The sequence below is a fragment of the Alligator mississippiensis genome, chromosome 2, assembly GCF_030867095.1.
Source record: "Alligator mississippiensis isolate rAllMis1 chromosome 2, rAllMis1, whole genome shotgun sequence".
Lineage (NCBI taxonomy): Eukaryota > Metazoa > Chordata > Crocodylia > Alligatoridae > Alligator > Alligator mississippiensis.
This window is the reverse complement of record NC_081825.1, coordinates 160,846,113-160,906,153: the sequence shown is the minus strand read 5'-3', so window position 1 is coordinate 160,906,153 and position 60,041 is coordinate 160,846,113. Positions and strand designations below refer to the sequence as shown.

Sequence of the window (60,041 nt, the reverse complement as noted above, 5' to 3'; positions counted from 1 at the left end):
AGGAGTTCCCGCCATTTGTATTCGGATTCGCGCCACATTATTGGCCAATTCCTAATATAGGCACACGTGGCGGCTAGCGATTGGCTTGCTAGCCATACAAAAGGCTTGGGTAGTTTCCGCCCAAGCTGGAGGAGGGAGGAAGAGAGAGAGATTCTGTGTGAAGATCTCCAAATGCTGCGGACCCTCGTGGACCCAACGCGCCTCCCCTAAGCAGGCAATAGAGGCAATAGAACTGAACCGACGGAGCTTTTGCTTCTAGCCTCTCCCCATCGCCGATCGCAATCCCAGACGTATCCCTTTCCTGTAACTTCAGACCCGCGGAGCCTAAGCAACTCCGGGGAACCTTTCGAACCTTGAACCGGACCTGCGGAGCTTGAATGACTCTGTGGGAGCAATCAATTTGTCATGTTCCTCTAGCGAGGATCTAAGCGGGAGCTGTGCCTGGAAACCTATCCAGCCTACACCAATACCATCTTTGGGTGTAAGTAAACAATCTTTTCAATCAACCACTACGCTTCCGTAACTAATTCTAGCTCGCGCGTAGCAAACCGCGCCGCCAGTTCTCTCCAACCCCGCGTGCCCGGGCTGCTGGCCACAGCCCACGCGCGCGAAGACGGGCCCGGCTTGGCCCTGGCTCGCACATGGCGATGGGAATGAGATCAGAATCACCGCCACACATGGCGACAAAGGTGGGATCGGGGCCTGGCCCGCACAAAAAGAAAAGAGACAAACTCAGTGGACAGGCAGAATGCAAAATCTTGCTAAAATGGTGCACAGGAAATAAAACATGGTTGAAGCACTGAAGTAGCTATCATAGGAATATTCCACCTTTTTCTTTCTAAACAGACCCATAGGATTGATGTATATTTGGCTCTAACATAAGTCAAAACATTTTAATGATTGGTCACATTTGCACAAAGACTAAGTTGGCAGCTGGTATAGACTGACACAGATCAGCCAAATACCTTTTATTTGTCATGCTCCTCTTCATTAAGGTTCTGCTTTCTATGTTATATGTCCCTGGCAAATGTTATTTTTATTACACTAGGGGTTTTGTCATATGATGTGTCCATCACATGATGAGTGTGGCTTAACGTTCAAAGGTTACACTGTCCAGAGGGCAAAAAAGCAATGTGCCAGCTTGAGCTGCCAGCACTCGCCAGCTAAGGGAGCTGGAGAACTAGTTCAGTCCCTTCGCTTTGGCTATGCAGGGCATGTCTCCCCACCCTGCCCTGCTGATAAGCTGCTGGATGGACTAGCAAGACAGGGCATTGTCCCATGGCTCAACCCACCCCATGTCCGTGTCCTCCAATCACTTGTACAGAACCAGATCTCTCTAGTGATATGCAAGGAGTGGGGCATTCACTATGGATCAACACTCTCCCCAGGTGTCCTCAGAATAGAGGAAGCCACACCAGCTCTTTCTCGCATTCCTTGCACAGAAATGTCAGCTCTTTGTAAGGTGCTCAGCCTAAAACTGAGGAATAGAAGGGGGGGGGCTCTGCCCATCTGACTATGTCTAAATTCCTTTTTCTGCTCCTTCTCATGTTAGCAGGGAGCAGAGGGATCCCATCCCTTTACAGTGTCATTACCTCTTTTACTGACCCTCTTGGGAGTCAGGTTATTGAAAGGGGCCTGAAAGAAACCTAAATTACTACTTTTGCAAATCAGAAAATGCAAAATTAAAGTATGTTCAGGATCCCTGGATGGAAGGGGGAATGAGGAGATAGATGGTTGAACTGGCTGGAGATAAAGGGACAGAGTTGGCATGAAGGTTGTGGTTACCTAGCTGAGGGGGACATGACTGGGTAGGCCTGGGTGAAGCAGGAGTTGGGAGCCCAGCTTTGCTGGGGTGGGGGAAAGCATAGGAAACAGGAATAGCTTGGACTATGTAACCAAGGAACTGGTAACCATTTAGTTAAACTGCTGCCTGGGATAATGTCTGGCACCTTCTACTGCTATTTACACACAAAGAGTAAATTTTCACCCCTGTTTATAGTCAAATTGTGGAAGTATGTTTGTGTGTATAGAGGGTGTCTCTCTGTGGGGAGTGATGAGTCCTGGATGGAAAAGTGGGAGACCTCTTCTTTTATATACTGAAAGTTACTGCAACCACCATGTAATAGAGCTGTCACAAGGAGGAATAAGTCAGGTCTGTGATTCTTTCACAGCCCCCATTAGCCCCTACACACTCCAGATGCTTCAATGCATGGCTGGAACCCATTTAAATAATGCAAAGCACACAGGAGGGATAAGAGACATATAGAAATGGCATCCTTTATCTTTATTGAGCCATAGTTGCATCTTAGCTGCAAATTCACATGGTCACGACTAGCTCCTACAATAAATACTTCCTATTTGTTTACAAAATGTTGCTCCCCTCATTAGTCTTTCTGACTTGTGGAGGGAGAACGGAGGGAGACTGTGTAAACATATGGATTTTGCAACCTGCCCAAAAGGTCAGTCACCTTGTGGTCTATCTGATGATGAGGAAAAGTGAATTGCAGAGTTGAAGGCCTTCCACTGAAGTCATCCTATTCCCTAGATAAACAAACCTAAGGATTGTTATCTTGAGGATCTAAATTGATCTGAACTGCTAGATTTGTGCACAGCCAGAAAAGCAATCTCACGTTACCCCAAACAGAGGCCATGATGTGAAATGGCTTGGAAAAAAATTGCAAAAACCACAAAAAATGTCGTTTCTCATTGTTCAGAAACAAGTAGTGCTGATTGTTTTGCCTCACAAGCTCAATTTATGCATCTGTATATAATAATCATTCAAACTATATTTTCTTATCTGAATACCTTAATGCAGCTCAACCTTTTCACCATGAAGGCCAGATGAGTGGCACAGAGCCAGTATGCATGCCTTATGGAGCTCTGTACACCAGGATCACTCCCTGGGAGTCCTGGTACAGCCCCTGTACACTAGTATTGAGCCCTGGGGCCCAGCACCACCCCAACCCAGCCCTGCACCCTGGGATCAGGTGCCTGATGCAGCATGTAGAACCCAGGGCTCGTCATGGGTCTGGAAATTTGGTGGCAGAAGGAATGGTGCCACCACTCCCTGACTACCACATTTCTGGACCTGTCAGGAGCCCTGCAGGCTGGATGACAGTGCTGTTGGCTGGATCTATTCCGCAGGCTGGGGGTTGGGCACTAGGCCTGTGCGAATAGGGAAGTATTCAATTTGGATTCAGCCAATTAGGAGGACAGTGATTTAATTCAGAGATTCGGATCACTGTCCTGAATCAATTCAGTTGAATCGGCTTTGGAAGATTCGGCACTGATACAGAAAGATTCAGTGATTCAGATCAGCTGGGGAGAGGCAGGCACAGCCGGATGGCTGCAGGTTCTCCTGTGGCTTCTCCGGCTGTGCCTGCCTCTCCCCAGGTGGGGGAGCTGCAGGAGAAACCCCCATGGCTGCCCTGCTCGGTCACACACCCCACCTGGCCCCAGCCTAGTCCCAGCACCTTTAAAAAAAAAAAAGCCCCGCACTCACCGGCTGCAGCAGTGGTGATTGGAGCCCCTGGGCACTCATGGCAGAGCCCCCCCCCCACACAGTGCGGAGCAGTGGGGGGCAGCAGGCATCACCCCCCCTGCCTGGCACCCTTGCTGGAGCTACCCCACGGAGTGGATTTAGCACGGCTCAACAAGGCGCTGCACACTGCAAGGGAGCTGGCGCCACTGGGGCTGAGTGATGCTGGGCTCTGGGTGACTGTTGGAGCCACTCCAGCTTCCAGACAGTATGGGGCACACTGCCAAGCCGCTCTGCACCCTGCCATGAGGCAGCTGCCACATGGATGCCAGGCGGGGGGATGATCCCTGCTGCCCCCGCTTCCCCATGCTGTGTGGGGGGCTCTGCCACGAGCCCTCAGAGGCCCCAATTGCTGCTGCCAGAGCTGGTAAGTATGGGGCTTTTTTTCTTTTCATGCCAGGATGCTGGGGTGGGGTGGGGGGAACATCAGGGGTGGGGCTGGGCAGGAGAGGGGAAATCAGGGAGTGGGATCTGTACAGAAGGGCTCTGCCATGTGGCTCCTGAGCCCCCACAGCCCCTGCTGCATCCAGTGAGTGCAGGGCTTTTTTTTTTCTTTCTTTCTTTAAATGCCGGGAGGCTAGATCGGGTGGGGGATGGGGCCAGGCAGGGCAGCCATGGGGGCTTCACCCACAGCTCCTCTGCCTGTACTGTCTCTGCCCCAGCAGGGGAAGCCACAGGGGCTATTCTCTGCTGCCGCTTGCACAGCTAGCACAGGGGGAGGTGGGGCATGACACAAGCACAGCTTGCTCTGGGCAGCAGCAGGGCAAAGCCCCTGGTCCCAGCACTGCTGTGCCCATATCCCGCATCCCACGCCCCCACTGCCCCCCTCCCCAAGTAATGTGCCCCTCGTCCCAGCTGGGCAGCTTGTCCCAGTACCAGCTCCCATCCCTCCCTCCCCATGCCCCTTCCCTCCTCCCTCCCCCAACCCCAACAGACTTACCAGCTGGAGGCAGTTGTGTCAGCTGCCTGTTTAGTCTATGGCCAAATCTCTTAAGTGCCCAAAATTTTTCCAAAACTTTTCTGAATTGATTCAGATGCTTCAAATCAGTTAAGAGCTTTTAACTGGTCTCCTGGTTCAAGCTGGGATTCGGAGATTCAGTCCCCAAATCAGGCTGAATCTCCTCTGAATTGAATCGGCTACCAAAGCTTCACACAGTCCTATTGAGCACCCCTGCCTTAATAAGTTTTCATGGAAAGTATCCTGCTTTAAGAAAGTGATTTTAATAAACAGTTAACCGGCTACATTGGGAAACATTTGATCTAATAAATGGCCAAATATAAAGAAATGTCAAAGTACCTGACAAGCAATGTTGCCAAAGAATGGTCCTTTTAACCAAATGCCTTCTTTTTACTGTCTAGTAAGTAAAGCTTTCCTCTGTTGCACCAGCGGTTTCTGCCTTTCTCAGGTAAAGCCTCAGTTCTAGAATCTAATCTCTCTTGTGTTCTGAGCGTCTATTATGACATGTTTTAGCTGTAGACAGTTATATGGATTATATATGAGTTATATTCTTTGCTTGTCATTAGGGGAGAGAAACTACTGTACGTCAAAAAACATTCTTATAATATAGCATTTCTGCCTTTTTATATGAGAGACTGCCACATACTACTTATGAATCAGAAATTACTAACTTCAGAGAGTGAGAACACTGGATGTAATGATGCACAATAATATCTGCATAGACTTTTTTTACATTGCCCAGCTTTGATTTTTTGTGTGTTCCATAACATTCACACTTCAGGTTAGAATTTGATTCTTTTGTCATGAGCATGAGTACACAGATAACGTTCAGCAAGTGGTATTTCCAGAAACTTAAATTGCTACATGTATCAGTATGCAAGCTTAAACAGGGGTTAATAGTGACCAATTAAGTAGGAAACCATGTTTTGAGGTATGGATCAGTTATGTACATAGATCATATATGAGACTGGCATGTGAAATCTAGGAATTAATATCAAACAGTGTCTTGAGAAAATGGATTAATACAATAGAAGAAGACAAATCCAGATTCTTTCCAGTGGTACTTTGCTAACAAAAATAAGACTTCTGTTTTCTTGACAGCCAAATTTAACATATGAATACAATATATTTCACCTTTCAAATCACCTTAGACTATCTTCACTTAGAATGACCTCATAAGCACCTGGAGGAAAGGTTCCAGAAATTTCCATGGCTCTCAATCTTAGTTTTTGACTTTTTTTTGCTGCTAGACTTCCAAATAATGAACATTATCAAAAGCGCCTTTTTTAAATCTCTGGGAGTGCATCTACACATGCAAGAGTGTGCACTTGCAGCAACTCAAATACGAGCAACACAAATTTGTGCTGGTGATTTTTGCCTCAATACCCATGTGCCTATGCTCAGCTCCTCCTGGATCTGCAGCCAGGGGGAGCTAGGGCCTCAGGCCAGTACATGTGCTAGCCCCAGCACTATAAAAATCTGCCCTAGCCAGCAGCTCAGAGCTATTTGACCTCAGGAACTTCTGGGAGAGAAACCTCTGGGAGGAAGCTGGCCATGCCCTTTCCTATCCCAGGCTGCTGCTACAAGCTTGGTCTCAGGAGCTTCTGGGGAGAAGATGGCCAGGCCCTTTCCTGCCTCTGGCTACTATTAGCTGCTGACTTGGTTTCAGAGCTTTTGAAGTTAGTTGGCCACACCTCTTCCTGTCTTGGGCTGCTGCTCCTGCTGTTGTTGCCCCCCCAAAGGGGGGGTCCTCTGCTGCATGCTGCTGCCCCCCCTCAGGGAGGGGCCCACTGCACTGCGCTGCACCACACCCCAGCTTCTGCACCCCTCTTCCGGTCTGCTGCCCAGCCTGCCGCCAAGCCGCAGTTGGGGGACAGTCTGGGGAGGGAGCCTGTGCTGCCTGGGACCCCTCCCCCACCATCACTGCCGGAGCCTAAAGGTAGCTACCTTAGCAGGCCACCTCCACCTTCACCTCCACTTTCACCAGAAGCACACCCTGAGTGGCTGAACTGGATGGCTCCTACCATCACTGCTGCTGCTGTTGTTTCTGCTGCTGCCCCCTCTCAGGAGAGAGGGAGATTCCCTGTTGCACCACCTGACACCACACCTGACTGGGATTACTTCCTAATTGACTGACTGCTCCTGCTCTCCCCCACAGCTACCTCAGTGCATCTTATCCTGATTTGTCTTCCTGCCTACTACTCTGCTGCTGACTACCTAGCTGGAGGCCTGAGGGGCTTCTAGACAGATCTTCCACAAACAAAGCCCCTCCGCTACTCCAGCCATCTTCTACGTCTGCCTCAGCAGCCTTCCCTGTGTGTTTTTGCCCTTGTGTGGTAAGTCCTGTGGTCCACTCCCCTTCCCTGGTGTTTGTTGTGTGGCTGAGTAAGCCAGCTTGAGTTTCCCCAGCCCTTGTGTGTTTTCTCCTCCCCCCACATTCTCAAAGCATAGACCTCCCAGGTTTTTTTCCTGTAGGGCTGTAGCTCAGTGAGCTTCAAACCCAGCCTGCCCCTACTCAATTCACCAGCCCCATGGGATATTTTGTTTTTCTTTATTGTCTTCTCTGCCCTCATGTGAAACAATGGCAGGGCAGGAACCTTCTGGGGAGGCAGATGCCCCCACAGAGCTTCCTGCAGCCCTGTCTATGGGGATGGATCTCAGCCAAGCCCCCAAGGGGATGCATGCCACTGCAGCCTCCACCCCAGAGGCAGAGTGCAAGCAACCTCCTCTGGGGGTGGAAAAGCCTGCAACCTCTGCTGCAGAGGCAGGTGGACTCCAGTAGGGAGCCAACAGAGCCAGGGGGTCTCCCCTGGCCAGGCCGCCCCCCCCCCCGGGATTCCCAAGCCCCCTCTCCCATTATCGGGGACCGAGAGCAAGAGCAGTGGGAAGGGCTCCTCTTCAGCCTCCTCCACAGCTGGGGGTGGGAAGGGCGAGGGCCCTGCCCTCAAGCCTAGACCACCAGCGCCTGAGGGGACCAGGTGCACTACACTAGCCAGCATGCCCACTCAGCCTGTCCTTGGCCCTAGCCCCGGCCCCACCAACATGGCCTCCAGGGGGGGAACCACAGCTATGCATGGGCAGCTGCGAGGAGACCTGAACCCGTGGGGCCTGGACCCTCCACTGCTGGCCCTTCCAGCTTAGGCCCTTTTCCTGCACTCACCTGTAGGCATGGGGTGAAGTGCCAACTGTCCAATAGGGAGAACCTGCACTTCCAGACCTGGATGCAGGCCCTGGCTCAGGTGGTGGGGGGGGCCCCCAAGATCATGGCGGCCTCCCGCTTTAATGGCAAAGGGGTCTTTTTTCCTTGCCTCGGAGGCCACTGCACAAAAGATGGTGGAGAGGGGGCTCATGGTGGAGGGTGAGTATATCCCCTTTGAGCCTCTAGAACAGCTGGGGACCAGCTCCATTTTCCCTAGATCCCCAGTTGGGCCCTGCTCCCCCAGCTCCAAACCCTGGGGGGAGTTATCTCTCCGGTGGTGGCCCTCTCACTGGGGTACCAAGACCCTGGCCTCCACCACGTGTGCCAATGAGCTTAGTTGGCAGCTGGAGCAGGGAGGGGAGGGTAATTTTTAGTCACCCGTTGGCCACCTCTTGCAGGGTGGCCACCCTGTTCTCCCCAGGCCTGTAGCTGGAGGCTCTCCAGGATGTTGAGGTGGTGCTGGGACGCCTGCTGCACCTCTGGGTCCAGGTGCAGGGGCTTGTCCTGAACCTTCTGAAAGTGCATGCCTCTGTGAGGGACCCAAAGTTGGCAGATTTCTTCTGCCAGGTGGCCACATACATTGGCACCCTCATCCCCCGCGAATGCCTGGTCCTTGGCAGGGACTTTAACATCACCCTAGACACGTGAGACCGGTTGGGCAGGGAGCAGAACCAGGCTGCTATGGGTGTCCTCAGGGAGATCCTGATGGACTACTCCCTGGTGGACATCTGGCGTGCCTGTCACCCTACCAACCCCCCTGTGAGGGTGGGGGAGGAGCAGTATGCCACTCACACTTGGACTGGGTTTATATCTTTTTGCCGCACTTTGCCTGGATCCACTCCTCTGGCATCTGTCTGACCCCTTTTCAGTGATCACCGCCTTGTCTGGGGCATGGGCATCTGGGGTCAGCCTACTAGCATTTTGGTGCCAGTCTTCTGGATGATGTGGGCTTCAGGGAGGCCTTCCAGGAGTTCTGGCTGGCCTGGCAGAAGCAATGGGCAGCTTTCCCCTTGTCTTGGAGATGGTGGGATGTGGGGAAGGTGCACATCTGGCTATTTTGCTGTAGCTACACTCGGGGGGGGAGGGCAGCACACCCAGCAGAAGGATGCAGTCTGGAAGCAGCTCAACCAGGAAGTGCTATAGCTGGAGGGGTACCTGGCCACTGACCCAACCAACCTGTCCCTCTGCGGAGAGTGTTGGGAGAGGTGGGAAGAGCTTCATGCTCTAGACTACCACCTCACCTGCAGTGCATTCGTCCGCTCGCACATACAGCTCCTTTAGGAGGTGGACCATGGTTCCCACTTCTATTTCCTGGAGAGGAGCCAGGGGGCCAAGAAGTACATCACCTGCCTTCTGCCGGGTGACGGCACCCCCCTCACAGATCCAGGTGAGATGTGCCAGCGTGCATGGGCCTTCTATGAAGAGCTCTTCTCCCTGGATCCAACTGATGCCAAAGCCTCTCAGACCCTGTAGGAGGGACTCCCACAGGTCAGTATGGGTGATCGGGACTGGCTGGAAACTGCTCTCACTCTGGCTGAGTTTTCGGCTTCCCTCCACCTGATGCCTGGCAACAAGGCGCTGGGCATCGATGGGCTGACCGTGGAGTTCTATTGGACTTTCTAGGACATCCTCGGTCCAGACCTTGCCATGGTCTGGGCCAAATCTGAGGGAAGTAGGGAGCTCCTCCTGTCATACTGGAGGGCCCTGCTGACCCTCCTGCCAAAGAAAGGGGATCGCCACGACCTGAGGAACTGGCATCCCGTGTCCCTCCTCTGCACAGACTACAAGGTAGCAGCGAAGGCCATCTCACTGGGTCTGCAGTCCGTGCTGACGGACATGATCCATCCAAACCAGAAGTACGTGGTGCCTGGACATTCTATCTTCGACAACCTGTAGCTGGTTTGGGACCTCCCAGAGCTAGCACACCAGGAGGGCCCGTCTATCACCCTCCTGTCCCTGGACCAGGAGAAGGTGTTTAACAGAGTGGATCATGGGCACCTCATGAGCACGCTGTGGGTCTTTAGCTTCGGGCCCTGCTTCAGGCAGATTCTCCAGGTGCTGTATGCCTCTGCAGAGCGTTTGGTCAAGCTCAACTGGACCCTGATGGAGCTCATCCCATTCAGGACAGGGGTGTATCAAGGCTGCCAGCTGTATGCCTTGGCCCTGGAGCTCTTCCTCATTCTCCTGTGGAAGCGGGTGATGGGGTTGATGCTCCAGGAGTTGGCAGTATGGCTGGTCCTGTCCATGTATGCTGATGACATACTCCTCATAGTCCAGGACCCGGTGATCTGGCACAGGTGGAGGCCTGCCAGGCATTGTACTCAGTGGCCTCCTCTGCCCAAGTCGACTGGGTCAAGAGCTGTGGTCTGGTGGTGGGTGGCAGATGGGCTCCCTCCCACCCGTGCTCTGTGGGATCTGCTGGGACATGGGCTCACTGTTCTATTTGGGGGTCTACATGTCCCCTACAGACCTCTCCCCACTGGAGAACTGATACCAGCTGGAGACAAGGGTGGTGGAGTGGCTCCAGGCATGGGCAGGGCTCCGGAGATGTCTCCCCCTGCATGGGAGAGTGCTGGTGCTGAACCAGCTGGTCCTGTCCATGCTCTGGTGCCACTTACACACCCTGCCTGTGCCCCCTGAGGTCCTGGTGGGACTCCAGAGATGGGCGCTCAAATTTTTCTAGCCAGGATGGCACTGGGTGGCTGCAGAAGTCCTGAGCCTCCCCTTGCAGGAGGGTGACTAGGGCCTGGTTTGCCTGTGCATCCAAGTCCTGGCATTCAGCCTTCAGGTCCTGCAGCGACTGCTATACAGTGCTGGTAGCCACCCAGCATGGGGCCACCTGAGGTGCTCTCTCCTCCACCACGTCTGGGGGCTCCAATATGACTGGCAGCTCCTCAGCCTGCGGGACTTCTCCCTGAAGGACCTGCGAGACCTGCCAGATTTCTACCAGGTCCTCCTCCAGGCCTGGAGGCTGGTGTCGTCCTCCTCCAGGTCCCCTGCAACACTCACCCAGGGTGCCAACCTGCTCTTTAAGCCCCTCCTCTGGAACCCCCAGCTGGAGGTGCTGATGATGGAGGTGCCCCATTGCAACAGAGTTTGATCCTGGCTAGTGTCACCCATATTGGAGACCTCCTGGACTATGATAGGTGGGAGTGAGTAGATCCTGCTGCGCTGGCCCAGCGCATGGATTTACCCACTATGTGAGACCTGCAGCCTAGTCCAGGAGGTGTAATCTGCCTTACCTCCCAACACCCTTGCCTTTGTCAACCAGGTCCTGCATGAAGACGGTCCCCACCTCCCTGTGTCTTCCAGCCTGCTGCAATGTGTCGTGGGGCTGGTGCCTCACCTGGCCTCATGGCACTCCCTGCTCCACCACCTGAGCTAGCTGGAGGACATCAAGCCAGTCCACTCCTCCACCATCCATCGCCGCCCCTTCTACACACTTGTGCGCTGCACATTCCACCATGCTGCCCTCGTGTCCCGCCCAGACACCAAGGGCTGTTCAAAAAGTATTGAGACTGATGCTGTAGGAAACAAAATATTTTACTTAAAGGGGTTTTGGCTTAATTTCCTTTGAAGTATGCTTCTTCTGCAGCCACATGCTTCTCCCAACATTTCTGCCATGGTTGGAAGCACCTCTGATGAGCAATTTGTGGAATCACTAAAAGCTGCTCAGTCGCATTTTGTTTTATGGTTTCCACATCACAAAATCTTATTCTTTTCAAGATTTTCTTTAGTTGAGGGAAGAGAAAAAAGTCTCATGGGGGTAATATCAGGTGAATATGAAGGCTGCAGCACTTGTAGGATATAGTGTTTGGCTAAAAATTGCTTCACAAGTTGTGTGGGGTGGGCAGGTACATTGCTGTGGTGAAGCATCCAAGAGTCAAACACCTACTTTTTTTGGTCATTTTTCTGGTTGGTTCATTCCCAAATCACCAGTTAGAATTGAGCGATATGAACCAACAGAAATTCCAACTTCTACTATCTTTCAGACAGTCAATCTCCTATCATTTCAAACCAAACTGTGAACTGCTGCCACATTTGCAGCATTTTGTGATGTTGAAGAGTATCCAGAACACTCATCTGTTTCAACTGATGATCATCCTTCTTTAAACCGATGATACCATTCAAAAACTCTTGCACAGCTCATGGTATCATCAGTAAATGCTATTTTAAGTAATTCATATGTTTCACTTGACGTTTTCCTGATTTTTTTCATGCAAAATTTAATGCACACATGGAAGGGAACGCAAGATGCAAACAATCTTACTTCAACCCAGCTTGTGCACACCTTTGGACAGGAGCTGCATGTCCCGTAGCCATGCCTCCTGGTCCTGTCCAAAGGCGTGCTAGCACACCACACCATGCTGGACTGGGTTGGGTCAGGTCTGGCCAGGCCCATTCTCTCCGCACAGACCACAGGTTGGGCAGCATTAGTGCAGGCATGGCTCAGCTGGCACCACGAGATGGGGGGGCTGGCATGTGGCAGCTCCCCCACAAACCCCACATCCCCTCCACACACCCCCACACTCACAACCTCCCCCCGCCGAAACCACACAGCCTCCCTACCTCCAGTCTCTGCTTACCTGGGACCACACTGGGACTGGGTTCTGTCATAGCCTTGCCCTGCTTCTGTTTGCTCTCCATGCTAAGGTGACATGCTGGGGCAAGAGTTGCACCATAGAAATGTTCTGGCTGGATACCAGAGCATCTCTGGAGTACCTACCACCAGTTTGCCTGAGGACATGGTCCTGGACTATGCCTTGCCCTGCTTTTTTTTTCTGCAGGCTTTTTTTTTTAATTTTTTTTTGGTATATAATTGGATTTCCAGATATCAAATTTAGAGTCAGCGCTGCAAATATGCAGTGCAGGGAAAGCTTTTTTGTTCCCAGTGTGCTTGCAGCATCTCAAACTGCTTTGAGGCTGCAAGAGGCACGTGCACACTTGCCTGGACTCACCCTGGCTGTCTTTTCTGTTGAGTGACAAACTGGTCATAATGATCCACATGATTGTGATCTTCTTGTTCAACATGTTGAACCTATTTCCAGCTGGTTAAGCATTCTATATTGCACGTGCGAGGCAATGCAAGTTGATATGAACAAACTAGCCAGGGCATTGCTGGTGGGTGTCTTTACACATGCTCTTGTGGTTGGGGAGTGCTTTAATTAGAGCAGCTCTCAGGATCCACTCAAATTAAAGCACCTGCAGCATCTTGTGTATTCAGCATCCTGCACTTCAAAAGGTGATGGGGGCACTTTAACTAATGCTTGCTTGACGAGCTTTAGTTAAAGCACCATTGCCACCATTTTGAAGCATGGGGATACTGAATACACAAGACACCAAGGCTGCTGGAGCTGCTGGCGCATGCTAATTGATCAAGTCAGCTCTGCCACACTGTTATTACAGCATATCCCACACATCTACAGGCACCTATTGCGCCTGAGAGCCCTCCCTGATTTAACTGCCCTAGAGCATTCTCAGACAGCTAGCTACTATTTCAGGCATGTTCTTGGCGTTGACGCACCACAGTTCTCATACAACTTTCATAATCACATCACAACCCACTAACTCAACATTGACTTTCCAGTACTAAACAGCTGATCAGAAACTTATAGGAATCTGAGGCAGCTGGGTCCCAGACCGTGACAATAACCTTCTTCTCTGTCAATATAAGATATCTGAATTGTGCACTGTGGCTCCAGGGACTTGGGGCAAGCTTCTTATATAGATTTATGGAGATATTGAAATTCTCATGTTAATATTTAATAGGAATTTACATTGATATTGATAATGAAATACAGTCTCATATTTTCTTCCCTTAACAAGAGCTGCAGTTTGCAAGTGTTAGAGCTGCTACAGGCAAAGCAGGCAACTCCCATCTAGGTCACCAAGCATTCAAGGTTTAATTAGTAACTTAGATTGTGAGTGTAAAACAGAAGTTTACAGGTTTTTAAAATGTATTATTATATGCTGAAAGAGACAAAGGAAAATATATAACTTCAAAGAGGACCATTATATTTTGCTGAATTCTCTGCTGTAACAGGAAAAAAAATGCAGTCTTTGTTCTTGAGATTATACCTTGAAAAATCAAACTAAACATAAGGATTTCTCCTCCCTGGGCATGTCTACATGTACAATTAATGTTAAAGCACTTAAACTACTCCCCAGTGCCTGTTTACACGTGGGCCCCGGTCAGGAGGAGGCCTGCTTCATTAAACAATAGAAGAAGCGCAAGGAGACTCGGTCTATAGATGAGGAGTGGGCAAAATATGGCCTGCAGGCCAGATCTGGTGAGCCAGACAATCCCATCTGGCCCACGGGCACCCACCAATTAATTGTACCCCACTCAGCCCCTGCATGTCGCACCCACCCTGGTGCATGGAAGGTCCCCGGCTCAACCAGTACACAACCAGCTGCTGGGGGACCTGCTCAGCTTCCCCAGTGCCCAACAGCTCCTCTTTGTCTCCCTGCTGCAGTGCTTGTTCCAAGCAACAGGTAGGGAAGCGGCAGGGGTGGGGGTGGGGGGGAAGCTGTAGCTGGGCAGGGAGTGCGGGGCTCAGGCTGGCAGGGCAGTGGAACCCGTGCCCAGTGAGGCAGCAGGTGGGGGCCCTTGTGGTACTGTTGCTCAGTGGTTGCATGGCTCTGGCAGTGCTACATGTGGCGGCAAGGAGCACAGCTTGCCAAACCCGCCTCTACTGTGCAAGGCTCCATGCTGCGGACATTCAGCTCCCAGCACCTGCACACCACCAGGGGAAGCCCTGCACAATGGGGGTGCCAGAGGCCAGCTTTGGGCAGCTGAAGAGCTGCCCATGCCATGTGGCTGGAAAAGCTGCCAGGCACATGGCTCTGCCCCAAGCTGGAGGTTGGCACCCTCCTGATGTGGCTGACCAGGTGCTGTTTGCATCTATACATGCCCTGCTGCACATTAGTTAATGTGTCGTTTATCTAGTACCTGTGTGTGTTGGTACTAGTAAATGGTGCATGAAGTGACGCTTGACTGCGCATTAAATTAGCCTAAAGATCAGAAAAGCATCTTGTGTAGTTGTGCCCAGTAATGAGCTAAATATATGTAACTTGTCACAATTACTGGTTTGATATCAGGTCCATGCCATATGGAGGGCAGAGCTATGAAGGCTTAAAGGTATGTTTACATGTTGATGAATGTTTGAGAAATTTGTTAAGTGGGACCTTCTCTTGGAATTTCCAAACTTTCCATCTGTACTTGGATAGTTAGAAAAAATGTATAATATTTTCTTAATTTATTTTTGGCTAAAGTAATAAATTCTTTCTTATTGTAATCTGGGTGAACAAAGGTATTTTCTTGTTTTGTTTTTTAACCAGGGGGTTTGTTATAGCTCCAATGTGCAACTCATTTAGATACTCTTCATCCTGTAATTGTACTGATTGTTTAGATTGTTGATGTTGGTTTCCGCTACTGGAAATTTTGTTTATGTCCACAGGGGGATTTTTAGACAAATTAAAGCAGATGTTTTGAAGGGGGCCCTTGCACTTTTTTGAAAATATACAGATGAACTTAAAGGAAAACCTCCCTTAGACAAGCTAAAGTTGGTTCTTGACCTGAAGAGTAGGGCCATACCTAACCTCTGCAAATGCACGATGCTGGGTACTGCACTTCTGAGAACGCAGCGTTGAGTACCTTGTGAGCTCTGCTGGGCAAAAAACCACTAAACAACAGTAACAAATGTTGGTTCTTACTTATCTCTTCTATCTTCTTATTCACTCAAAGACTGAAAGCCAGACTTTGTTCTTCTGTTTATCCTGGGACTAACACTGTACCATCCTATGAATCCTTAAAGTAAAAATATTACCAAACCATTGGGTCTCTTATTTTCTGAGGAAGAGCTTAATAATATTTTGTTCCCAAACTGGGCAATTCTTCCTTATGTGGTTATTGAATTCAGGTCTACCTTTTCATCATAAATGCTTGCATAATTCTTCAAGTAGTCAGGTGGTATGTTTTGAATGGCATCTGATTTAATTTGACATGACATGAATTTTAGCTATAAGCGTTACCTACAGTTCCATTTTTGTCCCTGAATTCCATTCTAATGAGCAAATATTTTGCTTCATATACATGTTTTGATGCAAACTAACATGATAAACTGAAGGTGAAGTATAGAAAGGGTGTCAGCATCCTATACTGAGCATGGGTAGGGACCCACTCAATTCACAATTTCATGGAAATAGTAAAATCGGGTATTGTCTACTGCTGCATACATCTTCCAAAAATCCTCATAACCTTCTTCACTGCTATATGAAATTTCCCAAGAATTCCAGCTAAGAAAGGCAACCTGGCTATTCGAATGTTCCACTTTAACATACAAAAAGCCAAAACAATATTTTTCTATAAATTCATATCTATTCATTGTCTGACTTCTCCATTCTCCTTCCCCTGTTACTATTGCTCTTATTCTCAGGTATAGATTACCTGCTGCTCTGTCTCTTGCTTCCTTCCATCTTCTTTCTCCTTACAGATCTGGTTTATTCCTCCCATTAGTTTTCCTCTTCCCTTCAATCACTGTTTCATTCCTCATTTCTCCCTCCTGAACTCCTTACTTCTTCTTCTCCTGTTCTTCCTGCTGACTGGACTCTTTCCTCATTTCTTTCTTCAATAAAGCCTCCTCCAACATAGTTGATCCCACTATATCTTTCTTTCCTACCTTCTTTCATCCCTCATTCCCCACCTTTGTCCATCCTCCATGGACTTCTGCTTTCCAATTTGCTTTTCATCTCTTGGTCTGCTTTTTCTTCCATAATTCACTCTCCTCTCCATGACTGCTGCCAATGCTGTTCTGGGCTCCTCGAATCCTCCTCCACCACCTTTCTGGTGCTCCATCATTATCCTCCCAGTGCTTCTTGCATCAATCCAGGTAGTATACCAGCCCTCTCACCCAGCCACTACACTTGATCTTAGCCAAAGTTGACTGAGAAGCTATGCTGCTGATGGGAACCTACCACAAGGATAGGTTAGTGCAATCTATTTGAATAAGTGCCTATTAAGTGCAGTCCCCATCACTGCTGACTCCTTTTCAAGTCATGGTAAGCCATGCCATTGCATACAGTTCACCCAGAATCTCTCTGTCGTGCCTTTCTCAGCCTGGTGCATACTATTAGTGTGGCCAGGCCTTTGGAAAGCTGTGCTCCGTGAGGTGAAGCCTAACTAGGTTGCTCTGGGCCTCATCTGCACATAAATTTTTGGAGCATCCCAGGACTTGTGAAAAGATTACCCGGTTCCAGTCATGAGTGAGGGCTAACTAGCACATGGATCTTTTGTGAGGGGGATCTGGAGTATACACACGTACTGAGCGGTGCTGAGCTGTGGAGGGATTGGATAGAGTGGTTTTCTTGTGAGAAATGTGCCCCCACAGGTATTTGGGTATTCTTGTCTTTGATAGTTTTTCAGTGTGTGTTCATTCTGGTGCGCAGTTGTTGTTTGGTTTCTCCTACGTATTTTCCATCAGGGCATTTGGTGCACTGGATGAGATGTATTACATTTCTGGAGGTGCAGCTGTAAGATCCGGGAATGCTGATGGCTCTGTTGTGGGGTGTATCAATTGTTTGGTTGGTGGAGATGTGTTGGCAGGTTTTGCATTTCTTATCCCAGCATGGTCTGGATCCATTCAGTGTATTTTGGGCCAGAGAAAGTTTGTTTCTGGTGATGAGGTTGGCGAGGTTCAGTGATTGTTTAAAGGCTAGGATGGATGGCTCTGGGAAGATCTCTTTGAGAATATCTTCCAGTATGGGTTGCAATTGCTTGAGGATTTTCCATATAGGTTCCAGGGAGGGGTGATATGTCATAACCAGCAGCGTGCGATTCATGGGGGTTTTCCTTCTGTACTGCAGCAATTCTTCACATGGTATCCAGGTGGCTCTTTCAAAAGTGCAATCTCTCTCTCTGGAGGAGTGTCCGTGTTGAGTGAAGGCCCTTTTGAAATGTGTAAGGTGATGATCACGGGTGTTCTCCTCAGTGCAAATTCAGGGGTATCTGAGGGCTTAGCTGTATATTACAGCTTTTTTGGTGTGTTTAGGGTGATTGCTGGTTCTGTGTAGATATGTATATTGGTCCATGGGTTTCTTGTAGATGGTGGTCTGTATTGTACCATTCTGGATTGTACCATTGACTCTGGTGGTACCCAGCCCAGTGAACCACGTGGTAAATCATGAGCCTTTTGGCTTTGGATGAATACCATGTATAGTTTATACCAGTTATAAATAGGTACAAAAGTGTTGTACAAAATTGTGTTTATGAAATACCTGTGCTAAAACTTGCAGCAGTTTCAAAAACAGGTAACATACATCAATTCTGGATGAACTAAATGTATGGATATTGCATGCAGATTGCGACACTCATGTTTAATTTCAAGGTTATTGTTTTCAAATTTGCTCCTTGCTTCTACGTGCTTAGAGAGACCAGGGTCAGATGGTAAGGGGAGGGGCAAGGGACTTCCAGAAGAAAAAGCTATAGGGAAACAGAGCAAAGGGCTACCTTATCCCCCAGATTTATTTTCTCTTCTGTAATAGCGGGAGGGGGACAAATTCAAGGCCAATCTCCAATAAGATTCTAGACCTGGAAAGTTATAACAAATTTATAAACATTCCATATATAGAATCTAATTATTGGGGAGGCATCAAGTAATCATGGTATAAATTAGTCAGGCTGACTTCAATATCCAGGACGTTACTGGAACAAGTTATAAAAAAGTCAGTTTATAAACATGTAAAGGAGAAAGGCTGATCACAAGCAGCCAGCATGGATTTTTTAAGAACAAATTGGAGAAATATGAGCTAAATAAAATTACTACACGGTGGACAGAACACTGGCTCAATCGCTGTTAGCAAAGGGTAATTAAAAATGAATCAGTGCTGGAATAGAGAGCGTCTTTGCGTGGGATTCCCTGGGGGTCTGTTCTGGGTCCAGTGCTATTTGACATGTTTATTAATGATTTGGATGCCATAATAGAGAGCTTGCTGAGCCAATTTGCAAATGACATGAAACTGGGAAGGATTGAAAATACGTTGGAGAACAGGAATAAATTCCAAAAGAGTCTTGATAGTTTGGAAAGCTGAGCTAGAGGCAATAGGATGAAATTCAGTGCAGACAAATGAAAGATGCTGCACTTAGGGAAGAATAATCAAAAACACCAACACAGAATGGGAGATAATTGGCTGGGTGGCAGGACTGCTGAGGAGGATCTTGGGGTTTTTATGGATCATAGACTCAATGGGCTTGTCTACACTTGCATTAATATGCCTTTTATAATGCACATTAAATTTAGTACCTCTAATGTGAGGAACTAAATTAATGCCCATTAGGCTCCACTAGTGAGCAGTAGCACATTTGCATGCTTTTTTAGTGACATTTAATATGCAATAGACTATTTTTACTGTGCATTAATGTAATGTCATGGTTTTTACATGTTGCTTTAATGTGCAGGAAAATAGTCTATTGTGGATTAAAGCACACGTATATATGTATCCAATACAAGTTAGTGATCCAATACAGTCAAAAAAAGCAAATACAAAAGTTTTGGGATGCATCAATAGAAGTATTAGGTGTTAGACACAGGAGGTAATGGTGTCATTTTCCCTCAATGCCAGTTAAATCGGATTTAGAGTATTAAAGGCTCTATTTTAAGAAGGATACAGAGAAAGTGAAAAGGGTCCAGAGGCAAGTGGCAAAAATGATAAAGGGTTGGAAGGCAAGCCATTTGGGAAAGGCTGAGATCACTGGTTGTGCTTAGCTTACAGAAAAAGGTGATTAAAGGGGGATATGATAGCAGTCTTCCAATATCTGAAATGAAGAAGAGGGAAGACAACTTTTCTCTCGATGCAAAGCAATGGTTTTAAATTCAGCAAAGTAGATGTAGATTAGATACCAAGAAAAGCTTTCTTACTGTTAGAACAGTGAGGCAGTAGAATAGACTGTCCAGGGAAGTTGTGGCATCTCCACTACGCAAATGTTAACCCCATATTGAATGTGCTGCCTAAGAATGCTCTTCTACTCTTCAGCTGTATAATCATGTGTCTGCCATCCTTTTCATAATCATATTATACCATGTAATTTTTTTAATTTTCTCAATAAAGTTTTTAAATCAGGGGTTCCCAGCTGGAAGCACCAACCCTAATCCAATTAGAACCCAGAGGCCACCTTCACAAAGACAGCAGTTTTAATCCCAGTACAATCATAGCATTAATATAAGGATCTTTCTGCAATGAAAGTGGAAGAAACACCCCTGCAGGTGTGTCTACATGAGACACTTTACTGTGCAGTAGACTGTCCTACTGCACAGTAAATCATCACTATGTAACCATGTGCAGTGTCTACCATGCATTAAAATAGCTGACCAAGAGCAAATTGCTCTCTATCAGTCAGGCAAAGTCCAGCACCAGCTCTGTTATTAACTCTGTGAGTCTTGCAACACAAGTGCTGTCCTAAGGGGTGTTATTTGGTGCACTGCAATGCATGTGTAGATGCTGATGAGACTGGCTGGGGCAAAAGGGTGCTTCAATACAGGGGCTGCCTGCCAGCTAGCCCCACACTGGAGCACTCTCGTGCCCCAGCCAGCCCCTTTGCAGTACACTGAGCTGAGCTGGAGCAGTCCCAGGCTGGCAGGGTGACCCCCGGGGGCCCCTGTCAGCTGGGGCTGCTCAACCCCAGCTCAACATGCTGTGGTGCTGGACATGTAGCACCTGGAAGCAATAACCTCCAAGCGTGAACTGCGCCAGAGTTTATTTAATCACATTAATAGCATATGTAGATGTGCCCAGTGTGTCTTTTTCATTAACATGATTACCAGCAGTTTTAAACTTATCACAGATTATTTCATTGCACTAACGTGACTCTGTACTAGACTTAGGATAATTGCTTCATAATGTGTGGATAACAGCGCTACATTTACCAGACTAACTGCTTCTCTGACCTCTTTGAAGGCACTCTGCTTTCAAGCCTTAGGTCATCACCTCCCTTAAGAGACAATTGCACAATTCTCCCACTCTTGGTATCGGCTAGTGGCACCCAAACTTTTGTCCTGCAGGCCAGATGAGTGGCATGGAGTTGGTCTGCAGACTAGATCCCATGTCGGGTCAGCACATGGGGTTGTCCATGGGTGTGATTCAAACCCCAGCCCAATACTGCATGCCCAAATTGAGTTCTGCACTGGTTACTCAGGTGCAAAGGTCCACTTGATCTGGTCCACAGAGCTCTTCACAGGCTCAGAAATTTGGCAGCAGGGGAGCGGCAATTAACATTGCCACCACTTCCACACTGCCAAATTTCCAGATCCTTAGGGAGCTCTGTGGGCCAAATGATATAGTTCCACATACCCCACAAACACTGCACCCACCCACACCCCCCACTCTCACACCCATGTGCCTCTGAGGAAGCCCCCTCACTGCTACATGCATACACACTACCACACACATATGCACACCCACACTGCCAGCCACCCTCTCCCCCTCCATACACCCTACAGCCCCCTATAAATCCCATACCTACTCACATACCCCCACACCCTCCCCCACACCCCACACACATCAACCCCCCACAAAACTCATACCCACCACAGAACCCCCCACAAACCTCATACCCACCCTCCCATACTTCCCACAACCCTCCACACCCTTCCCCATAATATACAAGAGTAAGACTTAATTTTGAGCTATTATTGAATCGCTTCTATAAATAGCGCGAACACACACAAATCAGGACAATTTTTTTTAAATAAAATTAAAATATGCTATTACAGATGTTTGATTTTTAGTATATCATTTGTTTGTTTTCCTGGTTCCAAGATGGCAAACCCCCTTCCCAAAAGAAGTACTTCTGGGGGCAAGGGGAGGGACTGCCAGTAGCAAAGGTCAGAGGTTAGGGATGGGACTATTGGTCCCAAGATGGCAACCAGGTGGCGGGGCACTTGTCAAGGGATGGGGCAGCCCATGACAGCTCACCAAAACTTGCTAAGTGGCCCTCTAGCCCAAAGAATTGCCCACCCCTGCTTTAGAGAGCCAACAGACCAGTTTAACAAAATTGTGCATCACGAGAGATGTACACAGAGCAGGAAAAGTTTCAAGATCCTGGATTCACTCTGTTTTCCAATCTAATGCCCTTGCTGCTGTAAAGTAAATCAACAGCTGGTCCCATTCATTCTTGTTCTTATGGAATAAACTATTCCTCTCATGTGTCCCTTAATGGACAAGTCCTGTAAACATAGTTAGAAAGCTCTGGCCTGTGATTCAGAGCTTTTTCTTTTCTTTTTATGAGGTTCAAATTAGCCATGGACACGGAATGAGAAGGAAGGAAGGAAGAAAACACGGGGTGGGTGGGGTGGGAGGAATCAAAAGAGAAATAGAAATACAGCAGAGAGTAGGGTTTCATCAGAGGATCAGTTTAGTATCTTTCTATTCAATGCTTTGGATGTTTAAAGCCAAGCCAAGCCCACAAGTAGTGGGCTTGGCTAGAAGGTCTGAGTCATGTATTTGCAGCAGTGTTTAAATAAGGCAGGAGCCACTTCATCCCCTCGGTGCATCCAGAAAGACAATCAGCAAGAGGAATCCTCCACAGCCTACTGAGCCAGAGAAGTGGTGACTAGGGGCCCCCAGGTGTGAGAGAAAAAGAGCCAGCATGAGCACAGCAGGCAAAGTAAGCAAGCCATTTAAGAAAAGTATCACTGCAAATGATAAATGGGCAAGGATTTCATTGATAATGATGTTGCTTTAAATGTGTGACTTTGTGAAGTTTAACCCCAAAATGACAAAAATAAAAGGGGCATAAATATGATCTGAAAGACACGTTTTTAATGATTTCTGTGTTAATACAGTAAACTTGTTTATTCACCTATGGGATAATCTGCCACGGTGCTTTAACTTGCTGCCGTTCCAGCTCCCTGCCAATAAATGTTGCCTAACTGTGTATTTTCTGTCGAGATAGCTAATATGCAGCAGTTACCTGGAAGGGAAAAAAACATGCATAGCTTGTTTAGCAATGAAGACAAACCCCCTATATTTTGAAACCCTGGTGTGATTCCAGCTAGCTTTCTGCTTCTCTGTCTTCCTACAGCTAATCAAAGTGGGTGAAACTTTGCTCTCAGATATATATAAAGAGCCACCACTGAATCTGGTAGAACTGGAGAGGAATCCTTGTCTGAGTCGGGGAAAATTATTTTTGGATTGTTCTAGAATCAGTTGCATTGCCCCAGAGTTTTTGGCTACATCTTATAAAGTTTGCAGAAACTTTGACCTTTGCAAGCTGTGCAAATATTGTTCCCATATGGTTTGTATAATATTATGTGAGAACAATATGTACAAGTTCTGTTTTCATTAAGTTCCAGGAATTGCCCTTTACAGCTGAGACCAAAGATCACATATTCAGGGTCTGCTTATACATACATGTATCGGTTACCTTGTGGATTTATTGTTCCTTTTTATAATTAAGCTGAGCTGTGGGGACCCCTGGACCTTCCCCCCCATAGTGGCAGCACCCCCTGGGTGGCACCTGCCTGCTGGCAGCCCTCCCAGGAATTCCTGGTAGGCACCGCCACTGCAAAGGGAAGGACTGGGGGACCCCTGCAACTTCCCCCAGGCCATGGGAGAGGCTGGCAGGCTTCACAAGAAAAGAAAAAGGATCAGGCCTGTCATTGCTTTTTTTTTCACCCCTCAGCAGAGCCTGCAGCATGTGGCCTGATTCAACAGTGCGTGGAGCACTGGAAGCCCAGGTGTGCTGGGGGAAGCCCTGGCTTGCCAGGCTTCCAGCATACCATGAACTATCCCCATCGCCTTCCCGCCACTGGAAGCCCACCAAGCCTGCGCTTCCAAGAGCCTGCCCAGGCTTCCAGCACCCCATGCACCATCCCTGCTGCCTTCCCCGGCTGCCAGCACACCCAGCCACCCTCCTGCCACCTTCATGCACTGCCCCAGGGCAAGCCAGTCCATTCCCAGGGCATCATGCAGAGGTGGCAGGAGCTGTGTGACATGTACACATGACAGATTTTTGTCCACAATGGGAAAATTTGCCATGGCCAAATTAAAATACATTGGAGGTGGTCTAAGTTGCTATGTTCAAAAAATATTGACACAAAAAACTTTGTGCATGTGTATATGGTGATGCAATTATGCTAGTCAAATAGCGATTTCTCATCACTTTTCATCACATGTAGATGGCCACATCATCACATATACAAGCACCCTTAGTTCCTTGGCTAAACTATGTCCAAAATCATAAAGATATACATAAACAGCATGGCATCTATATAATGATAAAAGTGACATGAATGGATACAGCATAGCATTGGCTTTCCAACAAAACTACATGTGAAATATCAGTGAAATAAACACAACAAAACCTTCATGGCACCCTATATCCCAGACCATAGTGGGGTTCATGACAAGGGGACAGAAGGACATCTGACCAGTGGAAACAGGATCATTTCCAGAATAGCCAGGAGGGGGCTCTCACTGGCAATGAAAAGAAAGGAATGACACTGCTCTGTCATAGGAAAGTCTTCTGCAGAATGGTACTACATTGGATAAAGGAGGCAGCACAGATGCAAATCATAGAGAAGAATCAGCTGGCTTTAAGCCCAAGGCTCTGCTCAGAGGACACTAGGACCACACTCAGATAGCAGCCTCTCCTCATTGTTAAATTCACTGACTTTCAAAGGCATTTGGCAGCCTGCAAATAGCTACATGGCAGAGTGTCCTTCAGTCCTACAGAAGGCCAGTCAAAGTTGTCAAAATCAAGGCCAAAGACAGAGATGGAAATTCTCTGTAAGGACCAACAGCTCAACATCAAAGTGGTTCAGAATGGACACCAGTATGAAACAGGGGTGCATTCTCTCTCTGCTTCTGTCCAGCACTGCCACACATTGGATAATGAAGAAATAAAGGTAAAATATTTCCTGGCATAGTGCTAATAGATGGCAAATATCTAGATAGACTTAGATTTTGCTGACAATCTTGAGGCATTGAGTACACCTCCAAAGAGCGACAAAAACGATAGACATCTTGGCAAGGGCCCAAAATCAGTCATGCCAGAAAACCCACCACCTTGAAACAAGTTGTAACATCACTTTAGAAGGCAAAAACATCAAGAAGATTGAACAGTTTGGATACCCGGGGAGTACTGTGCTAGCAAAGGGAGACCTCAAGAAGGAAGTGATGTCAAGGGTAGAAAAGGCACTTGCATTCATCAAACTTAAAAACACATGGATATCACTATATTGCACTGGAACAAAATGGAACATTTTCAAATCAGATAATTTCAGTGCTAATGTACAGCTGCAAGCTGGAGCTCTTTCAAAGCACTGAGACAGGAAACTAGGCACTTTCAAGTACAAGGGCAAGTGGAAAGATTTTGCATGTTCTATGGGAGGGCTGCATCCAAAATCAAGAGATCTAAGAGATAATCAGCTAGTAGCTTGTCATAACAAAGCTCAGAAGGAAGACCTAAAGCTATTCAAGGCATGCATTCTGGATACCAACAAGCACGCTCCCACATAAAGTCCTTTATGGGTGTCTCCAGACAAGCATGGTTGTGCAGTATGTGGTGTTCTCCTCCCTGCAAGGCCACGCTGTCTGAGCGTGCACTGTGCCATTTTTTTTCCCTGTGGCTTTTTTTGACCCCTGGATATCCAGCACAGTGCTGGATCCAGCCTCCCCTACTAGCCCTGGGGTAACTTGCCATTTGCCAATGCATGTATGTTATGGGCATTCCCCAGGGACAAGTAGCTGTGGTGCAAGGTGCAATGGAGAGGAGTGGAATAAACTAGTTGTCATCCTGTGAATCAGCATTGGTGGGAGAAGGGTGAACAAATGAAATGAATAAAAATTGACAGGTGATCAAAGAGGAGAAAGAAAAATCCATCTTAATGTATATGTTATACTTCTGAATGATGCTCAGATATGCTTGAGGACTACGTGAGAGAGAGAGAGAAGGTGGCTACAAGGTTGCTCTGAATCAGGAAAAAATGTTCTTCAAGCACCCTTTTATCTGTTGATGCATAATGATGGGAGCTTGCATTGCTGGTGGTCACAAACCTACCATGCAACCAAATCTGAGTGGGAGTATTTATGAAAAAGATGAATGCAGCATCTGGGCCAAGTTTGTATCTATTCACACATGTACAATCACATACATGCATGCCAATTTCTTTCTTTTATTCTTTCCACAGGTCATTAAATGCAAAGCAGCTATTACCTGGGAAATTAAGAAACCATTTTCCATTGAGGAGATAGAAGTTGCCCCACCAAAGGCACATGAAGTTCGCATTAAGGTAACAAACAAACAAACAACCCCACTATGCCCCCCCAACCCTCCCCCAAAAAAACAAATAAGCCAGATGAGCTTTGTGAGTTATCATTGGTAACAGTGACACTTTAAAAGGGGAAGAGGCTGTGGGAAAAGCAGCCAACAGGTGTGGCAGCTGCCAATTAGAGAGTTACCTGACCAGAAGGGGTCCGGGCTTCAAACATACAAGCCTGAGGCCTGAGCTGGTCCAGGAGTCTAGCCCAGCAGTCCTGCCACAGCCCTGCTGCCCAGGAGCTCCTCTTGCTATGGGGAGAGGAGCTCTGGGCAGCAGGGCTGCAGCAGGACTGTTGGTTACCATGTGAGCTGGGGTAAGCAACAACTAGGAAAGGGAGTAAGGGGAGGTAAGGAGGTCCCAGCTGGTCCAGAAAGGAAAGAGGGACCAGAGGGCCAGAGAGGGGCAGAATCTGGGGCCAGACTGCATGGAGCCTGAGCAGGGGCAGAGGAGCAAACCCATAGGCAAGTAAGGACTGCCTGACCCCAGCAGTGTCCCAACTGGCCGAGAAGTGGGGTCAGGGTCTAAGTAAAGACTGAAGGCCAGGAAGGCCATAGCTGGAGACAGAGGGGTTTAAAGATCCTGCAGCCCAGGAAGGGGCTGGCTAAGGCAGTGACATCTGAGTTAAAGAGGGTCTGTTAAAGGAAGAAAAGGCCAGAAGTTAAGGGAGACCCATAGGGTGAGCATTAGAGTCCAAGAGAAATGTATAGAGGCAAAAGAGAGGGCTTATCATGGCACAGGAAAATAAGATGCCGGGAATGGGCAGCCTTAGATAACTGCATAAGAGACATCTAGGAAGCCCAAGAGTGGGAATCTTCTGGTCATGGGTATGACCTGAAACTGCACCCTCCTGGCGCTGCATTGATGTGGTGGGGTTCCTGTGGCCATGTAGCCTCTATAAAATGCCACATATTGCCACCTCAGGGTAAGCTGAGTATGGGTTGTGAATTATTGCCTTGTGGGTCTGCCTTGTGGGTTATTCTGTGGCAGGAAAAAGGCTAGGGGACCACATCAAGCAGAAAAGCACTTTGTGGAGGCTGAAGGGTAAGACCCCCCCAGAGAAGGTGTGAACAAAGTGAGAGAGGTATGTGTCAGGGTACTAAGCATGCCTCTGTCATTTTAAGAAGGGAAGAGTCTGTAGGAGAAGCAGTCTGCAGGTGTAGTGGGGGCCCAGTAGAGAGTCACTTGACCAGAAGGGCACCTGGCTTGAAGCATATAAGCCCTGGGCCTGAGCTGGTCAGAAAGTCTAGCCCTGAGAGCCATGGGGAGAGGAGCTCCTAGGCAACAGAGCCACAGCAGGACTCCTGTTTAACTTGTCCACTGGGGGAAAGCAACAAGTGGTGGCTTGTGAAAGGGTCTAAAGCAGTGGTTCCCAACCTTGGGTCTTGACCCCATTTGCGGTTTCAATGATAAAATGGGGTCGCAAAGATGCTCAACAGTGTTGACTGATTATGATGAATATGTTTCCTATTTATAAATATGCAACTCTCGCACTTGGCAGTTATTTGTCCATACACGACAGTTGCAGCTCCGATGCAAGGTGCTTGTATGTTACAGGAAGCTGACGCAAAATCAGTGTGTTGATACTGTCTAGCCAAAATACATTTTACATGCATGGATGCATTTCTCCATGCTTCTGCTTTGAGCTGTGGCTTAAAACTAATGACAAGGATGAGAACAAGAAATGAAAGGAGTACAAGACATGAAAGCAGAAATTTGATGAATCCTTCCTAGCTGATCTTGTCTGCATCATTTTCGGGTCACAAAAAGTTTCCATTGTTTAAATGGGGTCATGCTGCGGAAAAGGTTGGGAAGCCCTGGCCTGGACTAAAGGGAGGTAAGGATGTCCTAGCTGACTCACAAGGGAGAGAGGGGCCAGAGAGCCCAGAGGTTTGTAGCCCAGGAGGGGGTGAGTGTCATCAGGGCCAGGGAGCCCAGAGGTCTGTAACCCTGGAGGGGTATGTGTCAACAGGGCTAGGGAACCCAAAAGTCTGACTGGGCCAGGAATGGGGCCAGGGCCCAGAGATGGGCCAAAGGCTGAGGAGGGCCACTGATGGAGACTTGGAGCCAGGGGAGTTCAGGATTCTTGACTGGCCTAGAGGAAGGCCAGGGCCCAGAGAGGGGCCAAAGACTGGGGATCATAACTGGAGACTGAGGAAAGACCATAGCCCAAAAGGGGTGAGGACTGGGACTGGGATCCTATAGGCCAGGAGGGGCATGTATCAGCAGGAATGAGTAACATCTGTGAGGCATGGTTGTGGTGTAAAGGGCAGTTGGAGCCATGTAATTAGCCCTTAAGACAATGACTACAGACACCTGTGTTCATGAGAGGAGATCTGACTTGGAAGCCCAGGGGCAGCCTCCTTTTTCTAAAAGTAGCATTTCATCAAGGCATGGCAGGCGAGAGGAAAGGGAGATTGCCCAGAGAGAGCTAGTTGACAAAGGCTGAGGAGAGATCCAGGGGCATCATGGCCACCCCCTGTTACAGTAAGACAGACATTTAGAGACATTTAGGGCACCATCTTGTAAACATTACCTGATAAAGGACTTGCTGTCCAGTGAACTCCACTGAATTAATTTTGAGTCTGAAAGAATGTCATAATGTTCTTTTAATAAAAGAATTAGAGGTTTTCCAAGTAAATTTTCTCAAGGAAGTGATTATACCTAATCCAGGATATGAGTTTTTTATTAATCAGGTCATAAAATTTCATTATAATTAGTGTTTAAAATACATCCATGACATGGCTAGACTTTCTATTTGTCCTTGTTCATGTAAATCTTTCATAGCAAGTTGTGTTATGTGGCTATAAGGATATAATGTGTGAGGTGGGGTTTTCAGGGGGGAAAGAGCAGGGCGGGGGAGGGGGAGATTGCCTGTGCACTGCATGTTTAAATTTCTAAGAATTTTCTATCTTTGTCAAAATCAGTGACTATTTTGTTCTTATAGTGGCTTCAAATATTAAATAAGAAAGGAGCATCCACACTTTGCTCTCTCAGAGACTATAAAGGACTTAAATACTATTAACAAAAAATCAAGTGCCTAAGATGGATTCTGTCAAGGGGTCAAAAAATAACATAGAAGTTTTACATTTGTTTGTGAAAATACAAACATTACTGAGACATAATTTGCTGTGTTCAAGATAAATTTGTCTTCTAAAAGAAAGGAGAGCCGTTGCCTACAGTAAGGGTGGTTTTGTTGCTTTTTCATAGTTTCATGGTTGGTAGGGTCGGAAGGGACCTAAGCAGGTCATCAAGTCCGACCCCCTGCCATGGGCAGGAAAGAATGCTGGAGTCAAACGACCTTGGCAAGGTGATTATCTAGCCTCCTTTTGAAGACCCCCAGGATAGGAGCGAGCACCACTTCCCTTGGAAGTTGGTTCCAGATGCTAGCCACCCTGACTGTAAAGTAGTGCCTTCTAATGTCCAGTCTGAACCTACTCTCAGTTAACGTATGGCCATTATTCCTAGTTACTCCTGGTAGTGCTCAGGGGAACAGGGTCTCTCCCATTCCCCACTGGTCCCCCTTGGTAAGTTTATAGACGGCCACCTGATCCCCTCTCAGCCTTCTCTTGTAAAGGCTGAACAGGTTCGGGTCCTATAGCTTCTCCTCATAGGGTCTGCCCTGCTGCTCCCTGATCATTCGAGTGTCCCTCCTTTGGACCCTCTCAATGCTGTCCACATCGTTCCTGAAGTGTGGCACCCAGAACTGGATGCAGTACTCCAACTGCAGCCTGACCAGTGTCGCATAGAGGGGAAGGATCACCTCCTTGGACTTGCTTGTGATGCATCTATGGATGCATGACAAGGTGCGGTTGGCCCTACTGACTGCATCCGCACATTGTCAGTCATGTTCATCCTGGAATCAATGATGACTCCAAGATCCTTTTCTGCCTGTGTGCTGACAAGAAGGGAGTTCCCCAGTCTACAGGTATGCTGCTTGTTCTTCCTCCCCAGGTGCAGTACCTTGCACTTGTCAGTATTAAAACCCATCCTATTCTCATCTACCCACCCCTGTAACCTGTCCAGGTCTAGCTGTATCCTGTCCCTCCCTTCTAACTTGCCCACTTCTCCCCACGTCTCAGTGTCATCCGCGAACTTGAACAAGGTGCTTTTCACCCCCTTGTGCAAGTCGCTGATGAAGATGTTGAACAGTGTGGGCCCGAGGACTGAGCCCTGGGGAACCCCACTGCCCAAATCCCTCCAGGTCGAAAACGACCCATCCGTCACCACTCTCTGAGTGTGACCCTCCAGCCAACTTGCGACCCATCTTACTGTGTAGGCATTGATGCCACAGTCACCTAATTTTTTGATGAGAATGGGGTGAGAGACAGTGTTGAAGGCCTTCCTAATGTCCAGAAAGACAGTGTCCACTGTGATACCAGCATCCAAGGATTTTGTGACCTGGTCATAGAAGGCCACCAGGTTGATCTGAGAGGACCTGCCTCTAATGAACCCAAGTTGGTTGCCCCTATACATAAGCTCCCCTGCTGGTCCTCACAGATGTGCTCCTGGATAATTTTCTCAAAGAGCTTCCCCAGGACTGAGGTAATTGTAAGCATTTTAAGTTGCATGCTGTGTATATGTAAAGATTATGTATAGTTTTTTGTACCCCTGCTCTTCAAGCATCATTTGTCATCTTAGAATGTTTACTTTTTGAGATAACAAACAATTTTCCTATATTTATATCACACACAGTAAATATTCATAAAAGAATCTTGGTGGGAAGATTAAGAGGGCCATGACTTGCTAAACACAGACCCTAAATATCACAAGTTTATATCTGCAATAAATAGGCAGCCTTGGGATCACTCTCTTAGGTCTATCCTGTATAACTTTTAGATTTTTATCTCTTAGGTATATTCTGTTTTTTGATGGAAAGTTTTCAAAAATAAAATTTATAAAATATAGTATAGAAAATTGACTTTTCCAAATTTAAATGCATTTTCACTTCTCTTTTCCCATTAATTTCCCCATCATATCATGCAGGTAAAATATAAGCAAAAGATTCCTTCCAGTTGAAATATTCTTTGCTTTCCATACAGATTTTGGCCACAGGGATCTGTCGCTCAGATGATCATGTGACAGCTGGTTTACTCACTATGCCTTTACCAATGATTCTTGGCCATGAAGCAGCTGGTGTTGTGGAGAGTACTGGAGAAGGAGTAACTAGCCTTAAACCAGGTATGAAAAACTACCAAGAACAAATCAGTGATCAGCAGTTTTTATTTAACATTCACAAAACCCAGTCCAAAATCAAGGACACTGGTATGTACAAACTTTATTGGCCATCTCTGGGACCTGGCCGCGCTTCTGGGCCAGTGAGACCTTCAAGCTCCCAGGCCCTGTTGAAAACATTCCTTGTTAAACCTAATGTGTCATGTTTCACAGGGGATAGTTTAGAGTATTTCATAGGAGAAAATGTTGTTTCAATCTGTCTTTTTAACATTCCGGTTATTCTTTTTTTATTTCTGAAGTTTCCATCTTTTCACTTTTGGTTTCATCAGTGGCACACTTTTTCATCTACCTGTGAAGTGTCCCTTTCAGGATTCAAAAACCTGTGCATTTGTTTTATTCAAAGTAAACCAAATGTGAGCTGCTACTTTTGAGCTCAGATCCTGATTCAGGAAGAAGTTCAGCAAAGATTTTAAATACCTGAATAGTCCTATCAACTACAGTAATCAAGTCCTTAATCTTAGGCAGGCATGTCCACACAGGACGCTTACTGCTCAGTAGCCTAATAATACTGCACAGTAACATGCCAGGCAAAAAAAGTGCTAATACACTGTTGCACAGTAGTATTAAGCTACTGCACAGTAAGCATCACCAGCACTACTGCACAGTAACTGTAGTTACTGTGCATTTAGTTAGTGCTCCATTAAGCAAGTATTAAATTAAATGCTCAGTAACTACTGTGCAATAATGAATGCATAGACAGACACACCTGGCATATATCAGATAGTTTGTTATATCAGAGGCTAAGACATCAGGCTTTGATACATCTAGTTCATTGCAAGATGAGACACAACTGCATTCTTTTCCCATTAACTCCAAATTGTGAACAGGACTAGGCAGAGTAATTAAAGCATGAAGGGAACCAGATCCTTCTCCAAATCTTGAACTAAATCCAAGCCAGTCTTCAAAGATTAACCATGTTTAGTTACCTTTTTTTAATTTTCTACATTTGTACTTACTAGCTGCTGCTTGTACTGGCAACGTAAGTGCTTCAGAAATGCAAAAGCATTCATTCCAGATATGCTGGAACCAGGGAGAATTTGAGATCACCTGATACAGCTTATTCATATCAGGCAGCCATATCAAATTGCTTTGGGTGAGATTCAGATAAGCATGCAAACTTCTGGACATTTCAAGTGTTGGTAGGTAGAACCAATTTTTCTTTTCCCGTTTATATTCTGAGAGCCTGGATCAGAGAGTGTGACATTCACTAGAGTTAATAAAAACACTGTGCTTATAATTCTAGCTGCCAGGTAATTCCATAGGTCAAATTTATACTGTTGGACACATCATCAGGATAGACTTTTACTTTAGAGCAATGATGTTACCTTGTCCCCATAGACATCTGTTTCAGGTCTGCACAATGTCATTGTCATTGGGAGACCCTTGTAGTTGAAGATGATAGTGTCATGGGGGGTGTCCCCCTTCTTAGTGCATACACAGGTGACCGTACAGTCCTATGCATGATAAATACTTCTTATCACAAAATGGACATTTCCACTCAAGAGCACAAGCTGGTTGCAGTGGCTGTGAAATGGTCTACCAACAGCTGAAGATCTCCCATGGGGTAGGCAACCAGCAACCAGTCACTGACATGCAATGGTTTCTAATAGTCCATTTGGCAACCTTGCACCCCGCTTATAATCTAAAAAGAATCTCCTTCAGTTCTGAAATGAAGCCTAAACCCAGCATTAAGGACAGGGGCCACCTTGTTTAGCACTATTGCATTTGAAGCCAGATAAAACTGTTTGGAGCACCAGATCCGGTCTGTGAACTGTAGTTTGCCATCCCTTGCCCTAAGGCATATGCTAGTTTAACCACTATGCCACTTGGCAGAAGGAAGCAGTTAGATAGGATGCTATTAACCTTTAACCTTAGTACCCACACCATCATGGAGCTGTCTTAAGATATAAACTTCCTTGGACAGCCAAACCTTTCCACAAGACTCCAAAACCCAAGTTGGGCTGAAGACTCATTGGGCACATCCACACATGCAGGCATGTGTGCTTGCAGCAGCTCTAATAGAAGCTGTGCAAATTTGAGCCGGGGCTTTTTGCCTCAGCACACGTGCCCAGACATGCACTTTGGTGTGGGGCAAATTGTGCTACTTGGGGCAAACTAACCCTGCCTGGCTCCTCCCAGATCTGCAGCCAAGTGGGGGCTAGAGCCTGGGGCCAGCACTTGTGCTGGCCCAGCAGCACAAAAAGCTGCCTTGGCAAGTAGCTCAGGGCTACTCATTCTCAGCCAATTGGTACCTGGGGACACTACCCCTTGTGCCAGCTGGACTGCTAAAGCAGCCCTGAGAGTTCCCTGCACCCTTTACTCACTACAGCAGTCTGGCAGTGGGGGCTGCTGCCCGGCTGTGACCTGCTGCCACTTGCTACAGCATGTGGCCCCAAGGCTGTGCACCTGCCAGACCCGGATGGGGACTGCACAGCCATTAGAGGTATCTGCCCCTCTGGGCCAGCTGCCAGTGGGCTGTGGCTGCAGAGTTGGCCTTTGTGAGGCACTACTGCCATGTGTGCCTCTGCCTGGCCATCTGGGTAGCTATCACCCAGAAGATGTTCTCAGTGTGGTGGCCTGCTTTGAACTGTCAAACCATGTCCTCCTGGCCCCAAGTGGCCCGGAGGTCAGCCACCTCCAGTTGAGTCCTGGTTGCCAGCTCTGAGCAGGCTTCTCTGCCTGGGTACTGCCATTTGCCTCACTAGCAGGAATTCTGGTGTTCCCTATGTAAAAACTGAAAAATCCCAGATAAAAAAATCCCAAAGTCACTCTGTAAAAGACCTCAAAATCCATGTTTATAAATTTGTTATAATTTTCCAGTTGTAGAATCAAATTATCACAGGGTTGTCTTGAGTTTGTCCCCCTCCCACTGCTACAGCATGGAAAGTAGTGGCTGCGGGGGAGGTCAAGTGGCCCCCTTTCCCTCTTCCCCCACCAACTGCTTCCTCTTGCAGCCTTCCTACCCCCGCCTTACTGTCAGACCCTGCTCAGGCTCTGTTCCTCCCTGAGCATAACGTGGAAAGTAATGAAGTAAGCAGTATGTGACAATAAGGGGGGAAAGGGACAGAGAGGAGAGCAGAAGAAGGACAGGAGACTGCTGTGGGTCTGACTCTGGCTCTGACCCAGACTCAGGCCAGAGTCAGAACCACAGCAGTTGCCTGCCCCCAACTTCCTACTTGCTAATTTGAAATACAAGGGATCCAAAACCCTGCACTGATTTTGCAATAAACATATGCACAATAATTTGCATGTATGCAAAATAATATGGGTGAAATCATTCAGCATTGATATGTTTTAACTTGCTGTAGACTGCTGCAAGTTTCAACACAGGTGTGCCATAAGAAGGATTTTGAGCAGCACTTGTGTACCTACTTATACATAGTACAAACTATGCATGATATTAGTCCAGAGCCAAAAGGCTCATGACTTTTCATGCAGTTCATTGGGCTGGACCCTAGCAGAATCAACAGTATTTCAAGCCAGAGTGGCCCCACAGCCCAACGCTATTCAGTACATGTCTATACTCCAGATATGCTGCCCCACCATAAAGGAGCCATGTGCTAATTAGCTCCTGCCTCATATAACTGGAACTGGGTGTTCTTGTCACAAGTCCTGGGACCCCATAGAACAGTGGTCTCCAATCATCTTGGGTAGCATATAATTTTTTGAATTAAAAAGCAATCCAAGATCTGCACCACCACCCCCCCCACCCCCGCCCTGTAGGTCAGTCTGTGGGGAGGGAAGGTGGGGTAGATCAAGGTGGAGGGAGAAAAGATTATCATGGGACGCGCACCCCCAGGAGGTAAATCTTTGTGGGAAGGAGCAGGGGGAGGGGAAAGGGCCATGGCAGGGGCAGGGCAAATTGAGGCCCCAGCGGTGAGGGAGGGAGCAGGGCACAGGCAGGAGTAGTGACTGAGTGGAGTGGGCCTGGTCACACTGAGTGGTGGGACAAGCAGAGACCCAGGGGTCATGTGCCCTCAAGTGAGGGAGTGGAGCAGGGGCAGGCCCTGCACAACTGAGGTGGGCACAGGACAAACCCATGAGTGGCTCATCTGGGAGGTATGAGGAGGAGGGGCACACAGCCCAGGAGGCCATGGGGAGCGGGGGGCACATGCCCCCCAGATCTGCCTGCAGGGCAAGGGTGGGGCAGGCTGGGGCCAAGGCGGTGCCAGGCTCCTCCTGGTGTGGCTCTTTGGCCACATGGCTGTCATTGCTGCTGCTGCCCAGCCTGAGAGCCACATGGCTGGAGAGCCACACCAGGAAGAGTCTGGCGCTGCCCCGGCACCAGCCTGCCCCACCCCGCAGAACTGGGGGCACATGCCCCCCCATGCCCTCCTGGGCTGTGTGCCCCTACCTGTGCCCACCGGACAAGCCAGTCACAGCTCTATCCCATGCCCACCCCAGCTATGCATGGCCTGCCCCTGCTCCATTTCCCTCTTCACCGCTGCATGCAAGCCCCTCCCCACCTCTGCTGTAACCACCGGAAGCCCTCAGCTGGGCTGCCTTGTGGCCCTACCACTCCCCCACGTGTGGGGTGGGGCTAAGCCCTGTTAGCCCCGCCCCCTTCCACCACCTATGCCCCCACACCCCTGCCACCAGGTGAGTGGTGCCCTCGTTGGGCCAGGGGAGGGTCTGAGCCTGGGCAACTCATCCAGGTGCACTGGGACCTCCCTCCACTGCACACATCCCAGCAGAGGCTCAAGGGGCATGTGTCCCCCTGATCTGTGCATGGGGCTTGGGGCACAAAGCCCAGCATGCAGTGGCAGCTGCCTCTGCCCCACACACAGATCTGGAGGGCATGTGGCCCCCGGGCCTCTGCTAGGGTGTGTGCAGTGCAGGAGCCCCCCATGCCCCTAGATGAGCTGCCCAGGCTCCAATCCTACCCCAGCCTGGCCAGGGCCCCACTCACCCCTGCCCCTCCCCACTACCTCCCTCACCATAGGGTGGCAGGGCGCAGAGCGGGGATTGGTCCACTCACCCGGCCCAGCCCCAGTGGCGGGTGGTGCAGCTCCACCTAGCCATGTGCATCCTGCCATCATCCTGCCCCAGCCACTCCGCACGTGCATCCCACTGCTCCTGATCACATAGCCTCTGACAGTCAATCTCAGTTTGTGGGGTGCTAAGTGCACATGCCTTCAGCACCCGCAGACTGAGATCAACTGTCAGAGGCTCCACGATCGACTAGTTGATTGGGATTGACGGGTTGCTGACCCCTGCCCTAGAAATGTATATGCAAATATGGCACAGGACTGCCTGGCCTATCTCCACCCCATAAAGGGTGGAGCCACACTAATTACACGTGATAGACTATCACCCCCTCTTTCAGCCTACATCAGCTGTATGGAAGTTTGGGGATGTCTGCCAGATATTCAAGGGTCACGCAAAAACAGAAATCATTGGAAATGAGAAAGAAAGGCATTGCTCAGCCATGGGAGTGAAGTATTTGATGGAGTGATTCACCAAACCTTGAAAAAGAGTTGGTGCTAGGGGCACTGAGCACAATGGACACTATATTTTGTTCAGATGTACTAACCTATCCAGCATAGCTTCTCTGCTGCTTTTAGCTACAATCAAGTGTAGTGGCCAGATGGAGACCCAGTTTATTGACTGGGTTGATGCCAGAAGTGCCAGCAGGATTGTAATGGAGCACTGGGATGGAGGAGCAGGAGGAGTTCTCAGAGCCTGGAACAGCATTGGTGGTGGCGTTGGAGAGAAGAGTGACAGTTATGGAAAAAAAAGTGATGAGAAGCGAATCAGGGCATGGAAGTGAAGATCCAGAATCTGATGGAGGATGGCTGAAGGTGGGAAAGGAGAGATGAAAGAAGGTAGGAAAGAAAGAAGGAAGGAAAGAAAGAAAGGTGTGGGATCAGTGGTTTTGGAGGAGAAGAGGAGGAGAGTTGGTTAGGAGGGAGAAATGAGGAATGAAAAAATGATTGAAGGGAAGAGGAAATTAGTGGGAGGAATAAGCTAGATCTGCAAAGAGAAAGCTGGGAAGAAGCAAGAGATGGAGTGACAGGTAATCTATGCCTGAGAATAAGGGCAGTATTAACAGGGGAAGGAGAACAAAGAAGTCAGACAATGAATAGATATGAATTTATAGAAAAAATATTGTTTGAAGTTTGGGATGTTGAAGTGAAAGATCTGAATAGCCTGGTCATCTTTCCTAACCAAAAGTCTTGGGAAATTTCATATTGGAGCCAAGAAGGTTATGAGGATTTTTGGAAGATGTATGCGGCAGTAGTTAAGAGAGGAGAACTTAAGGGAGTAAGTTTTATTGCGGGAAAAAGATAAGAGAAAGTACAATAATTATTTGAATTACACAGACATGCTTGAGATGAGGGAGTTAGAGAAATGGTTGGGAAATTATGTACAAAAAGTTATGTATGTTGAGAAGATGTGTGATAAATACAGTGTGTGGACAGGATCATGGAGGACTGAGGTGGTAATGAGGGCAGATGAGAGGAGTCTTGGCAGGATAATGCCCTTACCACCAGTAATCCAAATAGGGCCACACCAAGGGTTTGCAATGTATTTTGGACAGCCTGAACTTTGTAGCAAGTGTGGAAAGGAAGGACACCTGGCCCCATACTGCTGGTACACAGTATGCTACAGATGTGAAGGGAAAGGGCGCAGAGCAGTGGAGTGCCAAGAAATACTTAAGTGTGTTATTTGCAGGGAAGAGTGCCAGTGTCTGTGGTCCTTCTCAAGTAAAGCTAGATTTACAGAGAAGCAGCAGAGACAGGAAAGAGAAAGTGAGGAAGAAGATGTTGAGTCAGAATACATGATAATGGAAGAGACAACACGAGAAGGAAGAGAGAGGGAGGAAGAGAGTGAAATTTCTGTAGGCAAAGTGGTGCAGCTGGCAACAGAGGAGGGAAGAAAAGGAAAGATAAGTGGAGAAAGTGACTGAGACAGAGGAAAGAGAAGTGAAAGGGGAGAGTATGATATAGGAAGAAAAAGGAGGAGTGAGGATAGAGCAGGAGAAAGAAGAACGGAGCCAAAGATGAGGATGAGGACCATTGTGGTTCCTATCAGTGTGTTTGCCCAACGTGGGGCAGGTGTTTTAAGGGTATCCTAAGCATGGGCTACATTCAATCAACTTCCAAGTTGGTTTCCATGCCTAAGTACATACCGTTTCTAGCAGCAGTTTAATGAAATACAAGTGCCAGTGGTGCACTTCTACCACCTGCCCATTGGTGGAATCAGCTACAGGACCCGCCCCCTCTCCCCAAGTCAGCAGGATCAGCTTCAGGGGGACCCTCTCCTGGTCACTGACTGTCCGCTGGGGCAGCAAGTGTCTGCCCTGCATTGCCCTGTGTCAGCCAGCTTCATCATGAAAATAGTGTGCAACAACAGCAAGTACAGCAATCCAAGTAAGCGATACTGAGAAATGATTAGACACCAGACTCACGAACAACTTAAAGCACACTACACTGATCTTAATTTAACCACACCCATCTCTGACAACAAGTTTGACACAGCTATTAAAGTGATCAAGACCAGCAAGGCTACTGGGGTAATTAAGATATTTCTAGAATTTGTTACCAAGCTCAGAACCACAATAAAAAGATGACTTCAGAAATTCATGTAAAAATGTTGATAAAGTAACAGACTTCCAAAAATCTGGAGAAACGCTGATTTCATTGCTATCCTGAAACCAAATATACCACCAGAGGATCCAAAGAGATATGCTCTGTGTTACATAAAAACTCAGGGAGCACATAATCCTGAACAGAATAAAGAACATCATTGACTGCCCCCCTCCCCCTAAACTTCCAAAACAACATGCTGGCTTTTGGAAAAAGCAGTGTACCACTGGCCAAGTTTAATAGATTTTATAGACATTAGGGCTGGAAGGGACCTCACAAGATCTTCAGGTCCAGCCCACGTCCAAGGTGCAGGAGTTTGCTGGGGTGAAATTATCCCAGCAAGATAAGCATCCAAGTGTGTTTTAAAGGTGTCCAGAGTAGGTGCTTGCACCACTTCTAGGGGGAGTCTATTCCAGACTCGGGGGACTTTGACAGTAAGAAAGTTATTTCTTATGTCCAGCTTAAAATGGTCTTCCTAGAGTTTGTGAGCATTAGGCCTTGTCTTCCCTTCGGGTGCCCTGGAAAACAGATGTTCTCCCAGTTCCTGGTGCACCCCACTAATATACTTATAGGCTGCCGCCAAGTCTCCCCCAAGCCTTCACTTTTCCAAGCTGAACAGTCCCATGTCTCTCAGCCTTTCCTCATAAGACTTATTCTCTTGTCCTCTGATCATGCACGTGGCTCTCCTTTGGACTCTCTCAAGCTTCTCCACATCCTTCCTGAAGTGCGGAGCCCAGAACTGGATGCAGTACTCCAGCTGTGGCCTCACCAGGGCTGAGTACAGCAGGAGGATGACTTCCTGGGTCTTGCTTGAAATACATAGGTGGATGCAAACAAGGTTTTTGTTTGCTTTGCTGGCTGTGGCATTGCATTGGTGGCTCATGTTCATCTTGTGATCAATCAAGTCCCTTTCAGTCGTGGTGCTAGCAAGTGTAGCACTACTGAGCCTATAAGTATAACATGGATTTTTTTTTCCCTTTGGTGGAGCACCTTCCATTTCTCAGTGTTGGATGTCATCAGGTTTTGATCTGCCCACCTTGCAAGCCTGTCCAGGTTGGTCTGAATCTCCAGCCTATCCTCTAGTGTGAGCACACTTCTCCATAGTTTGGTATCATTAGCGAATTTGGCCAGTCTGCATCTGATACCTGCATCCAGATCATTTATAAATATGTTAAAAAGTACTGGTCCAAGTAGGGAGCCCTGAGGGATGCCACTGGTCATCATACGCCACGTTGACACAGTTACATTACTTACATCTGACAGCAAATACATTTGAAATGAGGCAGAAAACAGGCATTTTTTTATCAACGTTACAGTCACCTATGACACTGTATGGCATCAAGGCCTCAAATATAAACTGCACAGTATGATACCTGACAATGAGCTATGTGTTTTTATCTTGAACAAGATCTCCAGCAGATCATTCAAATTCACTACCAGCCAAAGAGAAAAAAGCAAAGTATGAACTCTGAAGAATGGAGTACCCCAAGGGTCAGTGCTGGGCTTGGCACATTCTGTAGGTACAAAAAGAAGATTCCTGTTCCCAAACCATATAGAATTACTAGCAAATGTATGGGACAGAAGAGTTAAGACACCAAACTTTCCCCCTTTGATCAGTTTATTACTTGTCTGCCTTCCCATGCTGCAGCAGGAGGACTAAAACTAAGTACAGGCAACCCCCTTTAGTGCTCTTAATTGGTTCCGGAAAAAACGAGTGCTAAGCAAAACCACATTAAGTGAAACCCATTTCCCCATAGGGTTTAATATAAATAAATATAATTGGTTCCTGCATGCCTGCTGGCCCTGGCCCTGCTGCTCCCAGCAAGGCACTGTGCGGGCTCCACCAGGGAAGGCATCGGCTCCTCCCAGCCTCGTTGTTGCACAGCTGCGATGGCCCTGCTAGCCTGCACCCACTGGTCACCAGCACACCTGTGCGCAGCCCCAGCCACCCCGCCTGCGGGGCCTGAGTCAGGGAACTGCCCACCCAGGGATTAACAGTGAGAAGGCAGGGATTAATGGCGAGCAGCAGAGCTCCAGCGGGTGAGTGTGTGACCCGAACAGGTCACAGGCTGCAGCCCAGGGATGGGGGGTCCACGGGCTTGGCTCCACTGTGGGCGGGGCCGGGGGACACTGCACACGTGTCCTTGAGCACTGGCTCACACCGGCCCAGGCCCCGCAGTCCTGCCATCCCTGGCCTCGGGCTCCACGCTCCTGCCGCCCTGCAGGACCTGGCCCTGGGCACCAGCCCAGGCCCCACGCTCATGACCCCCGCCCCCACTTCTCACCGCCACCGCTGCTCCTCCCCTCATGCCAGCTGCTCCAGCACCACGTGCCAGAGCGGACCCTGGGCTCCTGCCACCCCACCCTGGGCCCCACCAGCTGCCACTTACCGCTTCACTCGATGCTGCTACCACTGCCGCTGCTGCCACTGTTTCTCCCTACCTCCCGCGCTGAGCATTATAATGAAACCACTGAGTGCTAAGTGAAACCAGATAGGTATTTTTAATGAGCACTATAGTGAAATTGTGTTAAGTGAAACCATGTTAAGCAAGGGTTGCCTGTACACACAAGCTCAAGGCAAAAGTGTAATAGCAAATCGTTTCCTATTTATTTAAACTGTGCCCACTGCTTTTATCCCTTTTCATGCCATGCCACCAGATGTATCTACACATCCAATTAATATGAAGTAGTAAACTCCAGGACAGTTTGAGCTGGAGTAAACTGCTCCTGGGTGCAGCATCTACACCTGTGCCTGAAACAGCAGTAATTTGAGCCATGGTGGAGGGCTGGCAATCTGAAGGGGCATGAGGGATCAGCCCCGGGCTCTGGGTGGTGATGTCAGATGAGCGGCAGAGGGGTTGGCTGGGGCACAAAGGTGCTGAAAGTGAACAGCTGTGTGTCTAGGCAGCAGGCAGGAATCTGGCCACCAGCCGGCTGTGCTGACTGGCTGCAATTTGCACTCAGTCAGCAGCTACATGTGCATTTCATCGCAGCAAATTACCCTGATGTAAGATAGTACTGTCCCCAACAATACTAGCATAATGTGGCATTAATGTAGATGATGATGCTTTACGCCACAGCTAATTAGTCTACTCCCTAGTAAAGTGCATGTAGAGATGCATCACCATGTTACAACAGAAAAAACATAAATCATGATCCTCTTTCAATGCACATATAAAGAATGGAAGAGTGGTCATAATCCACCCAGGGACTTTTTGTAACCTCCAGTTTTGATTCCACACATCACACTAACATGTCATTCTCCAGTGGGAAATGGGAAATGTGGAAGACTGCTTAACAATGTTGTATGAGTGGTAACACATACATAAACTGACAACAAGTCTATATCACCAGGCACATGCCCAGTGTATGCCCTGTGATGAGTACCAACACTTTGAATTCCCTCGTATTTTGAATGTTGAAATTCTCAGTCATAACTTTGTACTAATTACACTGTCCTGGGCAGAAAATTGATTTTTGGTAAGAAAATAAGTATAGCTGTCTACTTCTACTAGGTGTTTCATTTCAAAAGGTAACAGTGAAGATTCAATTACGAATTGCTCTTTGACTGTAAGTTTGTGTAATAATTATATGTACTTCAGCCTTTTACATGTGTTCTTGATTTAAAATTCCTTTTATTTATTTGCTTTGTTTCTAGGTGACAAAGTCATCCCACTCTTTGTCCCACAGTGTGGAGAGTGTATGCCTTGCTTAAAATCAAATGGCAATCTATGCATTAGAAATGAGTAAGTCTTGCTGGTGATACTCCTCATACTGTAAGTTTGACTACATTTACAGTAAGTCTGACTGCATTTGAAATATCTAATTTACCTATATTTCTGGATGTCTTTTTAATAGCCTTGGGTCACCTTCTGGATTAATGGCTGATGGAACCAGCAGGTTTACCTGCAAAGGAAAAATGATCCATCACTTTATAGGTACGAGTACCTTCACGGAATACACAGTTGTACATGAGACGGCAGTTGCCAGAATAGATGCTGCTGCTCCTCTGGAGAAAGTGTGTCTGATAGGCTGTGGATTTTCTACTGGCTATGGGGCTGCAGTAAAAACTGCTAAGGTGAGAATTGGAATACGTGTTTCAAGGACAAGGATGACAGTGTGTCTATTGGAGAGGGCCTGTGCCTGTAATGTAGAAGATCAGAGCTGTAGATGTTGACTTGCAGGAAATATCAGTTCTGTCTGCCTCTCTCCATTTTTCCCAAAGTAATGCATTTTGACATTTACAGATGAAAAACAGTATAAAAAGAGATTTCCTAAAAGATTTCCTCTCTTAAAACTGTTTGCTTATCTCATGGCATACATTTAGGAGTGGTGAAGCCAGAGGCCTGCTATAAAGTTACCAGTTCTCTGCAAGCTCACAGTTCTTTGGGGCCTGCCAGTTCTCTATGGGAACAGCTTTCATACAGCATAATTAGCATAACTCAGGGTTCAGTGTATATGTGCAGTGTGTTTGTTTATATTAGAGACTTGGTCAAATCAAAACCTTGAATTAGATAATTCCAGCAATTTCATGGAAGGTTCAGAATCCAAATCCATATCAGAATCTGTTTTTTTACAGCCTTCTCCATAATAGGTTGAGCCAAAATCCCTGATCTAAATACCCCCAAACTAAACCCAGATTTGGTGTCATGATCTCATCTCTAACGAAAACCTGTTCTCACACATATGCTTTGGTGGCAGTGTATTCAGATGTAATCCAGTAATGTGGCTGGTGGCTGGGCGGCTTTTTGCTGCAAAAATGCTGCCAGACAGTTACCAGCAGCATGTATTAATGGCTAACTTAAAGAGACTGACAAGTTGACTAATTTTCTGAATGCCACCTGCCTTTTACGAGTCCCATGTTGTTATGATTATGCAGGTGGAACCTGGTTCTACCTGCGCTGTCTTTGGTTTGGGAGGAGTTGGGCTCTCCACCATCATGGGCTGTAAAGCAGCTGGAGCTTCCCGGATCATTGGAATTGACATCAACAAAGATAAATTTGCCAAGGCCAAGGAGCTAGGAGCCACTGAGTGCATCAACCCACTGGACTGCAAGAAACCCATTCAGGAGGTGCTGTCGGAGATGACTGGTGGTGGTGTGGACTATTCATTTGAAGTAATTGGACGCATTGATACCATGGTAGGTGACCTGAAAATGTCAAATGTCTACCATGTGGTGGGCAGTGGAAAGTATGAATTTAACCACTCAAGAGTCCCTTAGCTAAGCCCCTTTGCAATCCAACTGGAAGTGCAGAGCTGTTAAGCAACTGTTAAGAAGCAATTCAAAACCACAGAATCCACATCCCTCCCATCCCATATATGTGCTCTGATTAGATTAGAAGGCAACAAAGCAAACTCGATTAATCGCTTCTGCTGGAACGCTCTCATCTGAATGCTCTAGTGTGCAGCAGTATCTGGTGTATTCAGCATCCTGCATTTCAAAATGGCATAAAATGAGCAATAGTTAAAGCGCCCCATCACCATTTTGAAAGACAGGATGCTGACTACATCAGATACTGCAGGCCACTCCCGAGAGCCCCACCCCCCATCTCCCTCCCTGGAGCATGTATATAGGCACCTGGGGATTCGTGTTGCCAGAGAATATGCTGCTATCTAAAAAGCCCCTGAGAGGTGGTGGGAGAGAGCAGTAGGAAATGCAGAGGGGTGGGACAGGTCTGAAAATGCTAACAGCATCAGTATCATCATTAACTTACCTCCATGGCCCCAAAGGTTTTGGAGTGGACACAATGCCTCAAAAGGCAGCTATTCAGTCACCCATCTTGCTCTGGATCTTGATACAGAGGCACCTTTGTGTGCTGAGTAATTATGGCAAATGATGCCAAAGAGACAAACCTGTCCTCTTTGATTTCCCTTCCCATTCAGTATTTGGTTCCATCAAACTTCCTGTCCCCTCTTCTGCACCCAGACCAGGGTGGGAGGTGGGATAGTTTGGGTGCTGATGTTTGTGTCATGTATTCTCACTGTTATTGGAGAAACCTTGCTGTATTGTCAGTCACACAAGCAACTGAGAATGGAGCTTGCAACTGTGTGTGGAATAGCTACTGTCTGTATGACTGCAGAGTGTGTCCTTTGGTTTTAATTCAGACAGCTGCCCTGGCATGCTGCCAAGATAACTATGGAACCTCTGTGATTGTCGGGGTGCCCCCTGCATCAGAAAAGATCACTTTCAACCCCATGATGCTATTCACTGGACGTACCTGGAAAGGGTCTGTTTTTGGAGGTATGAACTTGAAAAATGACTTGCCTCTTTTGCACTTTTATTCAATTTGGCAGGATCTTAGGCCAACTTTTCCAATAGGGATGTCATAGTTAGGTGCCTAAATCCACATGTAGGACTTCTGTTTAAGAAAGGTCGAGTCCTTTTGTACTGATAATGGGGTGGCTTGGGCTCATTAAGAGCGAGGATGTTATGGACCCTTGGTTGAGTTCCCATCTTAAACAGCCATGTTTGGTTCAAGCTTTCAAGTGGTTATCGCTGCTGTACTTCCAAGGTAACAACCACCATTTTTCTTAAAGACACAAATAGGAGAAAAACTATTTTTTATTCCAAGATCCCTGTAGCTAAAGAAAGTCTCTGCTTAATAGCCCATGCTTAATAATCCTTTAAATCCTTGCTTAATAGTCCTTTAAATTGTACTGAAAATGGCATTAACTATTATTTTGGCTAGCGATTTTAGATGGTCTTCCATTGTTTTTGTTGTTGAGAGATTCTGATGCGCACAGGGTTTTTAGTACCTCCTGAAAGGACCATGCAACGCATTCCCACTTTAATAGTATCTGGGGGAAAATGTACAATCTTATTATCAACTGAAGGAATCCAATTCCAGTTATCAGTTAGTCTTTTGTTGCTCATTCCTTGGTCTATATGTGTTTGCAGATTTTAGGGTAAGGACTGGGTAACTAAAGTCAATCAAGAGGGTTGATAAATGAATTCTGAAGGATTGTTTATGCTGTCAGAAGTGGGCTGGATTCTATGAAGATTCATTTGTCAGCATTCAAACATTCCTGCTTATTTAAATATTTCAGAATTAGGGTAAAATGGGCAACACTGGGGTTAGAGCATGAACTAGACTCCACCAAAGCATACTTTCAACCTTGATTCTTGTTCATACGGAGTGTTCCACCAAGAAATGCCTACAAAGTCTTAACTGCTGTGCCACTTTGTCAAAGAAGTGAGTTTCATAGTAGTTTCATAGTAGCTAGGGTCAGGAGGGACCTGAACAGATCATCTAGCCTGACCCCCTGCCACAGGCAGGACTGAATGTTGGGTTCACAAGACCCCAGACAGGTGATCGTCCAATACCCTCTTGAATTTGCCCAAGGTAGGGGCAAGGACCACCTCTCTGGGAAGTTGGTTCCAGATTTTGGCCACCTTAACTGTAAAAAATTGCCTCCTGATCTCTAACCTAAACCTATTCTCCATCAGCTTATTACCATTGTTCCTTGTCACCCCAGGTGGTGCTGGGGAGAAAATGGCCCTACCTATTTGCTGTTTCAATTAATTTACATCTCCAGACCTATCAGATATTTTTATAAACATTTCCTTTGTTTCTAGTCTCATTATATTAAATGGTAATAGATTGAGTGTTCATTGTTTTCTGTTTTTCAGGCTGGAAGAGCAAAGAGTCTGTTCCTAAACTGGTTGCAGACTACATGGAAAAAAAAATTAATTTGGATGGATTAATAACCCACACTTTGCCGTTTGATAAAATCAATGAAGGATTTGAGCTGCTGAGAACAGGGAAGAGGTGAGCAACATTACTTTATTAATCTACCTAACATTCATTGATCCATTTATTTAAACAGAAGCAAAGGTTATATTTGCTTTAATACCTGAATAAAGAGTGGAATGTTGATAAAATGGGATGAAACTTTAACCGTCTCCAAACCGCACTCTTCTACCTTCAAAAAACAAATGAACAAAAGAGGTGGGCATCGTTGTACATGACGGTCAAAAAATAAATGTCTCGGATTCTTAATCCTTGAATTGAATCTCAGGCTATTTTCTAAACTCGGTACATTTCCATTCACTGGAAATCATGGCTATTCAGAAGGTACCAAGAGCCAATTTATACCATATTAGTAGGGCTCTCGATATTTTCTTAGGGCACATACTAAGTTGCAGCATATAGTTTATGGTCTTGAGAACAGCAGATCATGATCCACCATTATCCACACAAAGTAACAAACAAAATATTCTGAGAGAAGTGAGCTTTTAAAACTCTAAATATTCATTTAAAGTTTTGTCTATGTAGGCATAAGGGGTCCTATCAGTTTCTCTTTAAGGAAAGAACAGAGTGAGAGTTTATGGGCTCTAATATTTGCCTTCAATTAAAATACAATAAAACTGATAAATCTGTGATATGTTTTCATGGACCGTGTAATCAGAATCACTATGTCAGCAGGGTTTGATGGGATGCTGCATGCATAAGACTGGAAAGTTCCTTTATGTAGGCAAGAGAACTCACAAATGTGCATATTATAACATCACTAGAATCCTCCCTTTATCAAGTATCTAAGCGGACTTTTTGTGCAAATCTTACAGATTTTGAGAATTGGATTCAAATTCTGCTCTTACTTAGATCCATAGATATTCTTGTTTTATAAATTCTGGGTCTTAGCTTGTTGATGGTGAGCATTACATTAATAATAAACTCTGTTTCATTAAACATTGACAGTTTTCTTCAGAATGGGTCAAAGTTTGGCTGAGCAGTTATTACATTCTTTTATAATTATTTTTAGTTACTAAAATAATACTATCTTACACAACTTATTTTCATAAAATATAAATGGTTGCAGCAAGTGTTAGGATCATATTGTTATCTCCTAAAATGTGGTAGAGCTTCTTCAGGTGTTTTCAGTTGAATATATATATATATATATATATATATATATATATATATATATATCATCTTCCACATATTTCAAATCTAAAATGAATTATTTCCTTACATATTACTGCATCTGCTCTACATATATTGTTCCCACACCTTAGAAAAACCCATTACATAACATTTTTTTTCACAAATTTTTAAAAGTTGAGTCCTGTTTCAAGAAAACAAACCCCATTACATTTTCCCCACTTTCTCCCCCTGCCATCTATCCTGCCACATGCTCTGTAAGTCTTAGATATCTCAAACTCTCTCCTCCTTTCCCCCTCTATCACAACTTTGGGAAATGGTGTAGCCCTTCATAATATACTTCCTCTCCTAGTTTTACATGCTTTAGTGAAAGGTGAAACAGCTAACCCACCTTGTAACAAATTGAGCAGCTCAAACCTGTTCACAGGGAGCTATTATTTAAGCTCTCTACGAACACAACTGAACGTCTCAGCATAAGTACTATTTGCTCTGTTCTGAAGGTGTTCTGTGCAAATATAACAGCTGAGTACAACCTTTCTCTAAATGAAAGCTGAGACTCTGGGCAGTACTGGAGAAGTCTCTCCCTGTCCTCATAGCTAATTCTTGACATCTCCCAAAGTAACATACACCACGCTTTTAGGGCCCAGACAGAAGTGCAGCTCCCCACTGTAACTGAGAATGATTTTCAGGAAGCGTTCTGAGTTACACAATACCCCGAACCTAATAGAAGTTCACAGTTAGTTCCAGGAAGAAGGGGAAGAGAGGCTGGGAGCCTGCAGCCAGTTTCCCCTTCCAAGGGCACCTCCTCCCTCCCAGCCTCTCCCTGTGTTCAGAATGGGAGAGGGGAAGGGAGCAGAGGGAGCTCATTCTAGGGGTTCCCTAGCCAACGCTGGAGGTTCAGGTGGGTGAATTGGAGGCCCCCTCTCCCCCCCCCCCCCACACACACCTCTGGGGAGCTCCAATATACCCATCCCATCCTCCAACAGGGGCTGAAAAAACTCCAGACTGAACTCCCCCCCCCCCCTCCCTTTCCCCACTCCCATTCTGCAAACAGCTTGGAGGCTGGCAGGCAGGCAGACACAGGTTACAGAAGATGCTATGTTTTGAAATGTCTTCATCTGAACCCTTATGCAACAAGGGTTCAGATTTTCACCCCACTGGCCATTTTTAAGCAGTCTGCAGCCACGTGGTTGTGTTTGGTCATGGCTATAAACCACTTTCTGTGCCCAGATTGGGCAAAAATTGTCACTTCTTTCCGCACCCTTAGAAATCACTGCTCTATCAAGAGCATGAAGTGTAACACCAAAAAAAACCCCAAAACAGTTTTCAGTCTGAGAAATGACAGAGGAAGCAGAACTTATCCTCTCTGGAAATGAGAGAACCAAACAACCATCTAGCAGAATGTTTAAACCAGTGGTTATCAACCTTTTTAAACTCAAGATACCCATTTTTAGATTCAAGGCACCCCTCAGAAAATACCAGCTCTTGTTTTTTGATTACAGAAAAATAATAGAGCAACGATTTTGTTGCAAACAACTCAGAAAGCCTACAATAAGGCAGAATGTTTTTCCTATGTGAATGTGGCTACCTATGTGAAATTTCAGGATTTAGCTTGTGACTCATAGTTGCACATCTAACACTGCTAACATTGTGTGGCACCCCACAGCATCCTTGAAAGAATCTCAAGGCACCCCACTGTGCCAGGGCACCCTTGTTGAGAATCACTAGTTCAAACAGTGGGATAACATTACAGGCCACTTGTGACCATACAATCAAGAAGGCTGCATCTCAGGGCTTTGTTAGGTTGTCAATATTAATAAAATAGTTCCAGTTCCACAGATTCAGAATACGGCACACAGAGATCATACAATTGTTCCCAAAAGTAAGTGTCCTAGTGCTGTCCCATGGGGTCTTCCATCTATAACCTCTGTGATAAACAGCAAAAGCACAGAGGGATTCACGAGTGAAATAAATAACATAATACCAGAAAAAAACAGATGTTAGAAGTATGCATCTGTAGGCTATATGCATCTGCATTCAGCTAAATTTGCAGTCAGTTCTTTCATAATATAGTCAGTTGGTGCTGGCAGGAGCATGCTGGAGGATGGGATTATCATAAATCTTACAATATTTTAGCAGTTCCATGATGCTGGTTAGAGCATGGCTTTTCAAAAACAGCATTAACCTGTCTTCTTATGTTTCAGTATTCGCAGTGTTCTGACGTTTTAAGATCCCAGACTCCTAAGAAGCATGTGAGCTACCAACAGCATGCCACGGCTTATCTAAAATGTCTTCTCCTACGATCTCTATACAGCTTTATAACAAAATATTTGTGGGAAAACCATTCATTACAGCTGACTAACATGGAACAAAGCAGCACTTTAAGCATCCAGAGAGATTTTGGAATAATAAAGAAAAAGGAAACCAGCTAGCAGCAGTGGCTGGACAGGAGGGGGGCAGCCCCCCCCAACAGCCCCCACAACTACCCCTACTAGGGCTTGGGGGAACTGGCCCATGCCCATGTGGTGGGGGGGGACCGTCCTTCTCTCCCACACAAGCACAATGTTGACAGCGGCAGCCATAGCTCCTGCGCCCAGAGCTGGGGTGGGGAGGGGGGAATGGAGCCCCCCCAGCTCTTTAACCCAGCCCGGCCGCCGCAAGACCCCAGCAAGGGTAGCCAGGCCAGGCCCATGAGGTGGGGGGCTCCATTTCCCCCCCTGGACCAGCTCCAGGAACAGCAGCGATGGCTGCTTCTGTCAAGATACTTGAGCAGGGGTGGACAGGAAAGGGAGCACCCCCACACAGCAGTGGTAGCTGGGGGAGGACACCTGCGGTGGGGGCCTGCTTTCTCCCACTACCCCTTGCCCAGCTGTGGAGGAAGAAGACAGAGGTTTTCTTTTCCTCTCTCTGACAGCTTCAGGGGTGGGGCTAGGCCAGTGCTTGCCTGTGCCAGCACCAGCTCAGCTGCAGAAAGTAGTACGGGAAGTGGGTGGAATCATCTGAAATTAACCCTTATAGCATACCTGTACACAGATTCCCTAAGATACTCTGCCCTAGAGCACCCCTGTATGATACTACATCAAATGTGGGTTACATTTTCACATGATCAGCCATTTTAAAAGTGCTCTGCTGCTGTGAATGTTTGTTGTGTTACGTCTACAGAGCAGTATCAGGGGCCTCGTCGTGCAAAAAAATGTAACTTCTGTACACGCCCAAAGTCATCGCAAACCTACATAGTGGAAGATGCTTAGCCACAACTTACGTTTCTGTATTAGACCTTTTAACTTTTATAACTCTGAAACCAATATATGTTGTTAAAAAATAAATCACCGGACTATCTGTATATGCCTCATACTCCTGCTTATTTAGATTAATTTCTGTTCCTTGAGGTACATGGTTTTGGACAACCATTTGATTTTATTTAGAGAACTTGTGTATGTGCCAAAACTTTTTGAAAATAAAGTAAATGAGTGAATAGTTTCCAGCAACTGATGCATGGTTATTTGCACCACAAAAACGCAACACCAGGTATGAATTCTTATTGCTTGTCATCAAATATTAGATAGCAGCAATCTTAAAGAAACTATAGCATATAAGTAAGGAATTCTGTTTACTTGTTAACACTCACACCAATGAAATTCAGACAAAAGTACACACATTTCAGCCCATATTTTTTAGAATGAAATATTTCTACTTTAAAAAACAGCTTTTCAGGATATCACACTCAGAGTTCAGGACATGAGCGTAATAGGATACTGAGTGGTAAAGCAAGTGAACTGGAGTTACTTTGGATTTTAACATAGCCTTAACTGATATGTTTCTTAATTTCTATTGACTGTGTCAATAGAAAATGCACTTTCATAACCAAAACACAGTTAATGATTTGTTGTGGGTAAGTTAACGTAGGCAATTTTCAAATTATAAATAGTAATAGATTGTTACAATTAGCGTGTTCAGAGAGCAAAGAACTGGACTTTACCTGTTTGCTACTATTAAGAATGTAACTATGTTTCTATTAAGTCTTCCGGGTTTACTTTGCTCAAAAAATTAATTCTGGTTTGTTTTATGGGCCATAAAACTCTTTAAAGTTGTGAATAAATATTGAACTAGTTGCTTCTCTCTCTAGTCAGCCTCTGCTTTCTTCCTCACCCATGAATGGGGCTGACAGAGCAAAAAAGGCCTGCCCCAACTTAGTCTGTGGGGAAGAAAAACAAGCGCACAGGAATGTGTGTGTTCTCTCAGGCCTAAGATAGCTGGAGGTTTGTGATGCTCCACTGGTGATGTGTAGGGGGTGCACGCGGGTGCACGTGAACTCCCTGAGATTGGTCGTGCACCCCCTGGAAACACCAGTCACAAAACTGGAAGTGCCAGTGGAAGTGATTTTGGGCTCGGTGATTGGCCTCTGGGGGACACCCCCACCCCCCAGTCAGTGATCTGCTTCCCCCACCAGACTTGGGAGGCACCAGTTGCCCATGTGATGCTCCAAGAATACACAGGAGCCATTTTATATGGAACATAGTTACATTCTTCAAACCATATGCTCAAGAGAAGGGCAGAGAAAGCGTTTTAAGGACATCCTCAAGGTCAACTTGAAAACAAATGCAACACTGACATCAGCTTGTGGGAACCTATCACCCAGGACTACCCCAAATGGAGGAAGAATGTGCTGCAAGGATTTCAGTACTTTGAAACCTTATGGTGACAACAGGAGGCAGAAAAGCAGGATCATCAGAAACAGCGTGTCGTGAACCAAATCAAGGATCTGGAACCAGTCACCCTGCACGGACCCTGCCCTGCACGCAGTTGCCGCAGAGTCTGTTGATCCTGGATCAGCCTTGTCAGCCATCTTTGGACCCACAGATAAGACACTCATGGAAGATAATCATCCTTCACTGTGAAGAATCACCCAAAAGAAGAACTGTTACACTGTCAAGAGGGCTGGGCAGGCAAGCTAGTTATTCCTTGTTTCAAAGACAATATGTGAGATTCAGCCGTCCTCTCTGCTCCTAGCCTCTTTATTCTACTCTGCCAAGCTACTCACCTCTTGTTGCTCATGTCCCAACTGAAGGTGGATTTTGTGTGATGTCCAAAAGAGCTGACTCAGAAAAACCTATTGTTATATATTTATTTTTAAAGTCCTTTGAAGGTGTGGCTACACTGGGGAAAAGTTGTGTTACCGTGTGCTAGCTAGCTTATATAATATCATGCTGTGGACAGAACAAGTTATAGATGTATCAAAGGGAATCCTAGGTCTCTCCAAGCTTCACTTCAATTACATAAATAGAATTAAAAACGCACCTTTTTCCTAGTGCAGATAAGGCCCTAAGTGTATAGTCATGTGCAAGTTACTACATGCTGTTGTTCATGTCCTGTTTCATTCTACTTTCTGAATTTTTATCCAGCTTTCTCTTCTACATTATCAGCTTCCACATATTAAAAAAAAATCTTGAATCAGACCTAACAATATCACAAGATCAGGATTTTCTCCCTAAAATAGTAATTTTTTAATTCTCTGTATTTTTGTTCTGGTTTCCAAACTTTAGGGTGCATTTAGCTCACCTTTTCAAGCTTTTTTCTCCAACCAGGAAAACTAGAAACATACTTTTATACATAATTTTTAAAGAGATGCTGAAAATTTCACATTACTTGGCTTCATGAAATCACCAAATATTGCAAGACTTACAAGTAAACTGTGAGAGCTGATGACCCCGGGTATATCAAACACCCATATTTATGTTAGATATCATCACTGACCTCTTCAGAGCAAGGACAACGACTTTCTAGTTGTCTCCAGTAAAGAACACATTTCTAATATAAAAATATCGAGTAAGATTAATAGTCATAAAAATGTCCACAATGGCCCAGGGCCTGGGGCATGCATCAGTAAGAAGGAACCAAAGGCTGGTGGCAAGTGAGCATTTCAGAAGAAAATAACTAAAAAAAATTAGAACGCAAGCACAAACAAAGATCATATTCTAGCCATTTATACCCAAGTGTATGTTTCAAAAGCTCATTCACTAGGACCAAGAGAAAAAGATTGGAACCTAGGCTGGCATTGTTGTCACAGCAAGTTGAATAGCCATGTTGCCTAAGGCTGCAATATTTTTGGCAAGCCTTCATACTATTTGGTGTTCTTCTTAATGCTCCCATCCTAATTGCCAAGTTCTTCCCTGGCATCTCATTTTTCATTTAAAACACAGGTTGCACAGAAAAGAGTGGAAGTGTGGGCTGATTGCACCCAACTAGAGAGCAAATAATAAGGACCTCACGCTTATTAATTTATTTTTAAAATCTCATGATTTCTGAATGTTTGGGGTGAGTTATAACCAGAGATCTGGGTTTTCCATTTCATTTGGAAAAACCCAGATTTTTCTCTTTAAAGCGGGAAACTGTGGGCTTCCCCTTGCAGACTGGCAGGCTGAGGGGAGCAGGGGCATGGTGATCAGAGGCTGCAGAGCAGGGGACACCACATTCACATGCATGCGCACACACACCCAGCCAGCAGTACAGCTAGGCAGAGTGATGGGAGCAACTGCTTGCAGGTAAATCCATTGGTGACGTGTTGGGAGGCTTGGGGAAGGCACATACCCCACCAGATTTCTGCGCTGACAGTGAGGCACAGGGCTACAGCCTGGCTAGAGCCAGGATCCAGCTGCCACATGCAGGTGGTGGCGGCTGCTGCGGCTAGAGCAGAGGGAGGAGCGTGGGGCCTGCCCTCCCTTCCCCCTGGCCTGCGGGCAGCACAGCCAGAGGTAAAGCCAAGTGGAGCCCATGGAGGGCAAGGGGAAGATGAGAGCTGCCTGCTGTGGGGCTCAGGGCTCCCCACCCTGCTGCCCTTCCCTTAGGGACTGAGCAGGGGGAGCTGCTAAAGACTTTCTGGGGAGCTGCTGCAGTGGCAGGGGGCTTTTAGGAGGATCAATAGGCTGCTAGGGAGGTTAGAAGGGCTCCTAGAGGGGTCAGGGCTAATAGGAAGTATGGGACGCAGGGCTGCAGCCCAGCCAGAGCCAGTGCTTGGCAGCAGCGGGGGCAGCACATACTTCTGCCCCACCACTGTGTTCCCCCATGTGTTGCCCTTGGTCCTGGTTTAAATCATGGTGCAGCTCACGGCACAGGGGCTCCTTTAATTTTGGCGTTCCCCCTGTGCATCCCATCCCCACCACTCATTGGCGGAGGGGTCCGTCAGCCCCGCCACATGCCATTCGCTCCTGGGCTAGCGACAGAAGTTACACATAAACCAGTTTAAGTCATCAGAAACTGGTTTAAACCTATAACAGAACAGAAGTTTAGTGTACATAAACCAGTTTAAAAAATGGCTGAAACTGATTTAAGATAAACCTGGTTGAATGTAGTATCAAACTTAACTAATGTAGGTCAAACCAATTTATGGAACATTTTTCTCAGACCTCTTCCTGGTTCAAATTAAATCCCAGTCCTCCAGCATCCCAGGATGCTTTGCAGCCCTGGGCTGGGCTATGCTGTCTGCTCGAGCACAGCAGGGTTGGCCCCTGCCCCTAGCCAGAGCAGTGAGGGCTGGCTGACAAGGGGTTTGGGGTGGAAAACCCAGCTGGGGACACAGCCTGGTCTGCCCAGTAGGGGCAGAGCAGCCCCTGCCAGACTTTCACCCTCCCACTGGAGTGGAGAGGGCAGGGGCTGGGGCCAGCAGCCTTAAGTGGAGGAGAGATAGGGGTTTTAAACCCTCTCCATGGCCCACAGGACCCCAGCCTGGGTCTGTGTGAGGGGGGCTGCAACTCTTCTGCCCCTCTGCCCCATTCCCCACTCGAGCGGGTGAGAGGGCAGCCCCTGTCTGGGTTTTCTCCCTCTCTCCCTACTCGAGCAGAGAGCAGGGGGTATAGCCATGCCTTGGCCGGGGCTGGCAGGGTAAGGCAGGTCAGGGGGCTTTAATCCCCCCTCCCTTCCCTCTCCCAGAAGCATGGGACCTCAACCAGGGTCTGCTTGGCAGGGGCACAGCAGCCCCCTCATTCTCCTCCCCACTTGCCACTCAAGCAGCAGCGGCATGGCCAGATACCAGCCCCCTGAGGCAAAGTGGGGGAGGGAGGGGGGTTTAATCCCCCCTCCTACCAGCACAGGACCCCAGCTGGGGTCTGCCTGGTAGGGGCTCAGCAGTCCCTGTCAGGCTTCCCCCCCCACCCCTCACTGCTCACGCAGCAGAGTTGACGCTGGCCCTGGACCAGCCCCCAAGGCTAAGCTGGGAGGGAGAGGGGATTTAATCCTCCCTTCCTCCCCTTTCCCACTGGCACAGGACTCCAGCTGAGGTCCATGACAGTGGGAGAGGGGAAGGAAAAGGCCCCCCCCCCCCCCCTCCTTCCCCCATCCTCCTTCACCTGTGTGTGCCAGCTGGAGGCTGGCGATGCCCCCCTCTGCTTGAGAGTTGTGTGGGGGAAATGTCTGGCAAGGACTGCTTCCTCCTTCCCCTCCAGGCACACCCTGCCTGGGGACCAGGGATGACTGGTGCCTCCCAAGTCTTTGAAAGCACAATTTGTGAGCGGGCCTGGGGGCTGGCGGGGAGGGCCAAAAGCCCCGTATCCACTCCTATACTTCTGTGCCATGGCTTAGTGCCCCTTCCCCCCACCCCCCCAACACATCGGCAAAAAAACTTCCCCATCCTGAGCAGTGCTGAGTTGGGGGCCAATCTCAAGGGGGGGGCACATGCCACCTGTACCCCACCTACCAGTCGCCTGTGCTGGGGACCATGCTGGCCAGTGTGGGGGTTTAAGCCCCTCCCTACTCATACTCAGCAGCCTGCCAGGGCCTGGCCATGCCTCCCTTCAGCTCAGCTCCCCTCCAGCCTTCTGGCCATGACCAAAGGGAAGGGAGAGCTGGTCTAGCGCCCCCCCCGGCTTCTAGCCTGAGGCACTGCAGGCATGTGGCTGCTTCGTCTCAGTCCAGAGGGGATATCTGTATGGTTACAAACTGATTCAGCCTAGCCAGGTTAGACTAACCTGCAAAGATTGAATCAATTCAGGCTCAGGCTTTTTGAATGTCTGTACTTAGCCCTCATGGCCAGGAGGTGAAAACCTTCATTTTAAATACACCACAGTTTTTGTCTCCCACTGCTTGCTGCTGACCAGATGGCACACAAAAACCGCAGCACATTTAAATACATGGTTATCACCTCCTAGCCATCAGGAGTGAGCGGTGTGCGGTAGGGCTGATTGGGTCCCTCCACCAATCAGGAACAAGGGGGTGCATGGGGGACTCCAAGATTAAAGGAGCCACTGTGTCACAAGCTGTGCCACAATTTAAACCAGGCCTTATAGGCTCTGGGTAGGTCTGTGTTGGGGTTCGGGACTGTCCCTGTGCCATTGAGACCAGGGGCTGAGCTCTGGTAAGCCCAAACTGCTCTGCACCATCAAGGCCCCTGATGGCATAGGGTTCGCCCAGGCACACCAGATCTTGGCACAAAGCCCAAATGGTGCAAGGCCAATTCGGACAATCAGGGACCAAGCTCTGCCAAGTCTGGACCAGCCTTGCACCACTGGGGCACGGGCCAAGCTCTGGAAAGCACGCCCCTCCCCTACCCCACACACTGGGGGCCTGGGGGCAGGGGATAGCTGGGGGTCCCCTCCGGCAGGGCTAGAGCAACAGGGGGATGTGGGTTGAGAATGAGGGGCACTGGCAGGACTGAGGGGGGCCCTGTGGGTCGCGTGCAGATCACACTGCTAGGGCTGAGGCAAGGTCTGAAGGGAGAGCCCACAGGGTAGGGGGGTGCAGATGACACTGCCTAGGCTGGGGAGGGGAGAGGGGAGGCTGCAGGGAGAATTGTCAGGGCTGATGGGGGGCAGGGGAGGGGTGTGCAGATGGGAAGCTTGGGGCACAAGGTGGACAGCAAGTGGGGGGTAGGCAGGGGCTGAGGCCTGGGGGTGAGGGGCACTGGCATATCCGGGCTGCTCAGTGCCACAAAGCAGTGGCAGGGACAGTCACAGCTGGACCCGCATCCAGGTGAACAAAGATGGCAGGGGGAGCTCTGATTTTCCATAATAAAAAAAACAACAAAATCAAACACCAAAATATATAGGTATTTAGAATTGTTTTTATTATAATGATTGGGGCACTGGTCACCTTCCAAATTACTCTATAACATTGTAAATATATCAGTAAAACACTGTGTTGCTCAAAGAAGTTTGCAGTTGGCTGATGCTTCTCCTTGTCAACACAGGTCTTGTGTTCACTGCAACTTGACATGAGTTACTCTGCTCAAGATAATCTCTCTCAGGTGGAAGTATTCATAGTACAAGACATCATGCAGGCCACACAGAGTGATTTGATCAGTAGCTGATGAGTTTTACCTTCATCACTACCGCATTTATCTCCCATACTGGGGGAACACTCCAGTCTTCAAACTATACCTTTATAATCACAGAATCATAGAAAATGAGAGTTGGAAGGGACCTCAGGAGCTCAAAACAAGACTTTCTGCAACTGTATCATCCCACTACCTCGATGCTATCCTGGTGACATAAAGCTGACAGCCCATAGCAGAGTCGTTTATGAGCTGCTTTCTGCTGCAGCGTCTTCCTAGGTACTATCTGGCACTAATACTAACCAGTCTGTTATAAGGAAAATCTGCTAAAGAGAAGAATCTTCCAGGAGGGGGCATGAAATAAAGACCCACCCTTCTCTTTCAGGTGCTACAAAGGCGTTAGTATTCCGTGACTGGGCAGTGTGAGGTAGAAGGAGGCAGGGGCGGTGCATAGGGGGTACACAGGGGTGCACGTGTACCCCCTGAGAGTGGTGGTGCACCCCCTGACCGGCTGCACTCGCCGCTTAGGCAGTGGGCAGGGGGAGCAGGTGGGAGCGCTGGTGCCCCCCCTGCAAGTGCTGGCTGATTGCTGCAGCTGCTCCCAGAAGCAGCCACAGCCATTCTCAGAAGCGACTGCCGCAATCGGCCACAGTGATCGGCCGCGGGAGTCCCCTTAGGCAGCGAGATGCCCCCGCTGACTAAGGCGGCACCAGTCACCCATGAATGGAGGCATCTGGCAACAGGTGGACTTCTGCCTTGCAACACGTGGTCATTATTAGTGCGTTTCACACCAGCCCACCACTGGTGCGTGACATAAAGCAGTTACATCCTCCTGGCAAATGTCCAAGCACCTCTAAAGAGGGTAGCAGAGAAAACCATATCAGGTGAAAAGACTGACCAAGGGCTTGCTTGACAGCTGATCTGAAAACCCCACAACAACACCAGGAGGCAGTGGGTGTTTCCGTACCTTAGCCTAGATTCTGGGAACCCTAGTCCTCATTAAAAGAAAAAGACCCTTCCGTACCTCTGTGAACACGCCTGCTTCCGAAGGCATGTTATTTTGCCAACTGGTCTGAAGTCAAATCCTGCTTTTCTTTCTTTTCTTTTCTTGTTTATTTTTCTTAAACCGGTTGAACCTAAAGAAACCTGGTCACTGCAACTCACTGGCTCACTCCTGCACAAACCAAAAAAAAATGGGGGCAAAAAACCCCCCAAAAACCCCCATGACTGAAATTTTTGGGGAAAGAAGGAGGAAACAAAAAATTATATGACAACCTCAGACCCTCTGGGCACTCCAGGGGTCACACTGGTGCCCTCCGTCTCTGGGATCAGTTTCCCAGCTTGATTGATTGCTGCCTGTTTCCCTGCTCCAGAGAGGGATGGACTACATCTCCCAGCTGCCATTGCACGCCTGGGTTTTGCTCTAGCGGAAGGTCTGTAGCAAGAGAAGGTGGCTCCGAGTCCGCTTGCGATAATCAGGGCCGTGTTTGCATTCCCTGGGAGTATGGACACATCTGGAAAAGTAAGGCTCACTCCTTGCATTTCAGGCAGTCACTTGTGCAGGACGTGAGCGTGCAAGCTCGTCTGCGGAGGGGCCCTCGAGATAGCCAAGGCTGAAGTTGGCTGCTTATTGGTTCCTGCTTTCTTTTTCAAAACTAATCTGGGGGGCTGTCAGTTGGCAGCCTGGCACATGAAAACTGAGCTTGGGCTCAGGCAGCGCCCTACTTATGCTTTTTCAGAAGTGCCCCCCGGCCGTGGAGATGTGCGGTTTGTGGGCACCCTAGAAGGATTTTGCCCCATAATCCCAGCCTAATCTGTGTGCTTGATACATGATACTGTTTTATATTGTTATTAGTAACTGTGTGTGTTTTATGAGATTCTAACTCTGTAACATGTCTAATTCATTACTAACAACCTTTGGTTGTATAAAGATCAAATTTGAAAAAGGAAACGGGAATAAGGAACCAACTCCAGGCTCATTTGGAAAGCGGGGGTGCAGGAGTCCTTGCACTTCTGGCCCCAGGGCAGCTCTTTTGTTTTCTCAGCTTGTTCAAAGATTTCCTAT

The 60,041-nt window shown here is 47.4% G+C and overlaps 2 protein-coding genes across 2 annotated transcripts in view; both read left to right on the top strand.

Annotated features, from left to right (window-relative positions):
* Nucleotides 1-22,214: 22,214 nt before the first annotated feature.
* On the top strand, nt 22,215-51,195 carry LOC102562002 (alcohol dehydrogenase 1). The gene is made up of 9 exons (XM_006264505.4): nt 22,215-22,354; nt 25,881-25,982; nt 31,052-31,190; nt 42,492-42,579; nt 42,692-42,911; nt 43,713-43,973; nt 44,939-45,074; nt 46,464-46,602; nt 49,920-51,195. The coding sequence occupies exons 1-9, from the start codon at nt 22,337-22,339 to the stop codon at nt 49,942-49,944; spliced, it is 1,128 nt and encodes a 375-aa protein (XP_006264567.1). The 5' UTR covers nt 22,215-22,336; the 3' UTR covers nt 49,945-51,195.
* Nucleotides 51,196-59,390: 8,195 nt separating this feature from the next.
* The window catches only part of LOC102566719 (alcohol dehydrogenase 1), a 13,941-nt gene continuing 13,290 nt past the window's right edge, over nt 59,391-60,041 (top strand). The window contains exon 1 of the mRNA XM_006264494.4: nt 59,391-59,498. Within this exon, the coding sequence (XP_006264556.1) occupies nt 59,481-59,498 (18 nt within the window). The 5' untranslated portion in view covers nt 59,391-59,480. The remainder of the gene's footprint in view (nt 59,499-60,041) is intronic.

Excerpts from the sequence above, each read along its gene's own strand:
- LOC102562002 (XM_006264505.4), top strand. Across the intron at positions 42,912-43,712 it reads CTGCAGTAAAAACTGCTAAG|GTGGAACCTGGTTCTACCTG; the intron begins GTGAGAATTGGA and ends ATGATTATGCAG. Across the intron at positions 46,603-49,919 it reads CTGCTGAGAACAGGGAAGAG|TATTCGCAGTGTTCTGACGT; the intron begins GTGAGCAACATT and ends CTTATGTTTCAG.